Here is a 72,089-nt window from a genome sequence, read left to right on the forward strand (position 1 = left end):
TACTTTAATTATTGATATTTTTATTATAAAAACGTTCATTCCTTTTGGGTTGATGGAAAAGTTCTGAAAATAGATAGTAGTTACTATTATACAACATTGTGAAAGTATTTAATGCTACTGAATTGTGTGTGCACTCTAAGATGGTTAAAATGGTAAGTTTTATGTTATTTTACCACAATAAATATAAATAAATTAATAAATAAATACTTTCACACAAAAAAAGAAAATAGCAAAATAAACCCCCAGAGACCCACCACCCATTTTCAACAATTATGAACCCATAGCCAATCTTATTTCACTTATATTCTAGTCCTTTCCAACACTGAATTATTTTGAAATAAACAAATCCCAGGCAGCATATCATTTCATCCATAATCATTTCAGCATTTTTCTCTAAAGGACAACAATGCTTTCTTAAACCATAACTATTACCACATCTAAAATTAACAATAATAGCTCCTTAATATCATCAAATATTCAATCAGTGGCCAAATTTCCCCAGTTGTCTTACAATGTTTCTTGATTTGAAACAGAATTTAAACAAAATCGCATTGCATTTGTTTGCTCTATCTCTTCTGTCACATTCAATAAATAAATTTCCGTCTTTTAAAATTTTTCTTTAATTATTTTCACAATATAATCATTGAATGAATTGAATTGTTAGTCCTGGAAAGCTCTTTACATTCTGAATTTTGCTCATTACATCTTTATGGTGCTATTTGACATGTGCCAACATCCCCTGTGTTTCCTGAAAGCTAGTAATAATTAGATCCAGAGGCTTGAGCAGAATTTTTTGTTTGAGCCTAGCCAAGGGTTTGTCAATTTTGTTAATATTTTCAAAGAACCAGCTCTTTGTCACATTAATTTTTTCTATTGTCTTTTTGTTCTCTATTTCATTTAGTTCTGCTCTGATTTTTGTTACTTCCTTTCTTCTGCTGACCTTGGGTTTCATTTGTTCTTCTTTTTCAAGTTTTTTAAGGTGTAACGTGAGGTTATTTATTTGAGATTTTTCTTGTTTCTTGAGATAGGCCTATAATGATACAAATTTCCCTCTTAAAACTGCTTTCACTGCATCCCAAAAATTTTGGTAGGATGTATTTTCATTCTCTTTTGTCTCTATGTATCTTTTATCTCTTCTCTAATTTCTTCTTTGACCCGATCGTTCTTTAAAAGTATGTTATTTAATCTTCATGTATTTGAGGTTTTTCCTGCTTTCTTTTTGCAGTTGATATCCAATGTCAAAGCCTTGTGATCAGAAAATATGCTTGGTATGATTTCAATCTTCTTAAATTTGCTGAGGTTAGTTTTATGTCCCAATATATGGTCTATCTTTGAGAATGTTCCATGTACACTAGAAAAAAATGTATAGTCTGACGTTTTAGGATGAAGTGCTCTATAAATGTCAATTATGTCCATTTCATCTAATGTGTCATTTAGGGCTGCTATTTCGTTATTTATTTTCTGTTTGGATGATCTATCCATAGCTGTCAATGATGTATTTAAGTCCCCTAGTATAATTGTGTTTTGGTCAATTTCTCCCTTTAGTTCTGTTAGTAGTTGCTTGGTATATTTCGGTGCTCCCTGATTGGGGGCATAAATATTGATGACTGTTATGTCTTCTTGTTGTATAGTCCCCTTTACCATTATGAAATGTCCATCTTTGTCTCTTGTTACCTTTTTCACCCTGAAGTCTGTTTCATCTGATATCAGTATGACTACACATGATTTTCTCTGGATACCATTTGCTTGGACTGTCAATTTCCACCCTTTCACTTTGAGCCTATGCTTGTCCTTGTAGCTGAGATGTGTCTCTTGGAGACAGCATATGGTTGGGTTTAGTTTTTTGATCCAATCTGCTACTCTGTGCCTTTTTATTGGTGAGTTCAGTCCATTTACATTTAGGGTGATTATTGATATGTGAGGATTTCCTATCATTCTATCTTTAGTTTTCTGGTAAGACTGTGTCTCCATTGTTTCTTTGCCTTTTTGTTGTTGTCTATTATTTCTGTGTGGTGGTATTCTATGATGTTTCCCTCTGTTTCTTCTTTTATTACAGTACATATTTCAGTTCTGGATTTTTTTTTTGAGTGGTTACCCTTAAGTTTATGTAAAAGAAAGTTGATATTTAGAGTATTCCATTTTCTTTAGCATGCTTACTTTCTCCATTTCCATATTCCAGTTCAGGCCTTTACTCTCCCCCTTTTTATGTTTCGGTTGCCACAAATTGTCCCTGTTGATGGTGGTTGAATAGCCTCTTTTAGTATTTCTTCTAGTGCAGGTCGTGTATTAGAAAATTCCCTCAGCTTCTGTAAGTCTGGAAAGGTCTTTATTCCTCCTTCATATCTAAAGGATATCTTTGCTGGATATATTATTCTTGGCTCATAATTTCTCTCTTTCAATAGTTTGACTATTTGGTTCCACTCCCTACTGGTTTGTAGAGTTTCTACTGAGAAATCTGATGATAATCTAATGGGCTTTCCTTTGTAGGTTACCGTCTTCTTTTCCCTGGCTGCCTTCAGGATTCTTTCTTTGTTGTTGATTTTTGACAGCTTCAATACATTGTGCCTTGGAGAAGGGCTGTTGCAGTTGAGGTAATTAGGTGTTCTGTTTGCTTCTTGGATTCAAGGATCCAGTTCTTTCCACAAGTTTGGGAAGTTCTCATCAACTATTTGTTTGAATATGCTCTCTGTTCCCTTCTCTCTTTCTTGTTCTTCTGGTATGCCCATTATTCTTATATTGCTCTTTCTGATGGAGTCAGAAAGTTCTTGTAGAGTTCTTTCATTTCTTTGAAGTCTCAAGTCTCTTTCTTCTTCCATCCATGTAATTTCCAGATTTCTATCTTCGATGTCACTGATTCTTCCCTCCATCTGGTCAACTCTACTTCCTAAGCTGGCTATTTCATTCTTGATTTCTTCTATTGAGTTCTTAATCTCCAGAAATTCTATTTGGTTCTTTTTTAAAACTTCAATCTCTTTGGTAAAATGTTCATGCTGTTCTTTGATTGTGTTTCTGAGTTCATTAAACTGCCTTTCTGTGTTTTCTTGCATCTTGTTGAGTTTTTTCAGAACTGCAATCTTGAATTCTCTGTCATTTAAGTCACATATTTCCATATCTTTAAGTTCATTTCCTGGTGACTTTTCATTTTCTTTCTGAGCTGTCTTGTTGCCTTGGTTATTCATGGCAATTAATGATTTATTAGTTCTCTTCCTATACATCTACAGGAGTGGCTTCTGCAACAGGTTGATAGGAAGAGGTCTTTCTTTTGTTTTCCAATATGTGTTGGTGTGGGGACAGAGTCCCGGAGAGCAGTTTCCAGGCTCTTGGCCTCACGTGGGGAGGTGGTGGATGACTGTTCAAAATAAGGAAAAGTTTATATTATTGTTAAAAATGGTTTGATTCACTCAGCTCTTCCATCTGTGTACTTTCATTTCATCACCATCAATTTTACAAACATTTTTTTTTTTATTATATGCCTGGCACTGTCAGTATTGGGACCCATGGGGAAAAAATACCTGGCAATTATACAATATAGAATAAAATGTTGACCCTACCCCTAGGGAAACATGCTGTAGTGGAAAAGACAGATCTTTACAAAACTAAATGTGGTGCCTATACTCATTGTTCTAATAAAAGTATAAACTAAGAGTAGTCACCTATTACATAACCCAAACTCTGTTTTGCTTTGGTGTAAGTTCTGATTGGAGCGAATGCATGTTTTTCAAGGACAACTATTTATGTAGTATAGATTCCCTGGCAAATGGAAAGTTTAGACAGGATGCAAAAGCCTCAATGTTGTTAGTATTTAACATGAACAGTGTCACCCACTATACTTAGAGACAGAACTATCAATCCCATTTTTGTTGTATGGTTCTAGTTTTCTCTTGTCATCCCTACCTTCTTAGTACAAAGGACTGCAATAGTTCAAGATTTTCCCATTAAACATGAGAAATTGTTACCAGCCATGCTTGTCTTTCTCAGCCTCTCTTCCCTGTTCCACATCAGCTAGCACTAGGTCCCACTCCAAACCAACCTTGGAGGTTTTGCTTCATGAGTTATGTGGGCAGAGTTAATGGAGCTATCACTTGCTCTTGTCTGCAAACAGGAAATGATGGATGGCTATCTGCTAAATGTATTAAACTTCAGTCCAAAAGAGTTGCTCCTTAACATGCAAGAGAAAAAGAAAAATTAGATTTCTCCATTTCTTCATTCACCTCCTACATTATAGGAAGATACTTCACTTCTCATGCTAGTCACCAACATAACTAGCAAGTTCCTCAGTGTCAACACAGATATTCAGAACATTTATTTAACACAGTGCATCCATCCATTTCTTCTGCACATATTTGTTGAGAACCCATTAAGTGGAAAAGCTCTGAGCTAGATGCTGGAGATACAAAATAAATAAAACATATTGTTGGTACTTGGGAGCTTATGATATAGTAAGAGAGAGAGAGAGATTAAAATAAATCATTGAAATGAGGTATCATACGTTCTAATAAACAAAATATACAGAGTAACAATTATAAACCCCTTTTATGGAGAACTTGCTATATAGGTACTCTGATAAATACCTCATATTCATTAAAATCAGTCAATCCTTACAACAAACATCCCTATCAGATAGTGAGAAATTAAACCAACGTACTTTCCTAATACTGTGCTAAGCAATTCTGGGACAATACTTCTCTGTTTATGTGCTAAAAAATACTAGGATCAAGTAAAAGGAAGTACTTTTGTTCCATGAAATATTTGCTCCTGGAAGATAAGACTGTGAATCAATTAAAACAGCTTACTTATCAAGACTAAACTTGTTCATCAGGACTTACTCTAAGATGTCCACCAAGTGAAAATTATTCTGGAGTGATGTCAGTAACATGGTGACATGAGGGGTTCCCTTGATCTCTCCCTTTGAAATTACAACAAGTTAAACCTCTATAATTCAACAAAGGATTCCCTGTGCAATATACAAACACATCTGAGATACCCAAGCATCAAAATATCCGAAGGTGGATGAATCGGGGCAAACAGGGGAGGAGGGAAGAAAGTACAGCAGAGATGGGTGTCATGGATGCAGCCTGGAACTCACTGAGTGTTTCGGGAAAGGGGAAGATTCAGGCTGCACACTCTGTAGCTCTGAGGATTCCTGCCTCAGTAATCAGCATATAATACAGCTGAATCCAGTGATAGAAGCAGAGACCTAATACAGAAGTGAGATGCCTATGTTCTAGAAGCTGCCATTGCAAGGCAGAAAACAAAGCCACGGAGGCTGGCTGCCTACACTCATGCTCCCAGAGGTAGCTAAGGATCCCAGAAGAAACTGTAGCAATGAGTGTTGGGTTACAAAGCAAAATATCTATAGCCCTGAGAACTGGAGAGACAGTTCCCGAGTGGCAGATGTACTCTGAGGCTAATCCCAGTGCTAAGGGTGGAGATACTGAGGCAAGGCAGCTGAGTATGGCAGTCGCTATTACTGGGAGAAGAACAAAGCCACAAACACATCAGTGGCCTTTCACAGTCCCTCCACCCCCACCCTTCATGACTGATCCCAGCGGGGACACTGGGACAGCTCAGGCAGCACAGCACTGTATCTGGATGCAGAAGCAGCACTGGGATTCCAGGGTCTCAGAAGCCCATTGCCCACCACATTCTCCCACTGGGGTGGTGCCCTGAGACCCAGGTGAACTGGTCACAGAGGAGATGCCCACCTTCCCAGGAAATACAAGGCATCTTCCACCACCCAGAAGAGATCTGAGAATCTGGAGCAGTGAAAAAGAAAATAAAACATCCAGCACCACCTACTATAAAACAAAAGAAAGACCTCTTCTTATCAATCTGCTGCAGAGTTCACCCCCTCCCACCATAAATGACTAGGCAGAGAAATAATCCATCAAATACCACAAACAACCAAGATAATAAGGCAACTCAGAAAGAAAATTTGAAAAATCTAGAGAAAATGAACTTAAAGACATGGAAATATGTGACTTGAATGACAGAGAATTCAAGATTGCAGTTCTGGAAAATCTCAATGAGATGCAAGAAAACTCAGGCCATTTAATTAATTCAGAAATAAAATCAATGAACAAAATGGATACTTTACTAAAGAGATTGAAATGTTAAAAAAAGAACCAAATAGAAATTCTGGAGCTGAATAACTCAATAAAAGAGATGAAGAATGGAATACTGAGCTGAACAGATGAAGGAAAGAATTAGTTATATCAAAGGCAGAAATCAGGAAATTACAGAGATGGAAGAGGAGAGAGACTTGAGAGTTAAAAGAAATGACTCTCAAGTCAAGAAATGACTCTGACTTCATCAGAAAGAGCAATATAAGAATAATGGGTATACCAGGAGGACAAGAGAGGAAGAAGGGAACAGAAAGTCTATTCAAACAAATAGTCAACAAAAACTTCCAAAACCTATGGAAAGAACTGGATCCTCAAATCCAAGAAGCAAACAAAACACCTAATTACTCAATGCAAAAAGGCCTTCAAAGCACATTATATTAGGACTGTCAAAAATTAATAACAAAGAAAGAATTTTCAAGGCAGCCAGGGAAAAGAAGATGGTAATCCATAAAGAAAAGTCCATTAGATTATCATAAGATTTCTCAGCAGACACTCTACAAGCTAAGAGAGTAGAATCAAATTTCCAAACTAACAAAAGAGAGAAATTACCAGCCAAGAATAATATATCCAACAAAGTTATCCTTTAGATATAAAAAAGTAATAAAGAACTTTTCAGACATACAGAAGCTGAGGGCATTTTCCATCAGGAGGCCTGCATTACAGAAAATACTGAAGGGGGTTATTCTTCCTGAAACAAAAAGACAAAAGGATACAAAACTATGACTAAGATGACTAACAGACAAAAGCAGGAAATTGCAAACCCAATTCAGAACAGGGAACCAGACACTTAAATATAACAGAAATGTTAAAGGAGGTAAATACATTAAAAAGAAAAAGAGAAGACAGTTTGCTACTGCAGCTCGGAAATGAACTCACAGCATAAATAGGGATAATTTGTGACAACAAAAACATAAAAGGGGATGGGGTAAAGATCTGAATTTACAAAGGGGAATGGTAAGACGCATGCAGAAGAAAAAAGACTACTGTATATATCTTTCTTATATATAAACCTAATAGTAACCACACAAAAAAAATCTAGAAGTGAGACACTTAACATAAAAAAGAGGAAACAGGGGGAAAAAATCATACTACTATACCACCAAACTAAAAGAACAGAAAGAGACACAAGGGCAAAGAAACAATGGAGATATCGAGCTACCAGAAAACAAAAGATAAAATCGCTATAGAAAATCTTCATATATCAATAATCACCCTAAATGTAAATGGTCTGAACTCACCAAAAAAAGGCAAAGAGTAGTAGGTTGGATCAAAAAACGAAACCCAACCACATGCTGCCTTAAAGACACATAGCTGCAAGAAAAAAACGTAGACTCAAAGTGAAAGGATGGAAAATGATACTCCAAGTAAATGGCATCCAGGGAAAGTGGGTATAGTCATACTTACATCTGATGAAATAGACTTCAAGATATAAAAGTTAACAAGTGACAGAGGTAGACATTTCATAATGATAAAGGGGACAATACAACAAAAAGACATAACACAACAATATATATGCTTTCAATCAGGGAGCACAAAAATGTTTAAAGCAACTACTAACAGAATTAAAGGGAAAAACAGACAGAAACACAACTATAGTGGGGCACCTAAACACCCGATTGACAGCTATGGATAGATCATCCAAACAGAAAATCAATATCATCAGCCTTAAATGGAACATTAGACCAAATGGACATAATCAACGCTTACAGAGCCTTTCATCCAAGAACACCAAATTATACATTCTTCTCTAGTGAATATGGAACATCCTCAAGAATAGACCATATGTTGGGACACAAAACTAGCCCCAACACACTGTGTGAGGGATATAAATGATAAATGTTTAACTATTACATAGTTTTGTACACCTGAAACTAATTAAAAAATGTTAAAAAAAAAAAAAAAAAAAAAAACTAGCCCCAACAAATTTAACCATTCCAAGCATATTCTTCAACCATGATGCTTTGGAACTGGCGATCAACTGTGAAAAGAAAGCAAGAAAAACCACAAATATATGGAGATTAAACAACATCTTACTAAAGAATGACTGGGTCAAATGAGAAATAAAAGGAAAGATAAAAAGAAACATAGAAACAAATGAGAATGAAAATACAACATATCAAAACTTTTGGAATGCTGCCAAAGCAGTAATAACAGGGGAATTTATATCATTACTGGCCTATCTCCAAAAACAAGAAAAATCCCAAATAAACAACCTAACATTACATCTTAAAGTACTAGAAAAAGAAGGAAAAAATAAGCCGTAAGTCAGAAGAAGGAAGGAAATATTAAAAATTTGAGAATTAAATGAAACACAGAACAAAAAGACAACAGAATAAAACAATACAACAAAGAGCTGCTTCTTTGAAAAGATTAATAAAATTGACAAAGTCCTAGCTAGACTAACTAAGGAAAAAAGAGAAAAGACACCAATAAACAAAATCAGAAGTGAAAGAGGGGAAGTTATGATGCATACCACAGAAATACAAAGGACCATACAAGAATACTATGAAAAACCATATGACACCAAATTCAATAACCTAGAAGAAATGGACAAGTTCTTAGAAATATATAACCTTCCCAGACTGAATGACAAAGAACTGGAAAATCTAAATAGACTATTCAACAGGAAGGAAATTGAAACAATCATCAAAAACCTCCCCAAAAAACAAAAGTCCAGGACCAGAATTCATGGTAGTGAATTCTACCAAACATTCAAAGATGATTTAATACCTGTCTTCCTCAAACGCTTCCAAAAAATCGAAGGAAAGGCAATACTTTTTAACCCATTTTATGAGGCCAACATTACCCTGATACCAAAACCCGGTATCAGGATAATACCAAAAAAAGAAAGTTACAGATCAATATCTCTGATGAATACAGATGCAAAAATCCTGAACAAAATGCTAGCAAATTGAATGCAACAATATACTTAAAAGATTATACATCACAATCAAGTGAGGTTCATTCCAGGGGCACGAAGATTGTTCAACATACACAAATTGATTAACGTGATATATCATGTTAACAAAATAAAAGATATGAATCATATGATCATATCAATAGATGCAGAAAAAGCATTTAAGATACAACATTCATTCATAATTAAAACACTTAATCAAATCTATATAGAAGGAAATTACCTCAACATAATAAAGGCCATATATATATAACAAACCCTCAGAAAGTATTATAATTAATGGTGAAAAACTAAAAGCTTTTCCTGTAAGATAAGGAGCAAAACAAGGATGTCCCCTCTTACCACTGCTATCAACCGGAAGTCCTATCCAGAGCAATCAGACAAGAGAAAAAAATAAAAGGCATCAAAGATAGGAATAAAGAAGTCAAATTGTCACTTTTTGCAGATGACCTGATTCTTTATATAGATAACTCTAAAGATTCCAACAACAACAACAACAAAAAACTGTTTGAAACAATAAACAAATACAATAAATTGCAGGATACAAAATCAATGTACAAAAATCCATTGTGTTCCTGTATAGTAATAGTGAAATTTCAGAAAAATTTAAAAAGAAACAACAACATTTCCTTTTGCGATTGCAACTAAAAGAATAAAATACCTAGGAATAAACTTAAAGAAAGGTGTGAAGGATGTACACATTGAAAACTACAAGACATTATTAAAAGAAATTGAAGATACAAAGAAATGGAAAGATACTCTGTGTTTAGGAATTGGAAGAATCAACAAAGTTAAAATGGCCCTATTACCCAAAGCAATATACAGAGTTAATGCAATCCCTATCAAAATCCCAATAGCATTTTTTTAAGAAATAGAACAAAAAAAAATCATGAGATTGTATGGAATCACAAGAGCCCCCAAATTGCCAAAGCAATACTAAGAAAAAAGAACAAGGTTGGAAGTTTCATTCTCCCTGACTTCAATTTATACTACAAACAGATAATAATCAAAACAGCATGGTATAGGCAGAAAAACAAACAGACCGATACAACAGAATTGAAAACCCAGAAATAAACCAATATGCATATGAACAGATACTTTTCAACAAAGGAGCCAAAAACATACATTGGAGCAAAGAAAATCTCTTCAATAAATTGTGCTGGGAAAAGTGGAAAGCCACATGCAAAAAAGTGATGAAACTAAACTTCTATCTGTCACCATATACCAAAATTAACTCAAAATGAATCTAAGATCTAAAATTAAGAACTGAAATAATAAATTATAAAAAAAAAAAGCTTAGGTACTAAACTTACAGACCTAGGGTTCAGATAGGATTTTATGAATTTGACCTCAAAAGCAAGGGAAGTAAAAACTAAAAAGCTTCTACACAGAAAAAAAAAAAAATCAACAAAACAAAGAGGCAACCAACTGAATGGGAGAAGATAGTTGCAAACAATGCGTCAAATAAGAAGCTAATATCCAAAATATATAAAGAATTCATAAACTCAACAAAAAATAGGCAGAGGACCTGAACAAACACTTCTCCCAAGAAGACACATAAACAGCTAGTAGATATATGAAAAGATGCTCAACTTCACTAGCTATTAGGGTAATGCAAATCAAAACCATAATGAAATTCTACCTCACACCTGTTAGAATGGTTATTATCAACAAGACAAGGAATAACAAGTGTTTGAGAGTTTGTGGAGAAAAAGGAACCCTCATACACTGCTGGTGGGAATGTAAATTGGTTCAGCCACTATGGAAAAAAGTGTGGAGGTGCCTCAAAAAATTAAGAATAGAATCACCATACAACCCAGCAATCCCTTTTCTGGATATCTACCCAAAAGACCTGGAAACATTTATCCATAAAGATATATGTACCTCCATATTCATAGCAGCTTTATTCACAGTGGCCATGATATGGAAACAACTGTTGTCCTTTGATAGATGATTGGATAAAGAAGATGTGGTATATATATACAATGAAATAAAAAAAAAGACGAAATACTGCCATTTCTGACAATATGGATAGATCTTGAGACTATCATGCTAAATGAAATAAGTCAGACAGAAAAAGTCAAGAACCATATGATTTCACTCATCTGTGGGATATAAAACTGAAAGCAACAAACGAGCAAGACAAACAAACAAACACTCATAGACACTGACAACAGTTTAGTGATTACCAGAGAGTAAGGAGGTGGAGGTGAAGGTTGTTAGAAGAGGGAGAGGGGGTCAAATATAGAGTGACAAAAGGAGATTTGCCTTTGGGTGGTGGACACACAATACAATATATACACATAGATGATGTATTATAGAACTGTGCACTTGAAAGCTATATACTTTTACTAACCAATGTCACCCAATAAATTTAATTAAAAATTTAAAAATAATGGGCAATGGGAAGCCATTGAAAGGTTAAAAAAAAAGTTATTTTATCATAGACACTGCCCAATCCCTACCAATTCTCTACCTTGAAAGACCCACCTTAAAAATCACACAACGTAAGCCCTAAAACACCATAAATATCCTCCCCTCATGTCTTCATTTTGTGACATTATTAAAGTTAAACTGGCTTTCTCCCTTACTTCAGGAGACCTAATAAACTTAGTTTTGCTTGATCAGTAGGTTTTTCTGGGATCTTGTGAAGATCAATGATCAGTCACCATTTCACATTTGTATCAGGATTTATATGACTCTAAACTAAATCTTATATTTTTGTGCATTCTGCCATTTATGGTAGATTAAAAGAAGTGATATTTTATTGGGAAGCATGTAAAGGATGGGCACTGGGAAAGTGCTATTTCGGCTGAATTTTAAAATACAAGATAGTCATCTGATTTTCAAGAGAGGAAACGTTATTTGTGTGCAGTCAGAAGCATGAATTTTTAAGATACAAGGTGTGATCACAAAATACGGTGAATGTTTAAATTTTTTAAAAAATTCATTACAGTACAAGACACATTGCCATTAATCCCCCTCAAAATACTCCCCCTCACTTCAAACACACTTACCCCATTGTTCTTGCCACTTTCTGAAGCAGCTCTGGAAGTCCTCTTTCATGAGTGTCTTTAGTTGTGCTATCAGGCCTACCTCAGTGTCCTGAATCAATTCAAAATGTTTCATTTCATGATCATTTTGACTTTGGGGAAGAGCCAGAAGTCGCACAGTGCCAGATCTGGTGAATAAGGTGGAGGAGGACACACTGTAATGTTTTCATTTGATAGAAATTGCCGTACCAGAAGCGATGTGTGACATGGAGTGTTGTCATGATGCAGGATGAAGTAAAGATGCTCACAAAAGAGGACTTCCAGAACTGCTTAAGAAAGTGGCAAGGACGATGGGATAAGTGTGTTTGAAACGAAGGGGAGTATTTTGATGGGTATTAATGGCAATATGTCTTTTACTGTAATAATTTTTTTTATTTAAACATTCACCCTACTTTTTTATCACACCTTGTAGATTAAGAAAACTTAAAATCACTAGAAAATGGCTAAAACTGAAAGTACATTGTGCAGTGGGCTGCTAGGAGAGGAAGCTGGAAGCCTACGTGTGGCCAGATCACAAAAGGTCCTGTTGTCATTCCAAGAGTTATAATTTTATCTTGTAGGCAATGGGAAAACACAAAATGATTTTTTAATCAGGGAATGACATAATCAGCTTTGTATTTTTATAAAGATTATTCTGGCTGCAGGGTGGAAAACTCATCTGGAAGGCATAAGACGAAACAGGGAGACTCTTTAGGAATAGGAAGCTAGTTTGATAACCTAGGAGAGATTCTGGTGACCTGGATGATATCAGTGGTAGAAGAATGAAGAAGATGAGACATATGAGACAGAAGCCATAGGATTTCATCATTAATGAGATGTTAGTAAGGGTAAAAGAAGACTTTGGGATGACTCCAGGTTTGCAGCTTAGGTTAATGGATACAAAGTCACACAATTTCAAAGATGGAAAATTAGAGAAAATAGTTTTTTGGAAAAATAAAACAGAGGTGTTCAGGTTTAGACATATTTTTTAGACATATTGAATTCTAAGTATCTATAGAATATCTGGACAAGAAGTTAGATGATGTTGGGATCTCTGACAGACTAGCAAATGTCACCCCTTTTTTCCTGACCAAATGAAGAAATAAAATAGTGGAGCAAGACTGATGAGAAACTTAAATATCAACTTTTCTAGCAATAGTGGCTTTAGATTTGTTAGCCAAATGGACCTGCTCACCAAACCACACAAATAGGTGGGCACACCAACCCTGCCATTGGCAGTGGGGCCTATGAGTCAGGCAAAGAAGCTGAGAAGGGGCAGTCACAAGTAAGTTAGAAAAAACAAGAGAAAGTGGTATCACAGAAGCCAGAGTAGGGAAGAATCCAGAAGGAAGAAAGATGCAGTGTTAAATACTATATAGGTCGAACAAGATGAGGCCTGGAAAAGTGCAATGGAATTAGAAATTCAGGACATGGCAATCTGAGAGCAGGAGACTAAGGGTTGAAAACCAGGTGTTCTTCTAATCTATGAGGCCATGGAACTATTGCACAACCGTGGGCCTCATGCAGAGGAGCTATAGTAGACTATATGGATGGACCAAGGCAAGGATCTTGGCTAATTCCTACACCCTTCTCTTATCTAGTTCATTCTCCCAAGACAGAAAAGTTGGAAGGAAATTATAACCAGCTCTCCTTTCCTTGTTTAGTAGGGAAGACCAGATGATTTATAAGGTTTGATACCAAGTTAACTTCTAAAGCTTGAGTGTAATGGTGAATGAATAATAGTAGAAAGAAAAGGTCTCCAGAAGTTCTTCTGAAAGAGATAAAACTGTAGGACCTCCTTTGAGAAAGATGCTATTTAGAGAAGGAGCTAATCATGACTTTCTCTTTGCTCTAAGACATGTGTCTTCTCATTGCAACTTTGGAAAAATATCTTTAGCCTGACATGCAAATACTACCCTGATGGGACTCTCGTCTGCTTCCACCCTGTATCCCTTCATCCATCCTATTTCCTAACCCAAGAGTCAGCAGACTATGGTCAGTAGGCTAAACTGAACTTCCATCTGTTATTGTAAATAGTTTTACTACATCCCTTCATTTAGGTATTTTCTATAGACCACATGGCCTGCGAAGCCCAAATGTTTGCTATTTGGCCCTTTAGAGAAAAACTTTGCTGACCCGTGTGATATAGTCTGTTCTTCCCCATACATATCCTTTGATTTTCTCCCTCTTATCTTTGCTTATTCTATTCTAACTTCGTGGAATCCCCTTCAAATGCTACATATCCTTCAGGAGCTAGTTTCTTGTAATGTCTTTTCTTACACAGGTCAAGCAAGATGAGTTCCCTGATGCTCCTCCCTGGAAGGCATTTCTACTGTTTCTGAATTCCCATAATATCTAAAGTGTCTGGCATGTGTTGGGGAATCAATCAATAATTGTTGAAAGAATGGAGGAAAGGGTCTATTCTCTTGTTTTAGCTGTGTATACATATCTAGTACCTCTGTCTTGAGGGTAAATCAGTCTGATTATTTCTCAAAGCATTTAACATGATACCTTGAACACTGTATGATGTGATGAGCATTTACTGAATATAGGGCTAAGAAGTAGGAAGACAGGTAAAGCATGAATTGGTCAGATAGTCAAAAGAATTTTTTAGGACCTCCCACCATTCTAAATTTTGAATGCTTGTCCAAAATAAACACAGATTCTGAAATCTTTGCAAGGCTCTCACATCATTAGCTTTATGTGTATTTCTGCAATGGAAATATTGCCTGCTCTTTATTTTGCTCCCTGGTATTTGAAATGGCTGGGCAGGAGTCATGTGACAGAGAAATGAGAATTAACACTTGGGAGCTTGAGAATCACAACTGAGCTGAAGCGTCTGGGGAGATATGAAATGTCATAGCCTCATGGGTCATGAATCTGAAAACAAAACCAAACTACCTTTGGTTTGGATTAAGCAAAGTCTAAAAATAAAACTAGGACCTGAATTTTCAAATGTTTTTGAATTGTAAAATATACAGAAGATAATATTACCGTTTTAACCATTTTTAAGTGTACAGTTCAATGGCATTAAATATACTCACATTGTTGTAGAACTATCACCACCATCCATCTCCAGAACTCGTTCATTTTCCCAAACTGAAAAATTTAAGTTCAGCACTTAAATTTGCACATTTGGAAGCTAGATATTATCATGGGAAAGTCTGTGGCCTCCTCAGTTCATTAACCCAAGCCATCAGTAAGTCTTCCCAAGTATAACTCAAATATACTCAGAATGATCTAGCTGATTGTTTAGAAATAATTCATAAAAATGAAATTTTAGGGGAAATAATTATTCAGTGTGCTAAGACTCTAAGGAGATTCAAAGGGTTATACAGTCTTCACCATTTCTTAATGGGTAGGATTGGGATTGTTCTTTTATTTATTTATTTTTTTTTTTAGTATTGAACAGAATTAATAAGAAATATGCTTTATGCAAGCATTGGTCCATTTTTAAACCAAAAAACTAAATAAAAGAAGAAGAAGACTGAGGAGCTACTCCCCAAACCATTTCCAGTACCCAGCTATATCATTTCTTGTTAACAGATATTCCCACGTGTCCAAAACTTAGTCCCAAGAGAGGATTCTGTATCTTGCATCCGAGCATTTCCAGAAACACAATCTTCTCAGTTAACATGGCAATTGCTGCAGGGTGTCCCACAAGGGGGCCGCTCTTCACCTTGTAATGTCTAACCACTGGAGTGTCTATGTGGCGAAGATTGATTTACAAACCAAGGTGTCTGGTCCCTGAGGGCTACTCGCTTCACTCTAGCCTTCAAGAATCGTATTTCACAGTCCAGGATAACCTGCTTGGATAAACAATCAAATTGAGCACCAGAATTGCCCAGGGAGCAGAAGGTTTGGCAGCCAGAAAGCTGTGATGGCCAGTTATGAGGCTTTGAGGCAGGGTAGATGTCTCTGGAGGTAGCACCGACTCTGAGCCAGGTTTCTTGATTGGCAAGTGCTTGGTTTCTGTTCCTTGTCTACATCATTGGACAACTCCAGTGGTTAACCACTCTCTAGGTGCCAGTCTTCAATCCAGAAAGGCCATGTCTATTACACAGAAAGCCAAATACTGGAAAGAGCTCATTGGAAAAGTGTTCAATGGTTTTGCACTGCTAGAGGTTTGTGGGCAGTGCCTGAACAATTTGAAAAACCAAGGGGTGAAGAGTGGCTTCCACAAAGCTTTGTTTCCCTCATCCCCAGGCTACGGCCTGGTGCGGGGGCTGCTTCAGACTGGAGCATGACACCTTTTAAAGTTCAGCCAAACTTCACCAGCTGGTGCAAGCCAAGCTGCAGAAGTGCCTCAGGACGCTATGAAGGCTGCAGAGGGCAGCCTGAGCTGGCACCATTCCAGGTCCCAAGCTGTCTTCAATCAAAGCAGTACTTTACATATGTTAAAATGATTAAAGAAAATTTAGGTGATACAAACAAACTTCATTTAATACTTCATGAAGCAGGCAGTCTCCATTCCCAAGGGTCCAGAGAACTGAAAAATGGGACAGAAGGTAAGTAGCTTTTATAGGATAAAGTATAAGAAACAAGGAAGAGACAAATAGAAAATGAATAAGGAACAGGAAGTAAATATAAAGCCTAGAGTTGGTTTAGCGTTTGGAGACTGGCTGACTAGATATACTGAGTTTCTGGTCAATCGGAGCATTTACAGAGACACGAAAGTTATCTAAATTTTGGTTTGCTGACGTGGCACCTGGGGCAGGACGGGCTCCATCTTGGGCCTAGAATGATATTTCAATATGTTTTTTATATTTGGGGGAATCTATGTAAGATTTATATAAGGTTTTCTCTTTTTAAAGGATTCTAAAACAAACAAAATCTCTGATGAGACGATAGAAACTTCTAGAGCAAAAAGACCCAGCAAATTCATGCATCCCGAGCCAGAGCCAAAGGTTAGACTCCTTGTCCTCTGAACTTCCCACCCATTGCTTTCTCTCCACCCCGCTGCCTGTGCCCTTTTAACTTTAAAATACAGGGTGTCTAAGTCGTTTATAATGTTCTGGTCCCAATTCTCATTCTGTGACAACAGCAGGAGAAAAGGAAACCTTTGAAAGAAGCAAAAAGGATCTGCCTGTGGACATCCTGAAAATCAATGGCGGACCCAGAACAACCACAAATAAGCTTGCCTCAGAATGCAGTGCTCTCTGCCCTGAACTCATTTTCACTTACCCATGAGCCCCGCACTGTCTTTAACGGTTGTGGTTCCTCCTTATTCAAGATGTACAAGGTGATTAGGGAAATCCTGACACCAGAATTTCCCCCCAGTAATCCCCACGCCTGGGCCTCAAGGGTTTCAGCACCCTCCCAGATAATGTATTTTTATATGAATGCTTGTTTTTTCCCATATAATTGAGAGTCTAGGCCCTTGAGACAAAGAACATGTCTCCTATTAGATCCTGCTGAAGCCCTGAGTAAACTGTGGATGCTCCCTGAATACTTAGTATTCAATTCCATGGTCAGTTACTTAGAGTAAGGAAATGTTTCATAAGAATATTGCCCTGGTCTTTCAGGAAAGGAAAGGACCAAGTATATATGGTAGTTCCCAGGTCCTTTGAACTACATTATTCTCATAAGTCCAAGTTCTTTTTTCTTCCTCAGATATTTAAGTCGATGCACTGATTTAACCAACCAGTAGGAAGCAAAATATGTCACCCAAAATATTTTTTATTCCATTCAAGTAAATGATAGAAGGATTTCGATCACCAGCTCTCAAAGAAACAATGAAGACTTAATCCAATTCTTTGATTTTTACAGTCACGTAAGCTGAGAGTCACCCAGGGATTCTAAATAGTTCATGGTAGAACCCATTTCCCGGTCCTAGATCTTGCCACCACGTCCCATGACAGGAGCATGTTGATTCTCCCGCCCAGTTTGTCTGGGACCATCTCAGATAATGTATGTTGTCCCAGGAGAGTTACTAATAGTGACTCTGTCACTCTCCAATGTGTTCCAGTGAAGACAATAAATAACATGGTCACATCTCCCAAGAACATGTGTCCATTGGATTTATAACTAAGATAAAGCCATCAGGAGGAAGTCGGAAGTGCGCTGTGCATTAGTCCTTGGACTGAGAACTCAGAAAAACCCAACCGTGAGCCCAAACCTCACGTTGATGTGCGTATTCCTCAAACTCTCAGAGACATCCATTATCTAAAACTGGTGAACAATCACTCATCCAGTTTATGACCCCATTCCCTGGGCAAACATCCCTGGAGACAATCAGCTGGGCGGCTTCCCCCTTCTCTACTTCTTACTGCACCAAACTGTTCCCATGAAACCCAAACCTTTCCAAATGAGTTTGGCTCTAGTTTTAGTTTTTGTACTAACTCCCTAGGGCTTCTCGCTTTGGCAACATTCTGTTAGGTTTGTCATGTTTCAGAAGTGCAGTGATTAACAATCATAGAAGACAAGGGAGTGGGAGGAGCAGAGAAAGCAGAGGAGGAGCAGGGAGCGTAGGCAGGAGGAGCAGAGACTGGGGAGGAGGAACAGGAAGCGGAGGAGGAAGTATTGTTAACAACAGGACCACTGGGACAATCAGCCTTGGGAATGATTTCAGTTTAAGCAACAAAGACTGTTTTGTTTCCTGAGCTCTCAACTGAGCAGTATTTGGCTGCAACAGAAGAAAGGGATCTCTGGGGAAAGGCAGAGGCTGGGTATTCAACTGACTCCCTCCTCACCACAGGCTGTCATCTTGTCTGGAGCTCATACACCAGGCAAAGCTGGTTCAGTTCATGCCATGGGAGGGGGAGGCCATCGAGGGAGGAGACCTGAGATGCTACATGTGTTTGGGGGTGATGCTGACTGGGTCTCTCTCTTCCCTCTGAACCTCTCCCTGGGAGATTCACCCTCCTAGAGATCCACCTTATCTCCTGGAGACATGAAATAAGGTTTAGACCACTTGGGATATTAAAAATCTCAAGGCAGCTTGCAGACGTGAGAAAATAGTAAGAAGAGGAGGGCTTTTAACTGAAGGAGCCAGGAGCTCTCGGCTCCCTTTCGAAATGAAACACACCCATGTTACACTTTCACCCTGCCTTCCTTCAAAATTAAACGCAGTGCTCACTTGAGAAATGGGGACACAGTTTCCCACTGGAAGGCTTGCTATTAGGACCAGACACAATATAAACAGAGTTGCTCTCACCATGACTGACACTCTGTGGCACTAAATGGCTGCTCTCATTATGGTTATTAAAGGGGCTCTGCACTTGATTCATAAAGAAGGGTCTGATTTTTTCAGAAAGAAATAAGTGGCTTCCTAGAAAGAAGGAGCATCACCACTCAGTCAGAAGAAAACTATTTTAAAAATGATGTGCATTCAGTCAGGTGATTGAAGGAACAGTATGCCCCAGTATGGCTGACTGCACTTCTGGCACACCCCATTCCAAAAATTAGCGTGTCTGAAATTACAAAATAATCTCTATGGAAGTTGGAAAATGGTCGTGTGGTGCTGGCATTTCACCCACAAACCAGTGGCAGCGTCCTAAGGAAAGGCACCTGATAAACAGTCCATGTACAGGCCTGGGGATAAAATTAGGGTCTGGTCAATCCCCTCAATGGGAGTATTCTCCCTAAAGAAATTCAGACGGTGGTGCAACAGGTCTGCCTACCTTAAACTTGAGAAATCTGGGGCAGATGAGGCAGGCAACCTCTGAGCAGTCAAGGGAAGCATGGAACACTTTCACTTCCCCTCTCACGCTCCCATCCTCCCTCTCACTCAGTTTTGAGACCAAGTACATTCACACCCCAAAACTTAGAGCTGACTGCTCATGGCCTTTCTGAAAAAACCCTTTGCTTTTGGCTAGCGGAACAGATTCTGAGCCGCCCTCTGCGGAACACCATTCGTTACTGCTCTGAACAGGCTGGGACTTGCTTTCAAAAGGCAGCTGGGCCTGGGGACCATGTTTCACTTCTTGACACCATTAATTGGGTTATGAGTCAGAGCTGTAATGAAGACAAGTTTTGGTGTCTCCTGCAAATATCCTGGGATGTGCACACGCATAGGCCCAACAACCACAGAGGGAGGGAGAGACAGACGTATTTGCTTTGTTTATTGGGGCTGTATGGTCACCAGATAAATGGTCAGTGCCATGGGACTCCTCTGTGGACAGACCTACAGTTTTTCTGCTTCTCCCGGAGGCACTTAGATGTCAGTCTCTCACCCAGAGAGGCTCATTAGTAACAGAAGGAAGTGGGAGGAGGTAGAAGTAGATTCAAAACAAGCTGCAGTGGGAGGCTTCAAGGAGGGAATATTTTGAGATCTCGTGATGGTGAACGTGAGGCAAGAACTGGTCTTGCATGCAAACCAGGCCATTGCACATTCAGGCACGAGTCCAGCTCCCTCTCTGGGAGCAAGGAGAGCGAGCACTCTCGGCAGTCTATGTCAATGAGCGAACCTCTGAAGGTTTGCTTCAAAATAAATGCCCTAGGCTTATCAGTCTCACAGAGGGCCATCATGCACGCCGCCCTGAATCTGGCCAGTTAAGTTGCATAAAACATGCAGGCTGACGAGTCCATCTAATACCTCTATGCAACTCTATCAGACTTCATTTCATCTCCCTGCCTTTTGGGGGATACATTTGCAGCTCCAGCTGCAATCTCACTTGGATTTTAAAATCCCCTATTGTTTACAAATAGCAGAAGGCTCATGCATGTCCTTTGGAGAGGATTCATTATAACATCATCTAGGGAAGTGACGATGCACACCATTTATTCAGTCCCCCTTAAATCCTCCACTCCAGAACAATTTCATAATCTCAGTACTTTACAAATCAAACTATAGAAAGGCACAAGGTCAAATAAAGACTAACGTTCTGAAACAAGAACTTGGGTGCCTCTTCTAGAGGGCCGGAGGGGGAGATTGGTGCATTACTGCTTGGTTACCTGCTGCCAGTCCTGGAGAGGTGAGGAAGCTTGGGGCAGAGGTCAGGCAGATGGGTGAACCAGAACTGATGCTGCTGTAGGGAGCTTGGGAAGCACAGAGAGAGTACGAGTCTGTGTCTTTGAAGCCGTATACTTAGAGGTTCATTCTGAGTGCTCTGGAGTCATATTGCCTGGTTCCAATTCCGTTCTATTATTTGTGTCCTTGGGCAAGTTCGCCAACCACTCCCTGTCTCTGACTGTTTATGTAAAATGGTGAGACTAAAAGTGCTTGCCTCATAAGGATGCTTGTCAGGGCTAAAGGGGGTAATATATGCGCCGTGCATAGAATGATGATGTACCAAGTAATTGCTCAATGTGTGTTAGCTCTTATCACTAATATGACTTCTCCAACCATCTGATCACATTGACTCTGTTATCTCCTAAGAAATAAGAAGTTACAGGCTCTGCCCCTAAACAGAATGGAACATTTATCCTGATAGCCCAGGCAACCTAAAAATGTGGTGGCACCACAATTTCCTGTTGCCTCCACTTTCTCACTCAAGACACCAAATAGAGGCTTTGTTGTTGAAACTTTCCAAAGACAACAATACCAGATGAGCCACACTGAGCAGCCTTACATTCTACTGCCAACTGTGGGATCAGATGGGTTGCTGTGGACTGGAACCTGGGCTCTGAACCGTGGTGCCTCTGATAAGTATCAATTAGGCCCTCCCTCAACTTTAGCAAGCGGCAATCTGAATGCCTTTTCAGGCAACACAAAGCTAAGGATTTCCTGTTAACCTCAGTTGCTTATTAAACCTCCTATCTTGAGCACTGCAATCTCCCCTAATAACACGGTTATTTATCCTCAGCCTGGGTGCCCTTATTCATTAACTCACATCTATTCCACATAAAGCTACCATCCTGGGAATTTCCAGTGCCGGGGCTGAACCGACAAAATTACTCACTCAAGTAAAACTCTGGTGCAAGATTAGTGGATGAAGCCCCAACCCCACCGCATCCCACTTCACTGCAGGTGGAGTTGTGATTTAGAAACTGTTGTCATCAAATGTCACATTCAAGTGTTAATGGTGTTTTCATCTAACTTGGTCTGAACTGCGAATATTTCTGGGCTCACTTACCTTTAAAGACACCCCAGCATTTCACACTGAGATTAACACTCTTTGACACAGCGCACACTGCCAGAGTGTAACATTTACAAGGGGAAAATAACTTGGAAGTGAAGGAGACCAAAAAGGCATAATTACCCAAGGCAAACTGTTTTGTTCATTCAGTAATTATAGTGGTTTTAAAGGCTTATAATTTATCATAGCTCAGAACAATTTAAATCTCTGTTGTGCTCCTTTGAGAAACCGAGACACTTCCCTTTCTTTATTCCTTCTGACAGGCTGTTCTTTTAATATCATCTAAGTTCGAAGATGGCATAGACTCACCCTTCCCTACATCACACGCAGAAAAAAAGAAAACTGACAGTGACAAGCTTGTACCTTTGCATTAGGCTGCAATGCACAAATAACCAAAGAGTATAACAATTCCAAATGGGTGTAATTTCTTTCAGGTTCAAGTATCAGTTTGCTTGTTTTGCTGCTGCTAATCACCTCTTAAATAAACAATTGCTTTATCTATGTACTGTGCCTCATTTCACTTTCAAATTATGTGTGTGTTTTGCTCCTAACAGCTTATTATGATCTATAATTAACAATTTTGCTGAAAGCAGAGCCATGTATTGAAGAGAGCCCACATGCTATCTGAGAAGTACTTCAAATAGGCAGCCTTTGTTTTCTTCACAAATTTGGCAAACAGTAGGTACCCCCCTCCTCTGCTGCACATTGTCTCCTCTAGAAGTCCAGAAGTATACAGGCAGAAAATTAAAAAGGAAGATTTCAAACTTTGGCCAAACTTCAATTTCCTATCCTTGAATCTAAGTAAAACAACAATTCTCAAATTTGGCCACAACTTAGAATCACCTACGGAGATTTTACAGGAATGCTCAGCCTCACCCCAGACCAGAATCTCTGAGGGGTGGAGCTAGGACTGAATACTAGTTGAAGCTCCCAGATGATTATAAAGTGCAGTGACCGAGACTAAGAACTACCATGGCAAACTATTTAGTCTACCTTGCAGGAACCCAGAGAAAAAGGTGACACCGGTAAGAATTAAATGTTTAAAAACTGAAGTCACTAGACTACACTAAAACTTAGATTATTTTATAAGTGTATGGATCATCTCTAATTTAAATGACTTGCCGAAGATGCTTCTGGCTTGCCTCTCAGCTTATTCAAACTTACCAAGCCAGCAGCAAAGTTGCTTTAAAATTCCCCCATGAGAGCAGGTCTTTGAGATAATGGAATGGAAAATCATTTGGGAACAAGTTTCCTGGATGCGTTCTGGAATGGGCAACATACATTTCTCTCGTGGTTCAACCACTCTCTCTGTGAGGCTTGACAAAGTGGTTAAAGACCCCTCTCCTGAATTCTTGTGCTGCAAGGCTTGGGTACAGTTCTCAACAGTTTTGAAAGAAGGTAGTATAAGTGAACCATCACAACTTTTAGGTAAAGTCACCCTTTTCCTTTGTGGTGCAACCTTAAAGCCCAGTCAGGAGAACTTCTCTTGGACCCAAAACTAAAGTGTGCCAAATTTATTTTCTATGCTCTCTTCTACCCTCAGTACAACCCTCTCTGGAAGTTAGTCTTTCCTTTATCTATTATTCTATTGGACTTAGTATCAACTAGCTTCATCTCATTAACCAATTCTAGTACATAAACATTCAAAGTGCTAAGAAGGAATTCTAAAGGGAAAAATTGAATATTACACTGGGGGGGAGCAACTTTCTCTTTTAATACTTCTACCTAACTATTTCTTTATGAAACACACACACACACACACACACACACACACACACACATATACTCCACAACTTTGTTATCTAATCCAGTGGTTCCCAAACATGGCTGGTCATTGGACTCAACTAGGGAGCTTTTTAAATTATACTTTCCTAGGCTCCACTCCCAGATTCTACTTCAGTGGGTCTGGAATAAAGCCCAAGGATCTGTATTTTTGGAAGTTCCCAAAGAGATACTGATCACCATCCCTATTTGGAAACTACTGATCTACTTCCTAAGAGAACGCCAGGTCAGCGCGGGACGAGAGTAGTCCCATCAAGCTGCATGGGGAGAGGCGTTTAGAAGTAGGCAAGGATTTCTGGCACCTCTTCAGGTCCATGGTGCAGTTCTGGCCCACACAGCAGCTGTCTAAGCATGTGTTGTAGATGTAGCACTGCTCAGAGAGTAAATGGCTGGGGTTTGCAATCTATCACCATCACTGAGCAAACAGTTCCCAGAGGTGTCAAGGGACAGGGCTAACTTTGGCGGTAATTAAGATCCTCATTTTCCAAACCTATTCTCCATGCAATAAGTGAGACAGCATATGCTGTATCAGAGGACCTGCTCCTCAAACGAAAACCCCCAGTTAGAAGTTAAAGAGGAGGGCAAAGGATTGGGAGGAAGAGAGAGTTGGTAAAGGATTATGAGAGAGCTAAAATGCATGAAGCACGGAGGAGGAGAAGCCTTACATTTAAAAGCCACTTTAACAAAAAAACATTTTCTAAAATGATGGAGAAAGCAAAGGGTGGGAAGCTAAGTAACTCTTCTCAGTGTCTCTCATTGGCTGGTTTGCCTCACAGATTTTCCCCATGAAGAAAACATTCTGCAAGGCAAGAAATATTGTGGCTTAAATTGCATTCATGAGATTCTCTGATAAAAAAAAAAAATCAATGTGTCAGATCAATTTTTCTTAAACAAGTTCATCATACTCTAGAGTGATCAATAGGGAATGTTTTTCAGGCGCTTTCCAGCCTTCCCACTTCAGTAATTGCTAGAATTTCTTATCGACAGGCCATAGGATGCTTTGAAGGCTGAATTGATCCATTAGCCTGTGGTGTTACAAGGCTAGGCCACAACAATAATGCTGTGTCCCCCCAGGGACAGGGCTGAAATCAAGCTGGAGGTAAGCCATTCCATTATGCATTTGACCCGGGAGAAGCCAGGCTTCAGCTTCTGTTTGCAACCAAGGAAGGAAGAAGGAAGAAAGATTGAGGAAGTAGGAAAAGAATGGGACCCAGAAGAGGGAGCAGCAGAGGCTGGAAAGGATGGTAATGCTGAGTGAGAGACCGACAGCCTGATTGTAAGTGGAAATTGAAGAGGAAATGCTGTGTAGCCGAGTGAACCACATATGTTGGGCAGCTGCAGTCAAGAGAAAAATAAACTTGAAAGGACTCCAAAAGGGAAGCTAAATGATGCTCATCAGTATCATTTTGGTCCTGAACCTTAGCTCATAGTTCTTTTTTAACAGTGATGTGAATAATTACTCATGCCTGGGGCGAAGGAGAAAGGGAGCCTCTGAGAAGGCAGCCAAGAAGAGCGGGACAAGAAGGACATCAAAAAATGGAGAAAACTCTTTTCTGTTGCCAAGAGGTAAAATTACTCATCTTGTAATCATTCCTGGACAGCTGTACTGTGCATTTATACAACCCACTAGCTCAGCAGGTTATCAGAATAGGAATTACAATACAAAAAGCATCTCAGAGAAATCAAGGCTTGATTCACCATAGAGAGGACTTAACGTGTAGTGGAGGTGCAGATCATACTGCCTTTTGCAGTACAAAGTCTAACTTTGGTAACAGGAAAATAAAATCGGACAGTGAGAATGTTATCGAGTGTGAGGCACTGATTTGCCCATTACAAAGCCACGGTTAATCTATTAATCAAAGAACTGTTCATTAACTATCCTACACACTGCAGTTACATGGGCTTCTCAGAAACCTATTGGAAAGCAGTGTCTGTGGAAAGCAAATTTGCACATGAGATGGAAATTGCCCACCACATGTTAACATGGTTAACCTTCAATTTTTACGTGGAAATTAGGTAAGCCTTATTAAAACTCAAAAGCCAGTTATCCTGCTCTCAAATACAAGCATATGTAGATACCAGTAGCATGAGGATGGTTCTAAGCGATAGGCTGGAATATATTAGTTGCTGGGTCAGACCTCACCACAGGATAAACTGATGTGTTCCATGCTTTCATACATTACTTTCTGCATACACTAGACATCCCAAAGGATGTTGACCTCCTTGGAAACTCACGTTTTTCAGTTTTCATGAAAACCTTACATAGTGAGCTTTTGTGGGTATTTGCTCAGTGTTTTTCATAATCAGAGTACACCTTAGACCTCATGCAAATATTAATCTGTCTACTCTGAATAGACAGCTAAAATATTACCTATGTGATATTTTTATATATATAAGAAGTTAAACATGGGAGAAATGAAAATTCAAAAATGATGACGTGTTTCAATAATGGGTTTGTTGAGTATGTTACTAAATAAACTCATTGACAGAGTTAAATAGTATTATGCAGTTGACAACATATTTCAGCAAATCTACAGTGAATTATGGAAAATTATTACCTTGCTTCTAGAAACAACCACAGTGGCCCACAGTGGGCAGGGATACAGGGGGATTACCAACCTGGCATCTCACTTAGAGTGACATGGACAAGTTTGTCACCCAAATGTCTGTATCACAGCATGGGGCTAATTCCTACACAGGGCAAGATAGACAGGCCACATTCCAGGCAGGCTTCTGTGCTGCTCCTGTCAAAACTGCCACTGGAATGAGTGATAGATAAGACCGTCTCAGGAAATGAACCTCACACCCACACAGTCTGTGAACCAACTTTATCCGAACAACTGTAGAGATTTTATGAAATTCATATCCCCAATCTCCATCTCCAGAACTTGTGATTCACTAGATCTGAGATGGAGTCCTGGATTCTGTACTTTTTAAAGTTCTGTCGGCGACTCTAATGGATCGCCTGGGGTGGGAACCAGTAACTTAGAGCTGGTTCCTTAGATGCTCAAAGTCCTTTCTGTGCAAAGCATGTATGAACCAGCAGCATGTTAGAAACGCAGAATCTCAGGCCCCACCACAGACCTACTGAATCAGAATCTGCATGTAAACAAGGTCGCCAGGTATTTTGTGTGGATGGTGTTCAAGTTCAAGAAGCACTGCTCTAATGTGTTTGCATATCTACTAAGTCACCTAATGCTCATTGGATTGCCTCCACCTTGCTTCACATGCAAAGAAATTCCTTCACTATACCTTTATTCCTCAGTGTTTCCTTCTAGGTACATTTTTGCTAGTATAAACCATACTGCAATAAATATGCTGAACATCAGCCTTTGGATTTGTATGGCCCTGAACATACTTTTAAAATACATAACATCCTAAAATTGACTGGCTTTACTGAGGAAAGGCCAAGGTCACATTTTTCAAAATGAGAATCATAGCAAATTGAATTTCCCCTTTGCTTTTGTTGTTGAGAAGCTCAAAATCAAATGTAATGCTCAATTATACTAATTATACTAACCTAGATTTCAATGTATATGTAATTTTTGATAGATTTGACAATATGCATCTTTAATAAGATTCATCAAATCTTTTAGGGCAGTAGGTAGTTATCAATTTAAATAAATATAATTAGTGGTTTCAAAAGAAAAGACTTCAAAAGTGCAGACTTCCTTTTAATGGATGTCAATAAAACTACAGCTCAGTTAGGAAGATAAAGCTCAGCAAACATACTAGTATTTAAATACCAGTAGAAGTTTCCCTCACTATTCTGTTATTAGAGATTTATTTCTTTAGATTTTAAAGCATTCCCCTGTAAAATACTTAAATCCATGTTAAGTGAGGGACATATTAAATTCAGATCAAATTGCTGCAACGGGGAAAGAGATAAAAAGATGATAAAAAGTAGCTAAAAGAAGAAACGAAGATGGCCACAGGGAGGCTTTGCCCAGATGAGAGCATCTACTTTGGCAGATTCTCATAGAGTGGGTGATAATACATTGACTTCTAAGTGAAATCAAGCTTTAATTCACTGTAAATATGGATTCCTACATAAGGACTGGGTTTCCACTGCAAAGGGAAAGTTCAGATTTGCTCAAATGTCAATGCGAATAAGTGATGAATTTAAGGAAGGGAAAGGAAAAAAGTGAGAATTACTTTATCCATTCCTAGGATCCAAGATATGAATGTGAGACACTGTCGAACAGAAATTAGTCTGCTCACATTCCAAATGATGAAGTTGGAGGAAGCCGGGAAATGGAGACAACCGAGCAGTTCCCATAGCAACTCCCAGTGGTTCTCAGGAGATTTGAACTGAAGCCTTCTCTCACCAATAACTTAAGCCCAGAGGATAGTAGTTGAAGCCTTTGTAAAATTCTCTGCCTTCTAGGTGCCTTGTTACTTGTAGTTAGTTAATGCTAGGAAAACTTCTAATTCTTCAAGAATGGTAAAACTAAATAACCTGAAAACACAAAATAAACTTGAGACAGACAACTTGATGTAGATCTTGAGAATACAAACCTTCCAAGCCTCAGTCCTGATGTTACTTCAAAACCAAGCTAGAACAGACCTCAACGACAGAAAACACTTCAGATATAGACCTTTAGCGGGTCTATTACTGTTGTAAAAGAGGAAATAAAGGCTTTCATTTGGGGAACAATTTAACTCTGGAGAAAATTATCTTTGTACTAAAGCTCAGCCAGTGGAAAGAATATACACGAAACAGGTAAACAATTAGTCCATTTGCAACAAGTGACAACAATTCTGCTTGGCAATCTCAGCACTAGAATTTTTGGGCTGAATAAGATAGAATAATCACTCTAGTCCAGTGGCTCTTAGTAAATGAAAAATCTGATGTGGTAGGCAGAATAATGGCCCCCAAAAGATGTCCAGGCCCTAATTCCTGGAACCTGTAAATATCTTATGTTCCATGGCAAAGGGGCATTAAAATTGCAGATGAAATTAAGGTTGCTAATAAGCTGACCTTAAAATGGAAAGATTGTCTTTGATTACTTGGGTGGGCCCAATGTGATCACAAGGGTCCTTTTATATGGAAGAGAAAGAAGAAACAGTAGAGGAAGCACATCAGAAAGAGACTACAAGGAGCCACACTGTTGGCTTTGAAGATGGAGGAAGGGGCCACCTGCCATGGAATGCAGGGAGCCTCTGGGAGCTAGAAAAAGCAAAGAAATGGATTCTCCTCTAGAATTCCTGAAGAAACACAGCTATAGTTCTGTCAGCACCTTAACTTTAGCTCAGTGAGACCCATTTCAAACTTCTGACCTCCAGAACTGTAAGATAATAAATTTGTGCTGTCTTAAACCACTAGGTTTGTGTTGATTTATTACAGCAGAAATAGGAAAGGAATATACCTGGGAAGTTGTTAGAAATGCAAATTCTCTGGCTCCACCCCAAACAGACTGAATCAGAAACTCTGGGAGTGAAGCTCAACCATGAGCATTTTAAGAAACCATTGAGATGATGCCGAGGGATGTTAGAGAACTACTGATCTAGTCAACTCCTTCTGAGGTCCAAAATAGTAAACTGATTTGCTAATGTCAAGAGGCTCACTGGGGGTGGAATTGGAACTAGACCTAGATATGCTGTTTGATTATTTATATCAGTTATTTTTATGCTCTTTTATGCATGTACTACTATTTAGTCTACACCTGAGTTTTTTAATCAATGAAGTCAAATTAATTCTGTTTAACTGACCCCTCATAGCACTATTATGAGCAAAAAATTTAAGTAATATGTAAGTGAAAATACTTTAAACTGAATAAACTGTTATTTTTTTAAAGTTATTTTTATTAGGCTGATTAGTGGTAATATTATAATGGACTTTATAGAATACTGTGGTAACCATTAATTTTATATGCCCAGCAAGCTATTCTACCTCTTCTCATGTTAATATAATTACTCTCTCCTCTCCTTAAACGTCACCAATGGATATGGCACACAACCCACATCTAACCAAATAATACCTCGTTCCCCTGAATTGTATTAGGGGAGGATCAGATGACCCGATGGGCCAGTGTTCCTCCCTTGGATTGCTATATACATGACTGGAAAAAAAGCTTTCCACCGTATTTGCTAAACTCTGTCATTTAGAAAAAGTCTATCTGCAGAGCAAAGTTAGAGGGGATGGATGGATGGATGGATGGATGGATGGATGGATGGATGGATGGATGGAGATGGTAGCAGGAGGCAGAGAAAGACTGCTGGAGTCAAGTGCTTTGTTCTTGAGGCCCTGGGTCCTATGCTATAGCTACAGTACTATGAGCTATACCTATTTCCCTTCCAAGCCATATGAGACAATAAATGCCTCATTTTGCTTAAACTGTCTAATTGAGTTTCTGTCACTTACAGCCCAAAGAGAGCTGAATAATGTAGCATTCTTCTTAAATATAATACTGTTCTTTGACACCAAAATATTGTCTTTCACACTGACAATTCTCTTAATCAATACTTCATAGCAGTTCCAATCGGCACTCCCACCACTTTGAAGGAAACATTCTGAGAATCAATTTCCAGGCTTCTGGGCCTCATCTTGAAGCCCACTTACTTGCTACTCCATTCACCATGCTCTCACTAGTCTTTCCTTCACTTCAGTTGCATCAAGCATTTCCCTAGTCAACAGCCCAATGGCATGGCACCAAACCTTGCAATAAGTCTTTTCTCTGTGTCCTTATGACTTCCATGTATGAACGTTTTCACAACTCCCAGTGATACCTACAAGTATATCTGTAATTACTTGTTGAAAACTCATTGCGCATCCAATCTTCATAAACTTCCTCTGGGCCTTCTAGGTTAAGGGAAATACTAATAAGAATCACAGCTTTCCTATGTCATTTAGTTTAAATTTGACTCAAGCCAGATGCTACCTGAAACTGAAACTATAATGATGCTTGGATGATGCATTCTACTGTGAGTATGAAATGAGGTTATGATTTGGGGAGTACGCCTAGTGGGAAAATACTCATGTAACAGAGGTTGTTATGAAGCCTCTCAACTAATGGGAAAGGACTGGGTTTAAAAATAATTTTCTATTGACTGAAAAAAATATATCTAGTAGAAAGAAGGAAGGAAGGAAGGAAGGAAGGAAAGAAGGCTTCCATTGATCAAGCAAAGAAGGAAGGGAATGAGGATGGTTGGTTCTGTATTTTGGATCCTGAAAAAGAAAACACAAAACATCCTTATAGACGTGGAACATTTTTAAGGATAATAAGGAGTTTCACGTAGAGAAGGATCATTCACCAAAAATACAAAACCAAATATGCCATAGAGCATGGTGTGGTATAACGCAACTACTGTTTAGATTGAAGCAAGCATTTGTCTTAAGTAATTAGCCAAGGTCGTGACACAGAGAAAGAAATTCATATTCAGCTGTGTCCCCTTATAACCCATGTTCTAGAAGGCAACAATAGCTTCCCCAAGTCTAGGGAGAACATATGTCTTTTTTACGCAACATCCATTTCCCCAACATGCTCCTTGGACCTAATGAAAAACTGCATCTGCCACATGTCTGGGTTCACCTCAGCAGGCTGCATCGTCAAGAAGGCTTCTTCCATTACAAGCCTGTCTTTAAATATGGTTTCTAAGGCCTGTGGGCTAATTAAGCACAGCTGGGTCTACATCAGCCCCACTCAAGTGTGACGATTAAGCTGGCAAGAAAAAATCAATCATCATTAATCACTAAATCCATGTAGTGACTTTTAGAGGTGCTAAATGGGTTGAGCAATAGTGATGCTTTTCATTGAGCGACCAAATGGTTAAAGTGAGAGAGAACATGCATTCCTCCCAGAATGGATAACCTGGATGCAAACATCAGATGCTCATGTGTTTACAGAACGAGAAACTCTAGTAAAAGTGGGAATAAAGTGCTTATAAATTGCCATACATTGCACTCCCTCTAATTTTGGCTCATTGTTAGGGCCAGGGGGAGATGCATATAACTATTGCCACCTTGTTATCACCTGGATGGTACCTTTGTTAGAGTTTAAGATACCTCTTTTAAAGTGAATATATATATTCACTTGTAAAGTACTTTCTTTGAGCATACTTTTTTTCTTTTGTTGGACTACTCCCTACAGCCCTTTGCCTTATGACGCATTGAGAGTTTATGCCTTTTCCAAATATAGTCTTTACGGAAGGATTCACTACAAAGGAGTCTGGTTTTCGCTAATCCCATACAATTTGCCAAAACCATCCTCCTTTTTCAGAAAGGCAGTGTAAAGTTTTCAGATCTCCATGGGGAGAACAATTAGCACTAACCTTATTATTGCTTTGTATCATGTTTTGGTTTAGGTTTGTTTTCCTGTTTTTAATTCTGTTCTGTTTCACTGGCTAAGTAGGCTGACTTTGGAAGCTGTGGAAATATATTTTATTGTGCTCAATGAGAATCGCTCATCAAATAAAGAAGCCCAGTCTCTCGTTTCATCACTGGACATTAGTTTAGAAACCGTTTTTCTTGTGCCTTGGGGTAGAGAATACAAGCCAGGGTGTGCCTGTTTCTCCCAAAATGAAGCAAGCTCTGGTGTTTGTTTGTTCTGGTGTAAAATGAGCACGAGGATTGGTTTAGGCAACAAGAAACTCCACACTGCCTCTCTCACACTCTAGGTGAAGACAAATAACAGTGTAGGGAACTCATTTGCAGGCCAGTTTGAAAAGCAAGAGGTACAATGACAGGAAAACAGCCTTAAGCAGGTGAGAAAATTTTCACTTTGCCTCCTGAAACTTAAAGGTTTGTGTCCACTATAAACTCACCATTTTGCTTGACCTGTGCTTGGGTTGCTTTTTAAGGATTCTTTTCTGGAGAACCAGGCTGGGAGATGGTAGGCTATAAATCTCACCACTGTCACCCATTCTGCACCTTCTTTCTTCTAATCCCAGTGCAGGATCACTTTCCTCAGTGAACTTTGGAATTGCTTGGGGGCGGGGGCGGCGGGGTGGGGGCAGCCTAATATGTAAGGTCAAATTTCCTTCTCTTCTTCTAAAGTCAGAACAGCATATGGAGAAAATGAAAGACATGTTCCTTTAGGTCTCCATTCCCCTTTATCCTCCTGGAAGCAGCAACTTTAGAGAAGCATAGTAGGGAAGAGGTGGTAAGTGAGATGGAGGAAGAGAAGCAGCTGTACCAAGAAAAGATGGAGAAAAGCAAGGGAGTAAAGAAATGGGCAGGGGATTCTTAAAAGCAGACATTAAAGGAAAAGGCCTGGATAAAATTATAAGGGAAGCCAAGATGGTCTATGATTTCTCCATTGTCTGAACACATCTCTTATCACTCTTAGCATGCTTAGGTAACCAGCAATATCCTCTAACCCATGCAATCCTACTGTGTGGGACAACACTCCTAGTTCTCAGAGACTCCATCCACATCAACACATTATAAACTTGTCATCTGCTCAGACTGAATTCTTATCGTCGAGCTGACCCCTGTGAGTCCCCCACAGCCTTCAGCATAGTGAGGACAGAGCAAGTACTCAACATATACTTAAATAAATCTTAGCTAAATAATGAGGACTGATGGATTACCAGGTAACTATAGAAGGATAGAATGAGGAATTTTGTACCTTCATGACCCTGATATTCCTGGAAGAAATCATAGGTAATTGGCAGGCCCTGGAATAGACATCATGGTTGTTCAGGCTTTGGGAGCACCTTCAATTTCCACCAAGGCAATGACCCACTCACCAGCACTAGGGAAAAGGAAGGCAAAAAAAGCTCAACTTGCATCATAGTAGGTGGTTAATTCTGGCCAAGACACTTCTCTCTCTCCCCCTCTCTCTCTCGCTCTGTCTCTCTCTCTCTCTCATCATCCAATCTACCCCCCCTCCTCATCATACTGGATTAATGTCAGATATTTTAAAGCCATGTTACTAAAGGTTTTGAACACCCTGGAACTGCTAACACCTTAAGCTGTCAGTCATGTAAACTGTAGTGTGAAAATGTGGTGCCTGGGCCTGTTTTGATAAAGAGTAGGGAAGAGAATGGAAGGTACTATCAATCTAATTGGGAGGCATAGAGTAAAATGTTCAGATACTCTTCAGGCAAGCTGTCCAGGTATCATCTTCTAAACTAGGAAACCACTGGCTGGTTAACACAGATACTCACCAAAAAACCTGTGAAGCTGACACTTGCTCAATTACTCAGAATGGCTGCTTTAAGCCTCCTGAACAAGACGTCTCTGCATTTCTGGCAATGGAGGAGACCCACATGAGGAGGGCCAGCTGTGTCAAAGAGCATCCTCACCATCTGAACCCATGTTTTCCACCAACAGGTTTTGCCAACAAGTTCATCTCCCAGCGCCTGGGCCTGGCACAAGGTAAGCAGACACTGAGAGGAAGGAAATGTAGGCTGTCGGTGAGCAAAAGCAGGAGAGCGTGATCATGGATGTTGGCCAGAATGCGTTTCTTGAACAAAACACCATCGAGATTTCAGCATTCAAAAGAGGGTAAGCACAGATGAGAAAAGCCACACACACATGCACAAACACACACACAGTCACTCACATATATGCACACATATGCATGCACAGGCACACATGCAGAAAATAAGACTAGCTCAGGAGTGAAAATAACTTTTAGTGAGCACAGGTGGCCAGTAGAAATCAACTGAGGCTTGAGATAGAAACCCAAAACCCTCCAGAGATGTGTGACAAGCAACAAGCTTCTGATCACTGACAGCTCCAGCTACTAGCACGTAGAAGAACCCATTGATTAGCAAGTGGAGGTAGAAGGAGGCAGGGCTGGGGAATCCAATCCAGATGCTATCCACTCCGTCAGTGCCTTCCTTAGTAAGTGCTGGAATGTGTGCTAGCCTCTGATGTGGATGCTCAGATAGACAAGTGTAACAGGAGGTTAGAAAGGGACCCTATCCACCGCTCATGTACAAGATACCAAAGTTAGTGTGAGACACAACCCCCCATAAGCAGAATTTACAATAGCAATGTAAGAGAACTTATTCCACCAGTCTTGACTCCAGCCACCCACTTTGAGAAGATGAAAGGGAGGAGAGAGTAGAGAGAGAGAGAGAGAGGATTGGTGAAAGGATTTTTTTTAGAAGAAAGCTGTGCCCTACCATGAATCCCCATCACAGGGAGAACCCCATTGCACAACCCAAGGGAACCATTCCAATTGCATTCAATGTGTCCTGTGTGTTCTGGAGTGCCAGAAGCTGCTAGATACATAGAATGAAATATGAATGCTGAGCCCTGCCCCACACAGAATTGTGAAAACCCACAGCTTGTTCCCACCATACCACAAGTCCCTTAGGGAAAGACGTGAGGGATGCTGCTTTCTCTCCACATGTCTAATGAGGAAATCTGCAAGGGTTCACTTCAGAGAGCTTTGAAATGGATTGCCTGCCATGGAGACACAAAAAGAATTGGTGCCTGATTCATTCCCAAGAAAGACAAGCATACTGTGGACTAGGGCCTTACTCCAGGCCACAAAATGAAAGGGTGAGGGAAGAGGTGACTAGTCTAATGGCAAAGCCAGAAGTACACAACAGCATGGAATCCATCTGCAACCCCAGTGTTCATCACAGCAAATGGGGGACTGTGGGAGGATAGCAAACTAAGCCAAGAGAGCTGTAGATAAGAGAAGCATGAAAGAACCTCTAAAATTCCTGCAAAATGCCCATAACAGAGCCAGCTTAGACCCTCTGCAGGCCCAGAGGGCAGAAGCCACCAACCAAGTAAACTGTCCCACTCCTTACATCTCATTGTGCCCACCCCCCAAGGCACACTCAGGAAAACATAAGCTAGCTAGGGGGAGCAGGTGAGTCCGGAGAAAAGAGCAGGAAAAGCCAAGAGGTTCCCCTTTACCGCTGAGGAGGGCCTAGCTGAGGAAATGGAGATTTAAAACTGTATTAGTTTGTTCCTGCTGTGTAACAAATCACCACAACCTTAGAAGCTTAAAACAACATCTGCTTATTACCTCACAGTTCTGTAGGTCAGAAGTTCAGCATGGCTCTGCTGGGCTCTCTGCTTCTACTCTTACAAGGGTGAAATCAAAGTGTTAGCCAGCTAGATTCTAATCTTAAGGCTCTAGAAAAGACTTTACTTCCAAACTTATTAGATTGTTGGCAGAATTTCGCTTCACGTGGCTATAAATCTGAGGTCCCCATTTCCTAGCTGTTGGCCAGTAGCTACTCCCAGCTCCTATGACTGGTCCTTGCATGTGGCCTCACCTCTCCTCAAAGCAACAACAGCACACGGAATTCCTCTTGGGCTTAGAATCTCTCTCACTTCCCCCTTCTACTACCAGCAAGCAAAAATTCTACTTTGAACTGTTCATGTCATTAGATTTGGCCCACTAGGATAATCTCCCTTTTGTCGTATCAAGTAACATAATTATGAGAGTGATAGCTCATCATATTTCCACATTTCACTCACACTCAAAGGGAAGGGCATTGCATAAGACTAAGGGTCACTAGCAGTCATTCTTATTAATTTTCCCACCCTAAATGAGATAGGTTGGAAGTTTTGATTACTCCTAGTGTCGGAACATTGAAATGACTGTATCAAGGGTCTGTTCGCAACACAAAGGAATTGTAGAACTGTCTATTAGTGAAGGATGAGCAGAAAAGTCTGTGGGTAAAACAGAGAGATTATTACCAATGAATAATTGTTAAGGACATTGGGATAAAGTACTAAGGGTTATATTTCATCATGAGTTGTACTTCTTGGACATACAGTTTACGCAGGGATCGTAATCCTGGAGAAAGGTAGGGATGAATCAAACCAAAATAATGTGTGCTCATGATGGTAATACCAGAGAGGGATATGAAAAGCAATATAGTGGAATTTTCTCCTACAAAGAGGAGATTCCAACTACTAGAAAAGGAATATCAGGTAAATCTTTGTGCACCATAGGCGAAAACATAGTTATGTCAAGGGAGCCCTGGAGTATATGACAAGGGATTTAATCCTGGTCCCTTATCTACCCTCTCACTTGTAGTATAAACATGGGCAGGACCCCAACTCTCTAGACCTCAGTGTCCTACCAGGAAAATATAACAAAAATGTATGGAACAGGGTGGCATACACTAAAACAGAGTGTGCAAACTGGAGGCCCATATGCTCTGGCAGGGCCACAGATGTGTTTTGTTTGGCCCATGAAATGTTTTTAAAAATATAGTATCATATCATTTAATGCCAACATTAAAAAAAAAAGATTTCCCAGTTTTAAAAAAATCCGGATTTCCAGCTCTTGAAAAACCAAAAGATTTGGAAACACAAGGGGGGCATTGTGCATGGTGGCAATAGTCTGTGGCTCTTCATCACATGCCCTCGTCAGACTCAGGCCTGGGCACTCCAGTTCCATACCATCCCCACCAGGCAGGCTTGCCTTCGGTCTTCTGGGAGGCCTCACCGGGCCCCACTGGCATCTGCGTGTTTGACCTTGCCCTAAAGCATTACACAAGTGTTGGCTGTTATTACCTGCAAAATGAGGTCACTGGAATGGATGATCTACTTCCACTCGGAAAGGCTGTAATTCCAGCCTATAAGATGGGTTCTTTGGTCACTTTCCCCAAAAAGGTATAAAATGATCATGCAAAACCCAGGGTGGTCCATGTCCCCTGTGTGTGGTATAAAGGCCATAAAATGCTCTGAAAATCAGGAATTTGTACTGCGAGTTGCAGAAAGACTTCAATAAACTGCAAATGTAGTTTTCCACTGGGCAACATTCAGGCACTGACTTCTTTAAAAGCAAATAGAAAGTGGAGATGAGGAAAAGGACAAAGTTACCATCAACGCTAAGCGACAGGGGCAGGCCTCCAAGAGAGGAGGGGATTTTAGGAAAAATAAACATTCGCCATAAGAGAGTGAGTCCCAAGTGGTTCGTCCAGAGAAAGGAGCCAAGAGTTTATAGTACTTTGGGGTTTGTTTTATTTATTTTCCCCCCAAAAGTTATAAATCAATCTATTTAGATAGGGATGGTCGAGAGAACACATTTTATTGCAATGGATAATTTCCCAAGGGAGAAGGATCGTTGTGTTTCATTTCTAATGTGTTTTTTTTTTTTTTCTCTTTGGGTTTTGTGAAACCCCACAAGTTTATGAAAAGATGTCCAGATGAGGACACAGAACTTAACAAACCATCCCCATTTTTAATTCTCATAAAACTGGAAACACAAACCCACGCTCATGCACACAGAGCACTCAAAACCCGAAAAACCAATTGAGTGCCAAGCACTTCTGGTACCTAAGGATATATGGATATATGGATATATATATATATATATATATATATATATATATATATATATTTGGTAGCCTGAGGCTGCCAGAAACTTTGCCTGCTGAATGAATTATAGAACAGGAAGCAGATGGGCTGTGTATATGAAACAACCACTATCTGGCATGATGTGCTGTGCAATTTGGCTGCAAAGATTAAATTGAGCTATTGAATGTTTAATACACTATGCATAACAAATACAGCCAGAGCCACAAAACAGCATAAATTACAGAATTGGTATTCACACGGCCTTTCCCAGGAATCAATACACTGCCACCGCTCATAAGAGTCTGTTGTTTAGTACACATAAAGAAGAGAAGAATTCTTCTATTAAAATGAGTTATCTGGGCTATTTACCAAAGGCAGTGATTTAGCAGTGGTAGAGTCTATGTAGTGCTGTTGAATGCAGATGATAATACTTCTTGTCCTTGTCTGCCTGTTTCATTGCGCCTATCAGTTGCTGGGGCTGCGAGTCCCTTGGGTACATTAGCAGTCAGCCCAGGAAGTGTGTTTAAGTAATGGACATAATGTTCACATTTGCTAGACCAGCCTTCTCCCTAATCATGAATTATTCTTCCCCAAGGCTCAATTGGAACATTACTTTAGAAGCAGAAGATTTAATCCTTTTCAGCTGATTGGAGGGAATGATTACAGTATTATTTTCTTGTACAGGCTGTCTCCAGTGAAGGTGCCTTTTTCTGTCCCCATCTTTAATAGGCAGCAATCTTTATTTCCCTGGAGGGAAGTGGCAATGAATTTGAAATGGGATAAATCTTCAGGAATGCAAGGTGCTGAGGCTGTAGATCACTGCTGGTTAGTTAATTAGTTTAGCCCTCACTTGTTTCATCTCCAAGGTAGAACACCTTGTAACAAGGGGAAACAGTGGGTGGGTGGTAGGTGGGCGGAGTGAGACAGTGAAGGAACCAGCTGTAAGCAGATGAATAATCAGATGCCTTAAAGCAACAATGCTTCTGCGGATTTCCTTCTGTGTAAATGTTCCGTTCTCAATCTGTGATTCACACTTGCTACAATGACTAAAATAAGCAGTACTTGCCCATTCTGACTTTTAAGGACTATCAAGACATTGACAGGGATTGCATCTTTATCTTGTAGAGATGGTTAAAGCAAAGTAAGGCCGACCAGTGTAGGATAGGAGAGCAAAGAAGATTGGAGTCATAGCCCTACAATGATATTTATATATAGGGCTAGCCTCAGACTCAGTCCTCCGATGGAAAATAAACTGTTTGAACATTCCTGGTGTGTGCGCTTGAAGCACTGCTGCACAGAATAGCGATAAATAACAATTGACTCTGTATTTTTGTTTTGTTTTGTTTTCGTTGTTTTTAATTTTCATGATTAATGTCTCCAGAGAAGGGAAAAAATGTGGCTTAGAAATTAATTACCTTGGGGTGGAAGGTCTAAGCCCTGGACATGTGGTCTTCTTGCCCCCACCCTTCTGATAGAAAGGCCACGCTGAGCAACCTCCCATTCCCCTGAAGATTGATTTTCTGGAGAGCCTATACCACATTCCCTTCACCCACCACCTATTTTCTGCTGCTTTTTTTTTTTTTTTTTTTTTTTTTTAATAAATAACAAAGACAGAAGCAGATCAAACCTAAAGAGATCAACTGAATTATAACAAAGTCCTTGACGGCTAACATGTCCTGCATCTGATTTAAAGCAGGAAACCCCCATGTCTAGCTGCCTGTGATCTATTTAGAATAAAACAAGGTCATGCTGCCTTGGCCCTGATTATAAATATATTACATTTAAGTGATGAATACCACATTCATGAAGAGCAGGAGATCAAGAGTGCCTGAGGCTGGCAGTTTTCAATCTCTCCTCAGTGCCGAGTCAGAGACTTAAAATAAACATGCTGTTAAATGAATGCTGCAGGACCCATGTGCAGAGGCACAGGGATGATTTTGTTTCCAAAGCAGAACAGAATGGGAAAGGAGAGGAGAAGCCATGTTAGAGCTTCTTGGAAGATGAGAAGAAAATCTCCTTCTGTTGGCTTGGTGGGGCGGGAGTTGACCCCCTCAGCCTGTTATTCTAAGCCACCAAGAAAGGCGGGAAAGGTCACATGTCTTTATATCAAAGGGAAAGATGGCATTGATGTATCTGTTTTCTGCAGACCTGTTTCATCTGCGAATTCTTCCATTTTTCATGAATAGTCATACCAGTTCCCCACCCCCTCCACAGATCCAAGAACGATAGGACAGACACCCTCTTTCTTTAAAGAGCAAGAAGTTCTTCTAAGAACACATAACTGGGAAACAGCCCATCTGGAACTGAGACCCAAAGATGCCTGTGCCATGTCTATGTACAGTAGACAAGCTTGTTACCTCACGTCACCTCGTTTAAGTTACCCCTGTATTCTACCCCCAGAAACCTCAAACTCCTCCAAATTCAAAAGGCTCCACGCCTTAGTAAAGGACCACTAGCTTTTCTTCTCCTTTCTCTGTCATTTCTTTCAATCGATCAATCAAATCAATATTGATCAAGAAAATATTTACCTCTCTCAACAGCTGAGTTCCAAGCAGCATTGTCCTTCCTGTTAGAGATCCCTTCAATTGTCTGATCCAGTTTTTTGTTGTTGTTGTTGTTATTTTTTCATTTTACTTCCATCAGCTTCTGGCTCAGTAAATTAGTATTTTCTCCAAAACTGACATTTACATATCATATGTTCCTATTCTGCTGTGGCAGAAAATAGGGGCAATTATCATATGCTACATAATAGTGCAAGGAGCCGGTGCTGACAGCTTTCAGCTTTTCTTCCTCTCCTTTTCCTTCCTGAAGGTAACGAAATTCAGAGAAGTGGCCAAAGCTGCAGAAGGGAAGAGATGTAGGGAAACGTGGGCAGCGAGCATGATGAAGAGGGATCACCGTGGAGCTAAGGAGTCTGCAGAACTGGACCCTAATCCCAGTTGTAGCCAAGGTTACTTGTCTGACCTTGGCTGAACTGCTCAACCTCCTTAGAGTCTTGGGGTTTTATAATGTGAAATATTAGGGATTGGACTGAGATCCCTGACTGCTCTATATCTCTACGGTCCTGGTTGCCCCCCAAATATTAATTGGATTTTACATCATTTGGTTTCATTTCCGGACATTTACAATTCTCTGAGTAATGGTAACATTCACAGCCCAATTACTTTCCCAAGCTCATCAAAATTTAATTTGCTGCAAGCAGTGACACACAGCCTGAATTTGACTAGGAAGTCAGCAAAGCCACACCAGTGATTTACGCAAGGCTCCCTGTCTACAGAATTTACCATCAGGGATGGCTAATGAAATTTTTTTCTCATGTAAACATACAGTTTTCACATCTACTGGAGTTGGAGCACATGAGCTTCCTGGGACACAATGTACTAGACAATACACTGCTTTTCACATAATGAGCTCAGGAAATTCTGCTGTGAAATGAAGGGTCTTGGAGTCATTAAAATGTTTCATAAATGAGAACTCTATCTCTTTCATGACTTTACAATGTTATTTGCATGTTTAAAACACCTGAACCACCACTCCCACCCTCCTGCTGGAGGCTGCATTTATTCTGCTACAATTTAAAAAACACTATGACCTCCATATTTACATTTAAATACTGATACCTATGCATTTTTCACTCTCAATCTACTGTACGGTTTTGGTGAAGAGGGCATTTTGACATCAAATTATAATTTTAGGAGGGAGGAAATGTTATTAGAACTTACAAGTCACCAATATAACCACCATTAAACTGCTGAATCAAAAGTATTTTCTTCTTCCTGTCACTGTTTTGAAAGCCGTACTCTATATCTGCGCTGTCCCCTGTGGTAGCCACTAGTCACGTGTGATTAGTGAGCCCTGGAAAGAAGCTAGTGCAAACTGAGATATGCTATAAATGTAAAATACACAATGGATTGGAGAGAAAGAATGTAAAATATCTTAATCACTTTATATAGACTACTCATTAAAATAGTAATAGCTTGGATATCTTGAATTAAATAAAAGAGATCACTAAAATTAATTTCACCTGCATTTTTCTAGTTTTTGTAAGTTTCTGGAAAATTGTAATTCCAGAGGCTGTTCACATATTCCTATTGGACAGCGCTGCTCTGAGCTTCTGATAGTCCTACACCATGCTTCATGCATCCAGCACAATGTTCGCTTAGTCTGCAAATCCTTACTAAGGGCTTACAAAGAGCCATGCTCTGTGCTTGACGGCAGGAATTTGAAAATGAACACAGTTCTTGTTCTTAAGGATCTGACATTTTAGAAGAGAAAGGATCCGTGTGAAGAAATAGTTAAATTCTATGTGATGCTCACTCCTTCCCAATCGGGGCCATGACTTTAGCTTAGAAGACATAACAAGAATGCATATGCAGTCTCCTTTGTAGCTCTGTCGCCCTCATGATTAAATCCCAGGCCTGAGTTTTATGTCCTGCAGTGGATCCAGATTTTATGGATCCTGAAGTCTATGGAAGGAAGCCAGCCTTAGTGAAAAAGGATGCAAAGTGACAATGCCAAAACTAGGTAAATATTATCATTGAAATGTGAAATGCTGAGGAAGGAGCATGGGTGATGGTACAGAGGTGGTTTGAGGAGGAGTGTGGAAGGAGCCAATATGACAAGCAGTGAGGCTACGTGAAAGGTGAGCAGGATGTGGGGCCTGCATGCCAGGCGAGGGTATAATGATTTCATCCTGGAGTACAGGAATTGGGAACCAGTGAAAGATTTGGAGTGACATGATCACAGTCATATTTTAGAAAGATCACTGAAAGCAGTGGAGAGACAGGACCTGGCACACTTCTGATTCAAAGTATATACCTACCTCTCCATTTCCGATTTGAGCAATCATATCAGAGGGTCTCAGAACAATCCCATGTACCTAGATTGCAGAACTCCCTTTCCCCTAGAACTTCCAAGGACTTCTCTGAGTCAGTCTCTCTCCCACCTCTACACTAAATCCAGACCTCAGGCACTGCCCTCCACTACTCCTCGGAAGCTGTTGCTTCTGAATGAGCTCCACATTTCCAACCTAGAGACCTGGGATGGCAGCTCACTCTGGGAAACCCGAGAGCGTTCACACAAAACAAAGAGTTAGCATCTGAAGAAATATGGTTGTCAAAGGGGCCTGCAGAATGCAAGGATGACAATTCTCCACTTGGTGCTACCTGAGCCAATGGTGCCTTAGACTTACTCTGGCCTGGCCCCCAGGGACATGTGACACGACTCCCTCAAACAGCAAGTCTCCAAATCCCAAACTTCTGCCTGAGGGACTTGCTCAGGTGAGTCCCGGGCCTACTGCCTTACAGACACAAAATTATAATTTTCTCTTGATGACCTAACTTGGAATGGGAGTCAATCCCGTCAGGCTTGCCTCTTTATACATTCTGAGCAACCTTTTCTCTGGGTCTAATGGGCCTTGGTCAGAGTTACCTCAGTTATAACTAACTAGCAAACTATAACTTTGAACTTAGTTAAGTGTCTTGTGGGTTCATATGCTACTTAGGTTAATTGGCTTACCCATTTCCACGCAAACTTCTAGCTCCACCTACCAATAGGTTCTCTGGGAGAAGCAAGTAAATTGAATGTTCAACTTGCCAAATACATAACTACCATGGCCGTCATAGAGAGAACCTGGAACTTAACGAATGTCCACTCTACTTTCTTAGTTTGTCTTATTCCCAAAGTGAATCCCCATTGTAGATCTCTGTAGAATGGTAAATTCCCACAACTCCTTCAGGCCCTGGATGGGGGTCTGATTACACTCTGATGGCACTGTCTCCCTTTTACTTCGTGACCAAGAAAGTGAAGCTGCTTTCAACACTGAAGTGCTCAGGAGCAGGTGTAGTGGGCTACGACTGTACAAAGCTAAATTCCCAAAATTTGGAAGCTAATTTGGCCTTCATTGAGGCCAGAAACTAACCTGTAAACATCTTCAAGAAGGTTAAGGTCATGCTTGGTAACTGTGGCCAAAGTTCACCTAAATGCAAGCCTTAAAATGTCTTATAGAATGTATGGACTGAACTGTATCCCCTAAAACTCATATGTTGAAGCCATCAACCCCAATGTGACTGCATTTGGAGAAAGGGCCTTTAAAGAGTTAATTAAAGTTAAATGAGGTCAGAGGGTGGCACCCAAGTTTGATAGGACTGGTGTCCTTATAAGAAGAGAAGACGGCACTAGGGATGGGTGTGCACAGAGGAAAGGCTATGTGAGGACACATCGAGAAGGTGACCATCTACAAGCCAAGGAGAGAGGCCTCAGGAGAAACCAAACCTGCCAACACCTTGTTCTCAGAATTCCAGCCACCAGAACTGTGAGAAAATTAACTTCCGTTGTTTAAGCCACCCAGTTTCTGGTATTTAGTTATGGCGTCTTCAAATAAATTAATACATAGGGTATCCGAACAGAAGAAAAATAACTAAAGTTAACTCAGTCTGTTTTCCAGACTGAAGAAAGAAACTAAGTTTCCTTTTTCTCCAGAGAAATTGTTATATGATGAGGAGGTGTTACTTGAAATTGCTATTTGATGAAATTGTTATTTGATGGGATTAGGAGGTGCTGGAGGAATTTTTTAATGCTTTCCACCTGCCAGGAGCTACTGTAAATGCCTTGTATAAGCTGATCCATTTGACCTTCATGAGACAATAGGTACATGTTATTACCCCATGTGTAGATGACGAGAGGGAGGCTGAAACCGCCAATACCAGTGTGAGGCACAGGATCCTGAAATCACCTATCTGGAAGATCCAGGAAGGAAATACAAAATGGAGAGCCAAAAAGAGAAGTGGAATTCACTCTTGAGGTCTTGCTACTTCTTGGCCTTTGGCTCTTCACAGTAGTGTGCTCTGTCACTGTGGTTGGTGTCACTGTTATCCATTATTTGCATCATGTGAGTATATACCTAACTCAATAAAAGTGAAAATTTGCCCCCTAGAAAGCAGCCCACCCCAGGAAAAAAAAAAAGATTGTCTGAGCAAACCCAGTGTAACCCAATTTTCACCCTTAGGAACTCGAATCACAACATTTTGTCTGACTTTCTATGCCCTCTATCCCCTAAGCCTCTTTGCACTTTGTATGTTGATTCAGCCTCGAGAGTTAATTCTTTCAGTGGTAATTACCCCGAGGTACACGCAGAAATCATTGTAAGTCAGCATTTCATTGTTCATCTTATGTGTTTCTCAATTGTTTATTCACATCATACTGTTTTCAAAACAAATGCCATGTGATTCTGTTACTTTATTTTTCTAATCCATTATCAGTCACTTCCAATTGGTGGTTTAGCAACAGAATGTTTATCCTTTTCACACACATAAACCCAAAAGTTCGATCCTAAATTTTTCTAACTCTGAGGATTCTAAAAGCGATACCTTCGAGGATCAAACTTGAAAGTAAATACACAGCCTCCAGCACTCTGAAAGCAAAAGCAACATACATATATTACGTGAGGATTAGAAATTTGTTCTGTCACATACACTGGAACTATAGAGTTCAAGTTTGTATTATATAAGTTAAATTAGTTTTGTTTTGCTTTAGGTTTGCCATGTAAGGTTTTGTGTGTTGTTTCCACATTATACTCCTTTTAACTTATCCATGCTTTGTTTCAGGAAATTCTGCCCTCCCCCCAAGAAAAACAAAAAACAAAAAAACAAAAAACAAAAACAAAAAAAACGGAGACAGTAAGTCTAAAAAATAACAATTTCAATACTGGAGAAATGTGAACACACATAGAGAACAAATGAAATAACATATCACACAGATGAGCCAGAGGAATTGTGTAATTTGCTCAGTACATCCTTCCTTGTGGTGAAATCTACATGGCAAGCCAAATTCTGATCAAGAGATTGCACAGAGAAGAAAAGCAAAAGACAAAAATGGCTAAATTTGTGATCCGCCAGGCGGTAACTGCTAACAACTGCAGTGACATCCTGCGGCTGATCAAGGAACTGGCTAAATATGAATACGTGGAAGAACAAATAATATTAACTGAAGAAGATCTGCTAGAGGATGGTTTCAGAGAGTCACCCTCCTACCACTGCCTGGTGGCAAAGGTGCCCACAGTCCACTGCACTCCGGAAGAACAGGGTGCTGTTTGTTTCACCTTGGACTATTTTACCTATGACCCATGGATTGGCAAACTCTTGTATCTTAAAGACTTCTTTGTGATGAGTGATTATAGAGGCTTTGGGATTTGATAAGAAATTCTGAAGACTCGAAGCCAGGTTGCGATGAAATGTCATGGCAACAGCATGCACTTATTGGTAGCAGAATGGAATGAAACATCTATCAACTTCTATAAAAGATGAGGTACTTCTGATCTGTCCAGGAGGAGGGATGGAGACTTTTCAGGATTGACAAGGAGTACTTGCTACAAATGGCAGCAGAGGAGTGAAGAGTGCTGCTGTACAGATGACAGCTTCCATTTGATTTTAGAAAATAATTCTGAACTTATCATGCTTTCTATCTGTTTGTAATGAAATAATAGAATGAACACCCATTCCAAAGCTTTATTACCAGCGACGTTGTCGCATGTTTGAAATGTGCTCTCTTTAAGATTGCAATGGAGTTTGGAGTTAGGTTTCTCCTTGAACATCTTTTGATAGACAACAGGATGGTGTGATCTTAAGGTATATGAAAAAAATTACATTCTTCTGAGTCATTTAAATGTATACAATGTACACACTGGTACTTAGACATTCTGTTTTGATTCTTTTTAAATAAACTAAACCTTTGATTTCAAAAAATGCAAGACTGTGTATCCTGCTGTATACATTGATTTTTTTCTCCCTTAGTTTCAAAAGATCAAGATATATCAAGCATTAGGACACGTGAGCATATTATATAAGATACAACATCATGGAGTAGAGAGAATGAAGAAGTATAATCAGAGGTACCTGGGCTCAAATTCAGGGTCCCCATTAATAAACTATCACATTGTCACATCTTTAAAATGGGGTTGATAATATCTGAAGTGTAAGATCATTTTTTGAGTAAAATACAGTTATGCATTGCTAAACGATGGGGATGTGTTCTGGGAAATGCATCATCAGGCAATTTCGTCATTGTACAAACATCATAGAGTACACCTACACAAACCTAGATGAGACAGCCCACTACACACCCAGGCTGTATGGTATAGTCTCTTGCTCCTGGGCTACAAGCCTGCATAACGTGTTACTGTACTGAATACTATAGGCAATTACAATGGTAAGTATGTGTGTAACTAACATATCTAACCATAGAAAAGGTACAGTAAAATTATGGTATAAAGATTTTTTAAAATGGTATACCTGTACAGGGCACTTACCATGAACGGAACATGCAGTTCCGGAATGGAGAAGTTGCTCTGGGTGAGTCAGGTAGTAGAGAGTGAATGTAAAAGCCTATATAACATCACTGTATAACACTGTGTGTCGACTTCATAAACACTGCACACTTAGGCTACAGTAAATTTATTAAAAAAAGGTTTCTTTCCTCAATAATAAATTAACCTTCACTTACTGCAACTTTTTTACTTTATAAACTTTTTAAAATTTTTGTAACTTTCTGACTTTTTGTAATAATGCTTAGCTTAAAACATAAACACATTGTACATCTGTACAAAATTATTAAAATATTTCCTTTCTTTATATCCTTATCCTACAAGCTTTTTCTATTAAATTTCTGTTTTGTTTTGTTTTAATTTTTAAACTTTTTGTCAAAACCTAAGACCCTAGCACACACATTAGCCTCGGCCTGCACAGGGTCAGAAGCATCAGTATCAGTCTTCCACCTCCACAACTTGTCCTGCTGGGCCTTCCGGGGCAATCACACACACCCCGCTGGCATCTCCCATGACAACAGTGCCTCTTTGTGCAACACCTCCTGAAGGATCTGCCGCTGGCTCTTCTTAAGGACGTGTCACTCTTTTCAGAAATATGTCCATGGTGGTTTGCTTTATTGGTTTCTTTTTTATCACAGATTTGCTTGTAAGCAGATAATGCACCATTGACATTCCTCTCTATTAATGAAAACATTTCAGTGTTGGGGTCCATGTTTTTAAGCTTTTCAATGAGCTTGTTGAAGACTGTAAAAGCTTCTGCAAAACCCTCCAGTACGAATTTTCTTTGAGGGTTCTTCTTTTTATTCTCCTGCAGTTTCCTTTTCTCTCACCTCTTCCTTAACTATGCAGTCCTGAGTTCCAACAAGTCCTCATTAGTCAATTCCTCAGAAACCACCTCTAGGAGCTCCTCCATGTCATCTCCACCCACACCCAGGTTCAAGTTGTTCGCCATCTCAACCATCACATTGTTGATTTTTGCAGCCTCTTCATCCTTGGCAAAGCCTCTGAAGTCATAGATGAACCTCTTAAGTGTCTTCTTCCAGATGCCATTCATACACTTGGAAATGTCACCCCAAATCCAAGCAAGCTTCCTTAATATAGTCATAGATGCTGCAATCCTTCCAGAATTGCATCAATGTCTTCTCAGTGTCTTCCACAGTTGCATCAATAGCCTGGGCAAAGGTCCTCCTCAGGCAGGAGGCCTTAAAAGCTGCTATAACTCTTTGATCCACTGGTTGGAGCAAAGAGGTTGTATTTGGAGGGAGAAACCCCACTTTGATATTGAATTAAAGATAACCAATAAAAAGGAGGATTCCAGGAGCACTGTCAAAAATAAAATCTTGAAAATTATATTATTCTCCAAACATTACTTCTCCATTTCACCGGCATGGTAATTCAGGAGGGCATCTTGAAAGAGAAGCTGACTCATCCATAGCTTCTTACTGCTCCTGATGTCCCCTGGCAACGTATGCTCATTGAAACTCTTGAAGGCCCTGGGGGGGTCTCACTATGCCACATCATAAAGGAGTTCAATTTGTAGTCTACAATGCTGGCCCCAAATGAGACTGATATCCTGTCCTTAAAAGCCTGGAAACTGGGCATTGACTTGGCCTTCTTATGGATAAAGGAACTTTCAAGCACTTTTTGCCAAAATGGGGAGGTTTTATCTGAACTGAAAATTTCCTCTGGCAAGTAATTTTCCTCCATAGTTAGCTTACCTAGAGTTTTCAAAAATTCTTCAGCTACCTTCACATCAATACCTGCAAACTCACTACTCACTTTCACATTTTGTAATGAATAATGACTCGTGAGTCATTTAAACCATCCAGAACTAGCAGCAAATTCAACATCATAGTGAGGTCTAGCTTTTTCTTTCAACATTGCTAACTTTTTGCTTTGGCCATGATCATCATAATGGTGAGCGGGACGTGCTTCTGTGCCTGGTCTACAATCCAGGCCATTAGAAGTTTCTTCATGTCTGATACCGGCTCTTTTTGAATTTTTGTTAGTCTCATTGCCTTCAATGAAGCAGATCCTTTAACAGCTTCTGTCACTTTGTTCTTATTATTCAAGATTATAGCTGTAGTGGAATGGGACATGCCTGACTGGTGAGAAATAACCATCACTGATTTTCCACCTTCGTAGTCTTTAATCACTTTTAATTTTGTTTCCAGGTCAATCACTCGACATGGCCTCTTACTGGCAACATTAGCAGTGGATTTTGTATGCTCACAGGCCATGATGAACAAAACAACACAAGATTAAATTACTCACAAGAGAAAAAGATGCAATCAAGAGATGCAGTAAACATGAGATATAGGAGGCTGCTGCCGATGGAACAGGGCATACTGTTTTACAGCAAACTTTTTCTATATAGGTAGAATGAGTATACTCTAAAATAATGATTAAAAGAATAGTATAGTAAATTCATAAACCAGTAACAGTCATTTATCATCATTATCAAGTATTATATCCATAATTACATTGCTATAATTTTATACAACTGGCAGTGCAGTAGGTTTGTTTACACCAACATCACCACAAACACAGGAGTAACGCATTGCACTATGGTGTTATGATGGCTACGACATCACTAGGTGGCAGGAATTTTTCAGCTCTATTATAATCTAATGGGACCACCCTCATATATGTGGTCTGTCCTTGACCAAAACATCATTATGTTTTGGTAAATTAATGTATCTGGCATATGTAGATACTCAATAAATAGCAGCTATCAGCATTGCTGTCATTTTAGAGATACTCTCATTTCCTGAGCAATCCATTTCCCTTCTCCAAAGCGATTCCACATCCCTTCAATAGGACGGAGTTTAACAAAGTATCTTCCTAACCCTCATCATGTGTCTACAGATAGCTGATTAAAGTTTCTACATCCTTGACTTTTCCTGAAAGACACTAATTCCTTTTGCATGAAAACAAGGTGGGTTAAATAGAAAGAATCAATCATATGATCTCCTGTTTAATGAGGAAACTGGAGTCACACCAGCCTCCATATTGATATGGAGGCCAAGACTAAATGTGTATCCTGAAACTAGAGATTTTTACATGGGGTAGAGGTTGGTTTGGCTCCACTTAGTTTTATTTCTATTGCTTCTATGGTTGCCCTTAAATTTTTAACATGTACTTTTTAGCAAATGCTATTTTTAATCAAACTCTTGATTTCCCCAAAACAGAAAAGGACATTAACATGGCTTTAACTCAGTCTCCTCCCCTCACTGGGCGACTGAAAGAAATAGGGGAGCATACAGTCAATACTAGTTTGCATTTACCAACATGCTTTCCTCTTTTATTTGCCTCCCACTTTTTCTATTTTGATTCAATTTGCTTCTTACTAAGGTGAATATATCAGCAGATCCTCCATCAGAAGGAATAAAAAATGAATAATAAACTCTCAAAATAAGAAACTGAATAAGAAACTCTTAGTCTTTGTATATGTCTACATTTGTCTATATTTTTCACTCTTTCTTGATCATTTTAGCTGGGAATAGAACCCCAGCTTGTTTTCCTGTAGGACTTTGAAAAAATTATTTAATTGATACCTGACATCGACTTTTTGTTGTGAGAATTCTGTCATCAGTAAAACTACTCAGAAAAGAACAACAACCTGGCTTCTTTTTTCTGGTTGTTTGTTTATTCTCTAGGTATGGATCTGTTTAACGTTGCTTGTTATATTTAAGGAACCATATCTTTCTTCAATTCTAAAAAAATTTTCAGCCATAATCTCTTAGAATATAAACCCTTCCCCATTCTCTCTGTTCTCTCCTAGTGTTTTTGTTAGATAAATGTTGATGGTTTTAATTCTTTCCTCCATGCCTCTAAATTTCTCTTTCATTTTTCCCATCTACTTATCTCTCTGAACTGCATTGGCTGATTCTGTAAGGTTTTTACAATTCAGAAAAATCTGTTCTTGGGAGATTTAATTACTGATTAACCTATGTATTGAGTTTTACTTTATTCTGAATTTAAGCATTCCACAAAATAAACTATAGTTTTAACCTAATTTCCTGATTATACCAAAGCAATGAAAATGCATATTTTTATGCAAATGTTCTTTTTGTGGTATACATTTCTGGAGAGATTCCTGATTCATTTTCTGTATAAATAGAATCTTGCCATTTCAGTCTTATCATAGTGACATATTGGACACTCGTGGTAAAATGAGACCAGGAAACATTTCTAATATATACAGAGACATATATATTTTCCAGTTAATTATCTATCCTGTTTTAAAGCATGCTTATTTTTAAGGTGTCAAAATGTACTAATGCAAACTGCAATTGTTTGGAAAACTTCGTGAGCGAATATATTTCAGCCAGAAAAGACATTTGATGCCAGCCAAATTCTCTTTTTTCTGTCACTATAAATGACTTTCCTATTTTCAACAGTTTTTCAAAATCAAAGTCATATCTAAGCTGACAACTTCTTTGGCAAGTTTCAGCTAGATGTAATTTGAAACAGTCAAGGAAGTAAAGCCTAAACAATAGGGTTTTTAATGGGACTGGTGACAGATCCTTAACTACTGTCATGCTGTGTCTGACACTAGAAGACTTGAGAGGAAATTTGTTAAATAAATACTTGCAGTTAAAGGAATACACCTGCATTTAAAGTATGTGTCCTGTCAGGGAAATATGTTAGATCTGAGAATTCACTGATGTTAAACCCTTAACAAAAACATAGCTGAAAAGTACCCTCAAGGAATTTCGCTCTTTAACCAATCTTCAGAATATTCTTTAGCTATAGTTGGCATCCAAAGGTCATTGAAAGGTCACAAGTGATAATAATAATAAAAAAGAAAGCTCTCCTTTTAGCCTCAGATTAGTTCTATACAAAACAAGGCTGTTTACTTTCTGAGGGAGAAAAAATTTCTAATGTGACTTTTTAATCACTATTACTTACATACATACACACACAGTAGAATGAGATTTTTTACTATTAACAATATAATAATATTCATGTATTACGTATTCATAATACATGAATATTCTGTTTTAGGAACATTACAAATTTGAGGACTTTCCTAAGAAAAATAAACTAAATCACAAGGAAAGCCAAAACTAGTCTATACATGACAGTTGGTTTAATTTATGCTAATTTTCTCTACTTAAATCTCCTAAATTTGGTTTCAGATATTATTACTTCTTTGTTTAGACTTTTTTTTTTGGTATTTCAACAGGTCAAATATGAATTCTGATATTTAAAATGCTTTAATTTAAATGAAAATTACTGGGAAACATGAAGAAAAATCAAATCTGTGTTTCAGGATACAGCCAAACTCTCCAAACCGAACAAATGTGTGCACAGCTCTCATAGAGAAGAACCTCGCATGTAATTCTGGAAAGATTATAACTTCCTTCTCCCCCAAAACCAACTTCAATCTATCTCCCTGTCCTACACTGAATAACTGCTCTAGCCTACAAGGTACAAAGAACAAATAAACTCTTGTTTTCTCTAGAAGTCCTAGTGGAGGGAATAGGGATAAGATTGTCTCTCCCTCTCACACTGGTTAAGCATTTCAGACTAGAACTGAGGGTGAGAGTCAGAAACTGGTAGACTCTGTGGAGGCCGTTTGACTACAGAGATCTGTGTATTCCCAGGGAAGATCGAGATCAACCCTCAGGATAAACCTGACTTTCTGATCCCTACAAGACCAAGAAGGAGTACATGGATAGACCCTGTCTTTCCTTTCTTTGAGACTGGCAAAACACAAGGAACCCAAGGATCCAAAGGCTTTCTTCACTCCAGGTGCCTCAACAGTGAACTTTCCATCTGCTTGCTTCTGGGCCAATAGTGCATAGGAGAGATTGCTTTCTGTTTAACTTATTTTAGGACTGCCCCAACACTCAGCATACCCCAATCATACCTGAGTCTCAGGAATCCAGCAAAAACAGAGGCCAGCTGGCAGAGAGACAAAAACCATCTAAACAGAAAGAATTCAGGCAAACTGAACAGAGCTGCTAGAAGAGACAAATGAAGAATTGAACAGAAACACAAAAGACAATTCAAGTATGCCATTAAAAATGATGTTTGGGGAGAAAAAAGATACTCCCACTAAACAATCCAGGCATCATTGAGACCAAAATTAGTGCATGAGAGATCAAATGAAGGGAATATCTCAAAATATAAAGGGGCGGAAATTATGAGGAAATCATGACAAATATGAGGAAAATAATAATAAGAGTCAAGGTGTAAATATTAGGGATGCAGAAAATGAAGGCACAAAATAAAAACAAAGAAATAATTTAATAGATAACAGACCATTTCCTTGAGTAAAGAAAGATCAATCTGGAGTTCACTGAATTCCAGTCCAGGTTGTTGAACAAAAACATACACTTGGGACAGCCTGACACAATACCGGACCTCTGAGATACAGCGAAAATATTATAAGCACTCACACAAAGGAATAAGCTGCCTACATAAAAAAAAAAAAAAAAAAAAAAAAAAAAAACAGATCATTCTCTTACACTTGTAATTAGAAGACAGAGGAATAAAAACTATTCCTAAAAGAAATCATTTGATTCTCAATAGTTATAAGCACAATCAAAACTACCTATTAAGGTGAAAGAAATACATAAGAATTCATAAAGTCTATCACCCAGGTATACCATCAGAAAAATATAATAGAGAAAGGACTATAAATATGCATTAAATAAACCTGAACTTGATCTCATAATTAGGAAATAATAGGAAAAATGTGTGCTAAGCAATGACCCTTATAGTTTATATATATATATATATATATATATATATATATATATACACACAAACATATACATACATATACCTTATAATTTATATAATATATATTTGCACACAAACATACATATATACCATAATATATATATTTGCATTATCTATAGTGCAATTATATACATGTCTTTACATATCAATTAATAATTGCTTCTCTCAGAACATGAAACTTGAATGTCAAAAACCTTTAAAACAGTTTAGAATTTCAAGGGAAATTCTAAACCTTTCTAAACCTGGAACAGTGGAAGGAAGAAAAAAAGAAAGGAGAAAAGGAGGTCCAAGATGGTAGATCAGGTAAACACTATGCCTACTGCATCCCAGTATCTTACCAAATTACAAGTAAATTATAGAACAATCGATCTCAAGAATTCAGAAGACTAGCCGAACAGAACCCCATAACTAAGAATATAAAGGGGCCCTGTGTGGAGCCTGCCTCATGTGTAACCGACAGGAAACCCAAATGCCCTCTTAAAGGGCCCGCACCCAGATTCACTCACAAACAGTCACCTGATTTCCAGTGGAGGGGAGGCAACTTGAAAGGCACCAGAAGACTGAGTTGTGTGGCTTCAAAGTGAAGGCTGGAGGGACAAGAGCCATTATTCCTGTATGGAGCCTGTCTCATGTATAACCTACAAGAGGAAGCCATCTTTTCTATGTTGAACATCCCCCAAAGGGCCAAAGCTAAGACTGCATAGGTCTGGTAAATCCACACGTATGCACCACATTGGTGATACCCTGGGTCCCTGCACAGCTAGTACTGCATTGCCTGGATCACTCTCAGCTACTGAGTGGCTGGCCCCACTCCACAAGCTATGGAAATCTTTTACAGCTTTGGATGGCCTGCAGCAGCCCCAGGAAATTTTGGTAATGGGCTGTACCACAGCCTCTCTTGAGCAGTGCTCAGGGATCTGCGGGCCTAAGGCAAGTGGTGCCTGTCTGCGGTGTTCTCAGGGCATTTTGCAAAGCGGTCACAGGACAAGCACTGCACTGAGGTATGCTGTGGTGGGCTGCAGTTTTCTTAGGGTGTTTTGCAAAGTGGTCACAGGCCAGGCACTGGCACAGGAACTGAATCTGCATTAATCTCGTAAAGGCCACCGGCCATACCTTATGACTCCCTGGGACCCTACCCCACCCAGCTAGAGCTGCATCGCTGGAGACATTCTCAACACCAAATTAATCAGCCTGGCCCTCGCATCTAAGGAGGCTCTTTCAATAGCTGAGCCTTATGGGCAGGTGGCAGGTGGCAACAAATGTAGGGAGCTCTGGGCCTTTTGCAAAGCTGCCCCAGGACCAATACTGGTTGCAGCAGCCTCAGTTCATAGTGAGGCCACCCCCACATGTGTCCAGGTCCAGCACAGGCAGAAACTAACCACCTGTAGTTCTTTCTAGGTAGCCCTGGGCCAGGTCATAGGCAAGGCTGAAATTGGTGTGTAGGGGATCCCCTCCCAAGAGACACCAGAAACAACACACCCAAAGGCCAGATTCAGACCATACCAGAGTACTACCTGGTTAGCCCCACCAGCAGCACACCCAAAGGGCACAAGAGCCCATGGGGGTGAATCCCCCTCTGAGAGGTCAGTCCTCACACAGCAGCTCATTGGCTGTGGGCATAGCCAATCTTCACAGTCAGTCAGCCTGGCAGTCAATCTCACCCTCTGATGCCCCCAAAGCAATCAGGGCTCAACTATAACAGGAGAACACATACAATGCACTCAAGGGGCACTCCTGGAACACAAACACAGGATATCAGGGAGACTGCGCCATGAACCACACAGGACACATACTACATAAGACTACCCAGTAACGAGCAGAAGTGATGAAAACATTGCAAAAATTCATATAATTGTGCATCAAAATTGTTGGTTGACTGTGAGAAGCATAGCAGACCAAGTAAACATCGATAGAGAAACAGGAAAATCTTAACTGAAAATCTTAGCGTGAGAAAGGTGTCTGCAAAAATGGTCTTGATGGAGCTTACCGATGAACAAAAGCAAAGGAGAGTCAAAGTTTGCCTAGTCCTTTTGGAGAGGCAAGATGATGTCTTGGGCTGTGTTATCACTCGTGATGAAACATGGGTGTACCAATATGAACTGAAACAAAGCATGAAAGTGCACAATGGAAGTCAGCCAATTTTCTATGACTAAAAAAATCCTGTCAGTCCAAATCAAGAGTCAAAACGATGTTGCTAAACTTTTTTGATATCAGAGGGATTATATATTATGAATTTGTACCAACTGGACAAACAGTTAACCAAGTTTACTATTTGCAAGTGCTGAAAAGGCTGCATGAAAAAGTTAGACAAAAACGAGCTGAACTCTTCACCAACAATTCATGGCTCTTGCATCATGACAATGCACCAGCTCACACGGCACTATCTGTGAGGGAGTTTTTAGCCAAATAACTGTACAGGAACACCCTCCCTACTTACCTGATCTGACCCCAATGAGTTCTTTCTTTACCCAAAGATAAAGGAAATATCGAAAGGAAGACATTCTGATGATATTCAGGACATCAAGGGTAATACAACAACAGCTCTGACGGCCATTCCAGAAAAAGAATTCCAAAATTGCTTTGAAGGGTGAACTAGGTGCTGGTGGCAGTCAATAGCTTCCCAAGACAAGTATTTCGAAGGTGACCATAGTGATATTCAGCAATGAGGTATGTAGCACTTTTTCTAGGATGAGTTCGCGAACTTAATTGTCAGACCTCATATGTAAACAAATATGTATTTATCTTAGTTTAGAGAGACAAAACTTGATGATTATGGATCACAAAAATATAGTAAACTACCAGATTAACAGAGGAAATAGAGTGAATATTTACTTGATCAAAACAACAAGAAAATAAAAGAAAAAGGAAAAGCCAATAAAAAACTATATAATAATGATAAGGTAAAGTGAAAGAAAAAAATCATATATATTGGTCATTACATGAACTAAATTCTTCCAGTAAAATAAAGACCATCTAATTGGCTTTAGACAAGCGAAATTCTACTTACGAAAAATGTATACTCCACTGGGATAAAGAAAAGTTGAAAGTAAGAGTTAACTAAAATCAACTCAAAATGGATTATAGACTTGAACATAAAACCTTAAATTGTAAAACTTCTAGAAGAAAACATAGAGCATAATCTCCTTGACATTGGTCTTGACAGTATTTTTTTGGATGTGACACTGAAAGCAAAGGCAACAAAAGCAAAAAGAAACAAGTAATACTACATCAAACTGAAAAGGTTCTACAAGCAAAGGAAACTATCAACAAAATGAAACAGCAACCTGTGGAATCAGAGGTAATATTTACAAATCACCTATAATATTTGCAAATGCAAAATATGCAAAGAACTCACACAACTCAATAGCAAAATAAAAGAAAGAAAGAAAAAAGAAAGGAAGGAAGGAAGGAAGGAAGAAAGAAAGAAAGAAAGAAAGAAAGAAAGAAAGAAAGAAAGAAAGAAAGAAAGAAAGAAAGAAAGAAAGAAAGAAAGGGCCAAATAGCCCAATTAAAAATGGGCAAATTACCTAAGTAGACATTTTTCTAAAGAAGACATACAAATGCCACAGGTACATGGAAAGGTGCTCAACATCACTAATCACCAGGGAAATGCGAATCAAAACTACAATGAAATATCATCTCACACCTGTTAGGATGTGTATTATCAAAATAAAAATGATAAATGCCGGTGAGGAGATGGAGAAAAAGGAACCCTTATACAATGTTGGTAGAAATATGAATTGGTACCGTCACTATGGAGCACTATATGGAGGTTCATCAAGAAATTAAAAGTAGAACTACCATATGATCCAGCAATCCCACTTCCTAAGTAGATATCTAATGGAAATGAAATTGCTATCTCAAAGAGAAATCTGCTTTCCTATGTTCATGAAGAATTTTTCACAATAGCCAAGACATGGGAACAACCTAAGAGTCCGTCAACAGATAAATGGATAAGTATAAATGTGATACATGTAATGCTATACATCATAACAATATGATAGAAATGTGATAATGGAATACTATTTAGCCTTAAAAAGGAAGTAAACCCTGACATCTGCAGCAACATGGATGGGCATTATGCTAAGTAAATTAATACAGATAAATAAATAAAAATACTGTCACTTACATGTGGAATCTAAAAATTTTTTCCAAAAATGTCAAACTCATAGAAAATGGTGATTGCCAGGGACTAGGAGGTGGGGGAAATGGGGAGAAGTTGGTAAAAGGGTACAAAGTTTCAGCTATAAGATGAATAAAGTCATAGGATCTAATGCATAATAGTATAACTATAGTTGATAATACCGTATTGTACAATTGAAACTTGCTAAGAAAGTAAAAGTTAAGTGTTTACATATATATATATATATATATATATATATATATATATATATATATATGAAGTGATGGATGTGTTAATTAACTTGATGGAGGAAATTCCCTCACAATGTATATGTACAGGTATATCAAATCATCACATCTCACACTTTAAATATATTACAATTTTATTTGTATAATGAAACTACAAAAGCCTGATGAAAGAAATGAAAGAAGACCTAAATAAATGTAAAGACATAGTATATTCATGCATTGGAAAGCTCAACATAGTAAAGATATCAATTCTCCAAACACTATTCTATAGATTTAACACAATTCCAATCAAAATCTCAGCCAGTTATTTTGTAAATATAGATAAACTGATTCTAAATTTTATACAGAAAGGCAGAAAAGCTGGAAGAGCCAAACATTTTGAAAAAGAACAAAGTTAGAAGAATCACACTATCTGCTTTTAAGACATGCTATAAAACTACATTAATCAAAACACTATGTGCTGAAAAAATAGACACATAGATCAATAGACTAGAATAGTCCATTGAGTGTATCAATAGACCCAAACAAGCATGGCCAATTGATTTTTGCCTGAGGTGCAAAGCCAAGACAATTGAGAAAGAATAGCCATTTCATCAAATGGTATTGGAACAATTGGACATCTATATGCAAAAATGTAAACCTCAGCCTAATATAAATTTAATTATACTTTATACAAAATATACTCAAAACAGATCATAGATCCATTAGATCACAGATCTAAATTTAAAAAGTAAAACTATAAAACTTTTATACCAAAACATAACACAAAATCTTCATGACCTGCAGTTAAGAAAAGAGTTCATGGGTATGACACTAAAACCACAGTCCATAAAATTAAAAGTTGATAAATCAGACTTCAACAAAATTAAAACTTGCTCTTTGAAATACAATGTTAGGAAATTGAAAAGTTTGGGAGAAAATATTTGTAGATCACTTATTCAAACAGAACTTTTAACCAAAATATACAAAGAACTCTCAAAACTCAACACTAAGAAAACAACCCAATTTAAAAATGGGCAAAAGACTTGAACAGTCACTTCACCATAGGATATGTAGATGACAAATAAGTCATGAAAAGATGCTTAACATCATTAGCTATTAGGGCAATGCAAATTAAAATTACGATGAGGTGCCACTGCACACCTATTAGAATAGCCAAAATTAAAAATACCGAGAATACCAAGCCTGGCAAGGATGCTGAACAATTGGAACTCATACATTGCCAATGGAAATGCAAAATGACACAGCTCCTCTGGAAAACAGTTACCTTACAACCCTGCCATCCCACACTTATGTATTTACCTGAGAGAAATTAAAACTTAAGTTTACACAAAAACCTGTACACAAATGTTTAGAGCAGCTCTTCTCATAATTACGAACAATTGGAAACAACCCAAAAGTCCTTCAACAGCTGAATGAATAAACAAGCAAACTATTGATTCGCACAACATGGATGAATTTCAAAGGTATTATGCTGAGTAAAAGACACCAGTCTCAGAGAAGCTAGTCTCAAAGGTTATATAAACTGAGTCCTAACATTCTTGAAAAGACTCCGTTTATAGTTACGGAGAACAAATAAGTGCTTGCCAGGAGCTAGCAGTTGGGGCAAGGATTTGCAAGGGAGTTTTTTGGGGTGATGTAACTGTTTTGTTTCCTGATTGTAGTTGTTACATGAATTACATGTGTTAAAATTCATAGAATTGTACATCAAAAATAAAGTTCACTGCATGTTAAGTTTTAAAAATAAGGTTAATTCAACTAATCCAGGTCACAGAAAAATACAGAGTTCTTCTAATTTACTTTATGAATCCTGTATAACTTTTACTTCAAAACATGGTAAAGATAACACAGAAAAAGAAAACTTTCTTCTGAATATAAAGACAAAATTTCCAAATAAAGTCTTATCAAAGAGAATCCAGATTTTCTGAAAATCAGAGGCCATTCTTACTAAAAACTTTAAGTAAAATGGGAATTAAAGGACACCACTTATAAATAATAAAGACTACTATCAAAAGCCAACAGAAAACGTTACCATAGATGATAGATATATAATACATACACATACATATATATTATAGGTGATATATACACACACATGCATGCACACAAACACACACTTGTATGTGTGTGTATATGTACCAAGGGTGACAAAAAACATATACAAGTGGACACTTTGGTCAATGTTGCTCAGACAGTAGTTTGCCATAATCAGAAGTGTCTGGACGCTGATGGTAGGCACTTTGAGCACCTCTTATAATTGCAGAAGTCAGATGTGACTTGTATTCATCTTTTGATATCGGTATATATTGAGTATCACAATTTTAATACAGTTTTCCTTTCTTAAAATGTGTATACATCTTCTTGACACCCTATGTATGTGTGTATGTATATATATATATACACAGATACGTATATAAACACATAGTTTAAGATATTCTAATTTGATAAAATGATCATATTTCCATGAAAGAAATAAATCCCAGAAAATTGTCAAATTTTTAAAATAGAAGAATAGGAAGGGGGAGATTTTTCTGTCTTGATATCAGAAAATTCTATTAAGCCAACTATGATTATTAAGTCCTCCTGGCACTGGCCTAGACAATAGAAGATCATTGGTACAAAATAGAATATCTAAAATTGATCCCAACATATTTGAGAATTTAATGGGGCAAACATATTATTTTCAGTCAATGAAAAAGAAGATTGTTTTTTAAAATACCAGTTTTATTAAAAACTTCAGGGCAAAAAAATAAAATAATTACAATTCTACAAGAAACTATAGCTAAATACAGGCTACAAGAAACTATAGCTAAATACAGGCTAGGTGGATGAAACCCTTTTAAACAAGATTGGACATTAAGAAAGTATAAAAACAAAGAAATTCTTTAACTCCATTTTTTTTAAATGTATAGGAAAAGAGAGCAAAACATCTATTAAACAAATAATTGAGGTGAAAAAAACACATGCAATGGAGGAAACAGAGCATTTGTATCTTTAATATAGTTACTGTCTCCCAAATTTACAATATGGAAAAACAACCCAATCGAAATACAGGCAAGATGGGAAGCATAAGCAATTCAGAGAAAAGCAAAACCAAGGAATATATTAAAATAAACTAGCAGTCCGGAAAATTAAAATTAAAATAACAAGGAGATACTAGACAGGCAAAAATGAAAAAGTCTGATAATGCATATTGCTGCCAGGGATATGGGGGGAAAAGTACTTCCCCACATGGCTGGTGAGAATATGAATGAAATATTAAAGACTTTGGGGAAAATAACCTGGCAATATCTACGTTTAAATTAAGAATCCTCATGTATTTCAACAGAGCCAAGTCACTCCTAGGGATCTATTTCATGTAAATAAAAAGTACCTTTATCTGAGGACCATGAACCATAGGAAATATGAGGAAATATGAGCAAGAGTGTTTGCTGCAAACTATACTGTCAAAATATGGTAAACGAAGTGAATGCCCATCCACAGGGGAGTGATTAGACAGCTTTGGCACATCCACACCAAAAAAACTATTATATAGCCATTCAAAAGAAATACCTGGTGAAGTATACAGCAACATGCAGAAAAGTGTATATAGTGCAATCCTTTTGAAAGAAAAAGTATTGACCAAAAACTGTGTGTTTTATTTATATATGGTTATATGAGCATAGGTATGAGTATGTATGTATCTCTGTAATCATATAAGCATAGAGAAACACACAGGAGGACATATACAAGGTCATCAACTAGGGCTCTTAGGGGATGTAGGGAGTGATCTGAGTAAAGTCAGGGTAGGAGGAGAATAGGAGAGGGAAGCCAAACAAAAAAAAAAGGAAAAACCTACAAAAATAAAAATAAAAGAATTCCAGTATATATGATAATGTCATGTTCATGCATTTCTGTAAAATATTATATACGTATATATGAGTAGTAATAAAAATTCAATAAAGAAAAGCATTCTGGAAGAGGAACCAGATTCATTTAACATAGAATAGGATCACCTAATTACATTACCAAAGAGGAATATTTCAAAAGTTCTATCCTAAGTTTGTTGCTTGAAATTTGGATCCCATATACCCAAACACACAAACACACAGATTCCCACACAATTCTTTTTTACCCCATAATGTCCCCTGACCACATAGTACAATCAGTTTTGTAAAACCTATTCAACAGAGAATTTGAGTTCCATCTAGGAAAGCCAGAGCCACCTCCTCCAGCTGTCGCAATGACAGTGGCCATGGGTAGGCCCATTCCACACCCCTTGCCACCAAGGAAACCAGAAATGAGAGTAGGGCCAAATGTTTTGCACAACTCCAGGGAGAACCATTCACATTGTATTCATGTGAGTGCTGCTTCCTAGAGCTGTGCGATATAGTGGTTCAGGCCAGGATTTTTCATAATTCCAACCAATTGAAAGGAATTCCTGTGACCAGAAGCAGGGATTCCCATACAAATCATGATGGAAGGGGCAGAGGGGTCAGAACTGGGACAGAGACCTAGGGTAGCAGACTGAGATGAGATGAAGTATGTACAGGGGAGAGAGAAGGCTAAACAAGCATGTAAGAATCACAACGTGACAAGATTTGTAACTCAAGAACTGTCTCTATATAGCTCCTAATGAGATCATGAAATTTAAAAATCATGTAGCAATAGTATAGGCCTGTTTGCACTCAGCATGTAATTCTCATATTCAAAATCCTAATTTTTAATCAGACAGGTAAATAGTGAGGATGTGAGAACAAGCAAAACTTTAAGAGTTGGCTGTCAATTTTTAGACTCTATTGTGACCTGAGTTAATGTTTTAATAGTCATCTTTTGAAGTCACTTTTATATTTTAGTGACTTTTTTTTGGATGCGTTAGGCACCCAATCAGGTCCAAATATTTTCCTCATGCAAATAGAACCGTAGTCTGTAATTATAGCTTACCACAAGCCACCCAATTATCCAGTGCTTATTCAATTGTTCTGTAAGAAGCAGAAGGCAATATCTATGGTCTGATATCTACCCTCATCCACAAAGCCTGAACACCTCTAAACACAGTTGGGAGCCAGGAATTCACCAGAACTTTTTTTGTTTTAAAGACACATACATTCCACCTTTCCCTGTATATCTTTCCCCTCTCTTCCTTTTCTGTCTAACATGGACTCTTTCACACGGACAGAGTGTCATATAATAAAATCCTGACTTAAGGGGCTTTCAAGTGTATTCATGCTCAACATAGTTTCCACAGTGAATCCTCTCCTGGAATTTAATTGCTAAGCTCTATCTAAGCCCACAGCTGACACACATCACAAGCCTAGACTCTCATCAGTGCAGAACATCCTGTGGCCTAAGCAGGCGGTCATGTCACCTTCACTGAAACTGAGCCCATCAGGCAGAGCTCCTCTCATATCAAGGGGTTTAGAGGTAGGCTCATGATTCTATGTTGACAGCAAGGCTTGCACATCAGCCAAGAGTCTGACCTAAAAAATGGAGAACTCAAGTACGAGCCAAGGGTTATTTACAGCCTCCTAGCACTCTTAAGGCAGCCTGGCAAGGACCTCTAGCAGAGTAATAGACATTTTCACTTGTTTCTGAATCTGTCCAACCAGCAGATGAGTCACATAACTACAGCCAAGATTACCTGATCATATTTCCCCTTGACACAAGTTAATCAGGACAGTAACAGCAGAAGAGGCCAAGAGAGGGAATGACTCAAAGAGCCACTTGCCAAAGGGCGCCTGATAAGGGGCATAAATGGGTGAGCAGAGTCAGTGGTTGAGTCAGTCCCTCCTGAGTCGGCAGAGAAAAACAAGTGGTTTGTTTAAAAAATCAAATTAGGATTGTCTGGTTCAAGAGTTAAAAAGAAAAATTTGGCTGACTTCCATCTAAAAAGAAAGTCTACCAGCACAACCAATTGATTTGGCTGTAAAAATGGAAATGTTTTGGCCGGTACGTGGATTGAAAGTTTATTATTGTAGACTTAGAGGAGGCAGAAATGAACAAAGTTCACAAATGTTAGCCTGTTATAGACTGTCAAAGAGTATCAGCTTCAATTCCTCTAAGAAACCTTCACCCCAAGTCCTTCCTCTTCCTTGCTAACCAATTGCTATAAAGTCTTCTTGAAAATCTGCTTATTTTGGAAAATGTCATTTCTCGTTCTTAAGCTGATATTATTTAGATTTTAAAATTTGAAAGGTAGCACCAGCAATTAGTCCCACCAAGAAAACAATTAAAAATACCCTGCTCCCCAGAGAAGCATAGTTACAAATTTCAAGCAACTGCAATACTCCCTTATTTGGGAAATTATCAAGTGTTGCTTCATAAATGTATTTAGGAACCACCAGGGTCTTTCAGATGGTCAGGACATTTTCCTATTTAAACATTGATTTAGAAACCTTGCCAAGTAAACCAGGAAATCAAGAAAGCAAAATTATGCAGCACATAAAGAAAGCAGCTGCATTTTTCCAACCCTAGTAATTTAAACAGTCGTTTCTTTAAACAAAAATGAAGAGGGGGAAAAAAGAGAAGCAAATCTGGCATCACTAATCTCATTTCATTTCACTGGTAAACTAAAATATCAGTCATCAAACATATTTGATGGAAAACATTTGTCCATTGTGTTGGTGTTCTTAAAAAGTGAAACCCACAATATAATATCGGAATTTAATATCAAATTACATTTGAAGAGCCATTTCAGTAATTAAGTGAGAAAATGATTTCTAGCAGATGCCTTTCAGCTTAAAAGCATACCCCAGGCAAAATTCTCCAGCACTGACAAAGATCAAGAATGTCAAAAGATTTAGGAACCTCACACACACACACACACACACACACACACACACACACACACACACACACACACACACACACACACACACAGGTCAGGACAGAGAATGTACACCTTGAACAACGAAATGCCATATATAAGTAGATGCACATTACAAGACAGATAAAGCAAGCAAGTTAAGTCTTCATCTACCTTAGCATACAATAAAGACAGAAGGAGAGGGAGATCCTTGCCTAAAGATTTACTGTATGATTTTCACACTGCTTTGGGGTTAGGAACTAGCCCTACATTTAAAATTTCAAATTACAGAGATGAAATCTTTGCGGGTATTTAGTCTCCTATTTAAACCCCAGTGGGAACTATCTGAAAACTCTCCTGGGCAGAAAGTGTATTTGAAGTTATAAGTTATCACACTCCTCTCCAATTCATATTACCCCTGCATCCAAATTTTTGAAAATGACAGAGAAATGTACACAAATAACAGTCAAACAGGTTTGGTTCTTTAATAAACTTTTGAACATCAGTGAACTGGAGCAAGAAGAATTTCTGAAATTACTGCTGTAAAGCAGTAATTACTACCACAATCTGGTGAGGCTATATAGAGACGATATATTCAAGTCTTGAGAAGGAAGCTTATGATAAATATAATACTGATGTCCCTATAATTTAACATAAATGATCTTTTAAAATGTTACAAAGAATAGAATTTTCTGGACTCTTTATCTCTTTTGGTTCCAGGGATGTGCTGTGATTGCTAACTTACATTTTAGAGACTCTTAGAGAAAGGGAAAAAGACCATTTCAGATATGCTGAATTATTTCTGTATTAGTTTGCTAGGGCTGCCATAACAAAGTATGACAGATTGGGTGACTTAAACAATAGAAATTTGTTTAAGCTTCCGCACAGTTCTGAAGGCTAAAAGTACAACATCAAGACATTAATAAGCTTTTTGTAAGGGCCTCTCTTGGTTTATAGATGGCCATCTTCTTCTAGTGTCTCACGATTCCCTTTCTGTATGTCTGTGTCCTAATTTCCTTTTATAAAGACACCAGTCATATTGGCTTTGGGCCCACCCATTAGACCTCATTAATTACCTCTGTAAATGCCCTATCACATTCTGAGGTACTAGGAATTAGGACTTCAGCATATGAATTTAACTTATTCCATAAAAATCCTCTTATTTAAAGCAACTTAAAAATGCAGGAGGAAATTGTTTTGTAATTTTTTTTTTTTAATCTATTAATGATGGATCCGTCATTTGTCTTCTCTCTCTGAGATCCAGTTTCCTCATCTTTAAAACAAAAGGTATAGTTTTTCAACTTTAAATCATTTCAGGATTAAATTGAATAAGACAAACGGGGTAGAATTTTTTTATCATTATGCCTCATTCATAGTAGATGCTAGCAGTATTATAAAAACTAGTTTATTCAGAAGCATTATACCTCAGTTAGAACCAATCATATAATCTTTCCCCGATTGTTCTGTGTTCAGCCCTCCCCCAGTCCCTGGTTACAACTTTTCTCACCTCCTTACCTCCAAACCCATATGTGATTACCAGGCCTGAGGGAAACAGAAAGTGCACATATAGAGAGGGGATGCAGTCATATTAACAGCCAAACACCAGCATGAATCCCATCACCTGCAGCAGCTGAGTGCTACAGCCTACCAGAATGTAGCTCCAGCCCAGTGAGTCCCAGCCCAATTCAATTATGGTTCCTGCTCTTTGGTTAATGTGAGAGAGTTTATTTCACCCTTCCAAATAAGCCCCTATTTTACTTGAACAAATGAAGGTAGCAAATTTCGATTCCTTGCAACCAAAGAGTCTTCACTAGTACAACTTATTTACATAACTTGAACCACTATTTTCTTTCTTGCTCTGAAGTAGCAGATGCCTTATCTGCATAGATAAGCAAAAGGGCTATATCCGCTCAAGCTTGTTTGAGGAACACATTTTATTCTTATTTCATTGAATAAACACCATTGATGTTCTGAAGACAAAGTCTGTAATGTTCCTGAGTGAAGATGGGCTAGTTTCACCACTTGTTTCTCTCCGGGACTTATCGATTCCTTTGGAACCGTATGGATATAAATCAAAACAGTAGCCTCTTGGCAGCAACATTTAGTCCATGTTCCAAAACAATCCAAGTGTATTCATAGGTCAAAACTCCAGAGACATCTCTTTAAATTAAAATTAGAAATTATGCTATTAACCTAAATATAAGAGAAATATACAAAGGCAGAGAGCTCTAAGAAATTGAGGGATTAATTTAAAGTAAAATCTCCAAGTACAATTGAAAAAGAATTATATCTCCAACCTTATTCAACTGTTTGCTAATGTTTTCATGTAAGCAAATATATTTAAAACTCCTGCCAAAACTTCTTATAAAATTAGAAGCCAGGCCCAGAGGCAGCCATTGGATTTATGTGAGTTTCTGAGACCAAGAAATGTGTGTTTACTGCTGATAAATTAGGTTTTATCTACTTGGGATACTCATGTTGGGAACATAAAGACCTATACACTGCATTCCAGCATCTCCTGATTGAGGCAGTTTGCAGTTGTTGTATTTAATCACTGGTGATGTAATACTTTGATATCTTATTTAATAAATCCTTAGGGAGAAAGACTCTTAAAAACACACAATGGGATTTATAGATGATATAATACAGAATTGTACACCTGAAATCTATGTAATTTTACTAACAATTGTCACCCCAATAAATTTAAAAAATAAATTTTAAAAAAAACAGTCAATTTGATTGGGGGAATATGTCTCCTCAGCACTGTCATCTATGCTTAAGGAGGAAACCATTGGAGATAGTTTAGAAATATTCCTCTAATCATGGTAGATCTATGAGGGAACAGGTGTCACTGCCAGGATTTTACTCTTTGGTCATGAAAGTGGGACAGATATTAACTATTGGATGGGGCTTCCACGCTACTAGATGAGATCCAACTGAAAAGTAAAAAGCCCACAACATATTCAGGTTGAGACCACTAAACATAAAACAAACCCCTGAGGGAAGGAAGGAAGAAAATAAATTATTTTCTTTCAGTCACCATCTCCAGTCAATACCCAAGTCCTATAGATTCTCCCTCTAAAATACTCATATGTCTCAAATGTGTTCCCTCCTCTCATTCCTACTATGAATGCCTTCGTTCAAGCCACTATCATTTCTCTACCATACCCTGCTGACTGATCTCTTTATCCAAATATCAGCTCCCTCCATAACTGCTATGTGATCTTTCTGTTACATAAATATGATTGTACAACACCCTCTTTAAACCCTCTAAAGGTCAGAAAGCAGGGCAAAAGGAAGAAAAGACTGATTCTTCAAATAAAGACAAAGAGCAAGATAATAAAACCAACCATGTCACTATCTTAAATATAAATGGACCAGATACTGTAATTAAATGACTGTGATTGTTCAACCAGAGTTTTATAAAATAAACCTAACTAAAACAAAACAACAACAACAATAAAATAACTATATGCTGTTTACTTTATATATAAAGACAAAGATAGGTGACAGTAGAAGAAAAGAAAAAGATATACCATGTAAACACTACAATAAGAAAACTGGTATGGCTATACTGGTATTAGTAAAACAGACTTTAAGGCAAGAAATCCAGAAATAAAAATAATGATAAAAGACTTAATTCAACAGTAAAATATAGAAATACTAAACATGTATGCAACAAATCATATAATTTCAGTATATATGAAGTAAACATTGACATGAAAAGAAAGAAAATTTAAAACTCTATAATTATAACTACAAATTTTAAAATATATATTTTCCCCCACAGGTTTATTTACCAAAAACAAAGCAAAACAATAAAACAGGAAAATTGTAGGGGAGGACTGGGAATCTGACTGGTGTTTTTTGTTTTGTTTTTTTAATCTGATTCTTAACTAGCAAAAGAAAGCTATTCTCAGATGGACACATGAGCAGTTCTTTGGAAAGTATGTAGCAAAGGTCTACACAGAACTCTAAGGTGGAAGTGCTTTTGTAAAACTGCTGTACTTGGGAGAGGGATTATTTGTTTGAGGTGTTTTTTGTTTTGTTTTTTGTTTGTTTGTTTGTTTGTTTTGCCCAAAGTGTAAAGAAAGATCCAGGAGTTAAGCTATTGGCCCTTTATCTAGAAAGAGCACCATCTCAGACTCAAATGAATTTACCATTTTAGCAAGTGCCTTTCTTAAACATTAAGTTTCTTAAACATTTTCAGCTGTGAGCTTAATCTCAGATTGAATTATATGAAATTGCTATTTCTGCAGGTCAAAAATGGTTGACCCACATTCATTTGGTTGGTCATACATTCAACCAAATATATTTATATATGTGTATGCTTTTTTATAAAAATAGATTACTCTTTTAGGGTTTCACACATCAGAATATGCTTAAATAATGTTTCCATGGCATTTTTGAGGAATACAAAGCAGATGGGTAGAAGAGGATCTCTAGTGAATAGAAATTTGTCTCTGATCCCTTCTCTCCCACTAGATAGATAAATGATAGATAGATGATAGATAGATAGATAGATAGATAGATAGATAGATAGATATAAAATTATAAAAGCGACAGTATATACTGCTATCATATTATAAACATTAGTTTTACAAGTGACATCCAACAGAGCCCTCTACAGATGTTCACCCCATGAAATGTTCATCCCCTGAAAATACAGTGTCTCAAATGGGTCAATAGTCTTTACAGGTCAGCTGAGCCTTTAAAGTGAATTAAATCAGATTGAACTGGGTTTCTATCATTCTTCTTGACAGTTAACAAAGTCTCCATGATCTGTTCTCTGCCTGTTCTGTGTCTTATCTTCCCCCTCTCTCAGTCCCCCACCCCTGCTTCAATAATAGAATAGCTATAGGATTTATAACCTCACACTGGTGTCCAATCTCAGACTTCAGCATCTTGATTGAACCATTAGTCTTCAATTCATTCATTGATCCATGTCACTGCAGTAGCCATTTCACAAGAGGTTCCATCCTTTTCAGTTGGTTCAGAGGTAGGCCTTAAACTGGCAAGCCTCCATCAATCAACAAAATTAAAAAATTGTTTTTATTATTTATCTCATCATTTTTTTTCTCCTTCAAAATGCTAAGAGAAAATAAATCACAGTGGCAGAAACATACTGATTAAATATTTTTTTCATCTAGAGAATTAGGTAATTATGCTTCAAGCACTTTATTAAAACACTGAACCTTACATTAAGAGGTTTTTAAGATGTGTTAAAAATCAAAATATTATTATGGAATCATGCTTATATAACTGCCAATGATATTAAATGGTATATAAGAAAATATACTGGGAAATTTTTGACAAATTGGCAAGAAAAGTACATGCTACACCTCATTGTCTTGCCAAAGTTCTCACACTTACTACTAGGGTCAAATTTTAACTACTAAGGCAGACTAGCTAAGACATAAAACTCCAATAATAATTTATCTATTATAATAACTAGGGTTGATTTGAGGGTTAAAGGTGAGTCACTCAGGAAATATAGATTTGGTGATGAGATGGTAAAGAGATTCACTAATAAAAAGAAGGAAGCCACTAAAGCATCTGCATTTGTCAGAGACTTGAGAGCTGTTACAATACAGCCATAGAACCATCTAGTTTTATAAGAATACTTCCTTCTATAACCACAGAAAGATTTTTTTTCTTTGACAAATTCATTCAGGCTGAAAAACAGTTTCACTTAATAAAGAAATGTATTCCTCCTCCAGATCATGAATAAATATGAAAAAGAAAGCGAGGAACAAATTGTACATGTAAAATTCCTTATTGACTCGGTTGAAAGGTTTATAAATTTTTAAAGTTATATTAACATTTTAGCTAACATAATTAAACACTTAACAATACATGTTCTTGTTTTACAATAGTTTTATTTTGTTATTGAAGACATTTTAAGTCATTTAAATATTAATTATTTTACTTTCATTTCTGCCCATGAAGAATTAACTTACAGGAATTGCTGTCCCACTGCAAACATTTGGAAACACACATGAAATATTTGAAACAACTGTTCGCAGACATTAACAACAGGCAGCACAGGAAATTGATTTTTGAGTGAAGGGAAACAAATGAAATAAACTCCATGATTGCCCCCAGGTTACTGCCTGGAGGCATTTTCCAGGCTGCAGTGCAGAGATGGGGAACTCAGAGCCCCCAAGTCATCCTAAGTTAAGAAAACAAAGATCAGAGTTCAGTGAAGCTGAAGCAGCTAGAATTTACAGGATAGAGTACTGGAAAGGAAGAAACTACACAGAGAAATGGCTTTGGAGTTGAAGAGAGGTTCCCTTTCTAGTCTTTGCCTGAGTACTGATCTGTGCATGTCTTGAGTAAAACTTCATGCAGCCTCAAGAAAAAAACAAAACAAAACAAAACAAAAACTCTGGACATTAGTAGGCCAAACAATTCTCAGGGTTAAAACATGACGCGATACTTGGCATCTCATCTGCTAGAGTGGAGAGACTTCATAATATGTGAGGACTAAGGTAGAGCCCTCAGAAGGGTCTTAATCTTACTAGTGGGACTAAATAAGTCCTTGAATAAGAACTACCCAGGAACTGTCAGTATAAAACTTAAAACTAAGCCTCAAAAGGATAGAACTGAACCCAAGTTATATGTCAGAACAAAGTCCAACACCCTTTAAAGGAATCCAACAAAATCAAGCATTCAACAAGGTAAAAGTCACAATGGTCAGCACCTAATGAAACATTACTAGACTTACAAAAAAGTAGGAAAATATAATCTCTATTCA

The 72,089-nt window shown here is 38.4% G+C and overlaps 1 long non-coding RNA gene and 1 pseudogene across 1 annotated transcript; one reads left to right on the forward strand and one right to left on the reverse strand.

Moving 5' to 3' along the window:
* Positions 1-2,597: 2,597 nt before the first annotated feature.
* Positions 2,598-40,912, reverse strand: LOC141571348 (uncharacterized). The gene is made up of 3 exons (XR_012496110.1): positions 40,631-40,912; positions 33,445-33,570; positions 2,598-3,349 (listed from the first exon to the last, which is right to left on the reverse strand). It is a non-coding gene; the product is annotated as an uncharacterized LOC141571348 (long non-coding RNA).
* A 5,061-nt stretch (positions 40,913-45,973) lies between these two features.
* On the forward strand, positions 45,974-46,491 carry LOC109449915 (diamine acetyltransferase 1; annotated as a pseudogene).
* Positions 46,492-72,089: the final 25,598 nt, after the last annotated feature.

This window comes from Rhinolophus sinicus, linkage group LG04, assembly GCF_036562045.2.
Source record: "Rhinolophus sinicus isolate RSC01 linkage group LG04, ASM3656204v1, whole genome shotgun sequence".
NCBI classification, from domain to species: domain Eukaryota; kingdom Metazoa; phylum Chordata; class Mammalia; order Chiroptera; family Rhinolophidae; genus Rhinolophus; species Rhinolophus sinicus.